This window comes from Enoplosus armatus, chromosome 4 (genome assembly GCF_043641665.1).
Source record: "Enoplosus armatus isolate fEnoArm2 chromosome 4, fEnoArm2.hap1, whole genome shotgun sequence".
Taxonomy (NCBI): domain Eukaryota; kingdom Metazoa; phylum Chordata; class Actinopteri; order Centrarchiformes; family Enoplosidae; genus Enoplosus; species Enoplosus armatus.
The window spans coordinates 4197673-4264861 of record NC_092183.1 but is presented as its reverse complement, the minus strand read 5'-3'; the positions used below and the strand labels follow the sequence as shown (position 1 = coordinate 4264861).

Here is a 67189-nt window from a genome sequence, read left to right as displayed (position 1 = left end):
CAGTTCTATCCTTGTTAGGAATAATAAAACCAAACATTACCTGTTCATAGGAAAGGGCAAATTATCATTATAAATCATAAATGCTGAGTAATGCATGTATGTACTACATGTAGTAAAAATGTACTCACAGTTTGCTAAAACGTGTAAGATGAGGGATAGGACCAAAATATATCTTCAGGGTACAGTTCACAAAAATAACAAATAACAGCAAGATTGTTTTTACATTTTTGTAAAAAGACCAACATATCAATTAATTAATTAATGTTACTGTGTGGGAATGAGGCAAAGATGTGTTTAAGAATGAGCATTAAAGTTGAGCTGTTAAACCCAATTTTATGGTTTAACCGTTTATGGTGATTAAATTCAGTTTAGATAACAAGTCAGATTCTAACAAACTTATTAAATCATATATCAATACAGGATTGAATAAGGTTTCAATGTGGTTTAAAGCTGATTGTAATTTTTAAGTGTGGACCAATAAAACATGGTTAATATTGTGACCATTTTTTCTCCCTTAGAAGAGACATCTCTTCGTCACATGTAGTTCCCAAAATGGACAATAGGAGGAGATGCAGGACTAATGATGTGGACCCACATGATGGCGGGAGATAAACAGAGGCTGGAAAATATATGTAGTTTCTTTATCCACAGACATTTTACTGACTTCATTCCTTTATCCTGACCAGCTGCACCTCCCCAGGCTGACGTTTGTAATCTTTAAGACCAATCTGAATTAATATGCATAAATAAATACATGTTTTTGAAATGTGTTTCCAAATGTTTTCTGATGGAGAGAGTAACTTTATTGTCATGTTTTTCCATTTAAGGTTTTGTACTCGCATGACATCAGACAGACTTTTCATTGAAGCCCAGTAAATCAGTGTTACACACAGTACCACTGAGGCACATTAACCCCCACAAAACACAGTCTGCATTACATAAACCTTTTAGAGCACCTGAAGGGACAGAAACCAGCACTTCAGATCTGTATGTGGCTTTCTTTGGTCACAGATTAACAGAAACATGAAAATTACAACACTGACTCAGTTAGTCGGTCCACAGATCGTGAGGAATGCCACCAGCTAGCTGCTTCATGAGCCTCTGCATGTACATAAATGGACCTCAAGGATCCTCGTTTAGTAACACACATTCATGACAATATAAAACCACCCTGCAGGTACAAACAAAAAACACAACAAATTATTTTTTTAATACACCTGATTGTATCTTTTCGATTGTTTATATTTTTAGCCATGCTCCAGGAATGACAATGATGGTCTGTCAGTTGGCCTGCAACTATTGGATGGATTGCCAAGACATTTTGTACAGACATTAAGGGTTCCCAGAGGATGAGTCCTAATGACTTTGGTGACTCCCTAACTTTTCCTCTAGCACCACAATGAGGTGAACATTTGTGGTTTTGAGTGAAATGTCTCGACAACTACTGGATGGATTGCCATGACATTTTGTAAAGACATTTATGACCTCCTCAGGATGAGTTGTAATAACTTTGGTGATTCCCTTACTTTTTATCTAGCACCATGATCAGGTGAAAAATAATAACTGTCTAATACCTTGGGTTAAAACCAAATATCTGCAAAACTAATGACACTCCCATTATCCTCAGCTGTACTTTGTTTAGTGCAAAGTAGCAAATGTTAGCATACTAACATGCTAAAGTAAGACTGTGAATATGGTAAACATAACACCTGCTAAACATAAGTATGTTAGCATGCTCATGTTAGCATTTAGATGAAATCACCACTGTGCCTAAATACAGCCTCTTTTTAATAGTGCAATCATGATCAACTACATGGTCTACATGTAGGATACTCACTCGTGCTGAAATACAACATATTACAGCACACAGTATCACCTGGCCAGCTAACCAGCAGACAATAAAGTAATTAGCAATTAGTTATTATGGTATTCTTATTATGTTATATCACTGAGAAACTTGTATTTGGCATTAATAGGAATTTTAAAGCTATTATTCCTGAAATATACAGCCTGAAAATCTGTTTTCTTAAGCAGTCAGTCAAAGTTGGGTCCAATAAGGGGCATGAGGGGAGAGGCATTTCTGTTTCCCCTCACAGGCCTCTGCCACATAACTTACTGTTCTGACAGTTACCATACTGCACTGAAACCTCACATCTGGATGAGAACATCTGCCTAACAGCTAATGTGCTCATTAAAGCATGCCGTCTTTTTCTCACTAGTCTAGAAAATATACATTTAAAACTGATCAGGACAATAGTACTTTGAAGACCTGATTATAATTCCCCGTCGAACAGTTGCATGATGGTTTTCAGAGCAGTTCCAGACCATGGACTTTTATGAAATTCACAGCATTCTTGGAGTGTTTTCAGTTTTCCTTTCCCTGTTTTTCCTCTCAGTGGACATTAATCCAGCTCTTGTCTTGTCATATATGTTTATGTCCTGCTTTTGCACAATCCATCTCCATTTCATTTGCCTGACATCTGGCCTGTTGTTTGGTTTTGTTCCAGGGTTTATTGATGGTTATTTGTCACAGAATCACCAATGTTCTTTCAAAAGTTGTTGCTTGAGACACTTAATTTACTACACTTCAGGTTGAGGGATTTGTGTTATAGCCAACTAGAAAGGCAGATGTTGAAACACATTTGGAATATGGAGATGATAAAAAAACATACTAACATAATTCCTTGAGCAGTCTAATGTAACCAAACAATTAAGGTCAGTCGATTGTGAATGTGCTCATTTTTGTTCTCGGTGACAGTAGTTTGACCTTGAGATGCTTCAGTCTCCATCAGTGGATGGAGTTTGCTCAGTTGTCATAGAAACAGCTCAAATGAGTGGTTGAAAGTTCGGGAAAAGTCAGTGTCATTTCTGAGACTTCACTCACTTCGAAAATGAAGACTTTGAGAAATTGTACTGAAGATTTTGAGTTTATCTTTATCACTAATTGTTTTTTGATTGATTGGTCATGCTCAACAGTTTCTTTCCAACTAAAAACAGACAGAACAAACTCAAAACTTCATAGCCAATAAAATATAAATAAACAAAGATAGATTGCTCTGGTATATCTTTCTTTTCCTTCTTTTTTAGATCCTTCCTGGTGCGATCAGTGAACACGAGATCCAACAAGACGTTAGGATGACAGAGAAGTAAGGAGGCAACATAAAGATATGTGGAGGGAAGAAACAAACACCATTGCAGTTTACAATGATGCGAGTGTGACTAAAGGGCAATCATCATTGCAATCTCATCTCATAATCTTATTCAATTTTGCCCTTTTTTTAATGTCATGATGCGGCTTGAAGAATTTCGGAGAAAAGGGGAGGTGAAACTACATTTCCTGGAACAATTTTACATCAAAGGCATGAGCAGGCACAAAATAAAACCCTGTGGAAAGACAACAGGGATCAAAACAGCAGCATCAGATAGTCACATCGAACACATTTTAAACTACAAAGGGTCAACAAGCCAATACAAATACCTCTCAAATCCTCCTTTAAAAGGGAAAAATCAAGTCAAACACTTAATGGGCTTTAAGTTTTGAAACTGAATTTGAACTAAAGGAATACCAGGTGTGTTATTCTGTCTTTCAGTCTCTCTCAACTTTGCTGCCTTTTTTCCACAAATAAAACTTGTCGCTCATGGGGGAAAACATGGAAATGCTGACATGCTTTGGGTTGTAAATGTGTAAAACAGCAGCTGTTTTGCATTATACATTCACGTATGAGGGACAATCCCTTCTCACAGTAACTTGTCAAAGATATGTCGTACTGATGTTAGCCTTGAAAATATTTTGTGTTATGAATAATAACATAAAACATTGTTTTGAGAACAAATTTCAACTTGTGGAAAATTCAATTAGCTAACGTAAAAGCACAAGACAGCAATCTCTTACTTTTGACAATGGTATGTCCATGTGTTTATCTTGAAATAACAATTCAAAGCCTGTACAAAATCATGCAATTCATTCTTCAAAATCTTTTATCATTGATGTGGCAGAAAGCGTCAAGTACTTTAACTGCACAATTACTGCCCAGTTTTGTGTTATTTACTTGATTATTTTGCTCATACGAGGTGTCAGAAAGGACCTCTTGTCTGACAAAAAAGCTCACTAAAATTGCCTCTTGACTGATTAATTGTTTCATTTTTGTCAAGCATATAAAGATACTGAGCACAAATGGCTTATAAGACACAAACAATACAGTTCCAACAGTGAAACAAGACATGTCACAAAATCTAATAAATAACCACACACTTACTTTATATCGTAATCATCCATAAATCTTAAATAAATACATATATACCTCAAATTCTGCTTAATGTTTGCAACATGTTTATATCTTTATAAATAAAAAACTATTTATTCAAATGTCCCTATTCTCAAAATGTATTTGTGATATTTTTTGAAACATAAATATAAATTATTAATAGAAAAAATAAAGGCTTCATCCCAGTTGCCCAGTAGTATCCGAGTGAAAAGCCCTAATTTAATAAACTTTTAGTGTCCCTTCAGACATGTGTACAAATCTGTTTTAAAGTATATGACATGATACAAAAAAATAAAATAGATATTAAATCGGTCGCAGGTTAGATGGTGCAGACAGACGATGCCTCTCAGATGACAAAGTCACCTGACAGCAGAAGTCCCTCTCCTGGCTATGTTTTGGCAATAACCCCTAACTTTCCAAAAAGTATCAGGTAACGGAGCGTGTCTTACTGTAGATGACACCTGAAACATTTAACATCCCAAGCAAGTAATGTTTAAACTTGATTTTCATACAAGTTAAATGTTACTCTCCAGTTACTGTAGATAATCCAGTCAGCATTTGAGAAACGTGAGCTCAGTGCAGCGTTAGAATAAAATGTTACACAGCAACCAAGGTTAGCGTGTAGACGTTCAAAAAGCTGTCAAGAATTCCCAGTCAAGTGAAAAAAACAGTGTTACGTCGACCCAAAGACAAGGTTTCTTGCTTTTGAACAACTTAACATTAATAGCGTCATTGCACGCCTCTTTTCAAGTGTGTTCTTTCTAATTTTGAAAAGCACTCCTCTGAACTCAGGACGACAAGTTAAACATTTACAAACCTAAAGTGGATGACATGGGTGAAACCAATATCATGATAGGAATATGAACATGTTTCCAATATTAATGGGAAGATAAGGGAAAAGTATGCAAAATCACAAAAAAAAGTCAAATAGCAGTTTAATGCAATGCACTGTTCCAGCTGTTATGTATAACAAATAACTAATTTAACACATGTAAAAGTCCAGTAACTCAATTAGACCATGTCATCAATGATACAGTATGACTCCACCAAAAATCAATAATCATATTATTACAGCCAAGCAATTTCTTTTAAGCCTCATGGAGCTCCTTGGGCTCTTTTAGCTCACTATTTTGGTCTTACAGCTCATTTATTGTAGGTTCAGTCTTGCTGCTGTCAGCAGGCAGCTGTTTTCAGCAAACAAACTCTGATTAACCCATTAACTTGTGTTCAGTGGGTTTACCAGAGCCAAAGTTACTGACTGGCAGGTGGAGAGACGCCTAGAAGCTAAAGAAATGTCTGTGGAGCTGGTGGAGACCAAATCAGAGCTGAAAAAAAGTAGGCCTAAGTGGGTATACTTGCATTTGTCAGGTGGCAGGAACACAGCCCCAATGGATGATTAAGTTGCTGTGTGTCTGCTGCATGTCTTGCTAACATGTTAGCCATCAGGGCTGCTTGTCTGTCTGCTAGAGTTCCTCTGCCTGCAAATAATGGCCGCGGTCTAACTTGTCTTTCTTGTGTTTCCTGTGTTTCTTTTTCGGAGAGACGATAGGCTGCCTGACGCATATCGTGGAAGTACGCATGCGTGAACCGTTAAAACTGTCCCGGAATTTTGCGGAACGGTTTTCTAGAAACAATTATGACAAATATTAAGAATAACCGTCTGAGTTGGTTTTCTGTAAAAGTTGGGAGTTGACTCACATTATTTTATGTCACTACAGTCAGTCAATGATGCCGCTAAAATTATTTTTTATCTGTGGACAACCCAGCCGTTGTCCGAGCTAGCTTAAGTTAGTTATAGCATTGCTAACACAACTGTAGGAGGTGTGTTTGCCATTCAGCTAGTTAACGTTAGCTGTTAATAATAACAACATATAAACAGGGATATTGTTATTTCCTTGATAACATTAACTACTATATAGAAAGCAGTGCCACTAATCTTGTGGAGACAAGCAGGTATGTTGTAACAGTTATATGATATTCACATATCTGCAAATTGATTTGCCCTCAAGTCATTGATTTAAGATGAAACTGGCAAAGATGAGTGATTATCAGGTTAAAGGTTTGTTTTCTTTTTCCAAGGAGAGTACACATTTAATTTGAGTAATTCCCTTCCTTGTGGAGAAAAAAAAACAACCTTGACAACCATTAATCTATATTCCTTTTTCTTTTGCTGTGACTTCGCCCTGACAGGTGTGCTTATATATGTTGAGAGCATGTCAAGTGTTATCTGGTGGGTTTCCCTGTTTTGCACTCCTGTAACTTCACCTCCTGAAAGACACGAGTTAATGAGTAGTGTTTTGAAACCATTTGGAACCTGTTATGGATGGATAGTCTGAAAGGAGCACGGTGGAGTTTAAAAAATGGCTGGTTTTTCTTAGTTCCTGAAAGACTTTGCAGCTGTAGTAAGATATTTTCATTCAAGATATGTGAGGGATAGACACTTAATAACAAAGCAGAGGGTGCAAGGGTGAATTTATTTTGTTTAAAACTTTACAGGGATATGTCCAGTCAAGTAGAGACTTGAGGTTCTGGACCAAAATGGACAATTAACTGCCCACATCAGTATCCTAAATCCTCCTTTCCATCCATCCTACATAACTTCTTTTCATTTGATTGCTGTTACACCCGTTAAGTTTAAGCTGATATAACAGGCCACTATTGGTGTATATGACAGCCGATGACAGCTAATCTTGGCATGACGCCTCCAACAGATGGCGCCTTAGATCCAAACTACATCATTCACAGCAGAAATAAATAAACAATCCCTGCAAGAGTCTCATATGAAGCCACTGCAGTAATCCTGCAAGCATCCCTGAGGAGCTATGCTAGTTTAGGAATATTACAGGAATAGTTTATCTGTATAATTTGGGATTAAAAAACACAATAATATCTCATTAAACACGCCCTTTTAACAGTGCCACACAGCTTTATGGCCAAAATATGTAAAACAGTCCATTTCTCCAGGTGCAAGTACCAACAGAGATACATTAACAAGAATTCATTAAAGTGATATATCAGTGATATTTAAGGAAACATTTCTCAAGTTTTGTTTTTCAAGAATGTAAGACGCCTTGGTTTAACTATTTATTTAATTAGGATACATGTATGTGTATCTTATTGTTGTATGCATGCTTCATTATTATTTGAACAGCCTGCTGTTCTTTTTTATGATTGAAATTTTTTACAAAAGTGCAAATATTTTGTCTGTTTTTAGTAACGCCCACAGACTGCTGACAACTGAACTGTGTGTGTTCAAGCATCGACCCAGCCTGCCATGGCTGTACAGTGACTTGGTTCAATTAGATGGAGAGAAAAAAATCCGATAGAGTGATGATGGTGCGGCAGTGGAGCAGTTTGACCTCCCACCGGAGGAGTGGCGTTGACAGAAGGATGGTCCAGCAGAAAGAGGCGGCAGCATGCTGAGCGCAGCCGCCGCACAATGCCACATACAAACTCACCCGAGCAGTGGAAGTAGACTTCTTTACCTTCATGCCACCGCGGGGGTGACAGCAAGAGCCAAACACAGAGCCAAAGATCAGAAAGACAGCGGTAAGTCCTTTACTTTGGTTCCACCTTGAAGTTGTTGACAACTGAAAGTCATTTCCTCAGGCCTTGTGTGCGTGCGTGAAGAGGCGTCTTGAACATAAATCATCACAACATTCCTGTTAATTTTCCTACAGCGTGACACTGGTGCCTTCAGGACTTTAGCGACCTTATCGTGCTTTAAATCACTTTTAATGTATTTCGAGTCATGCTATCTGCGAGGTCTAAAGTTTTATTGAAACGCTTCATTTATCACGCGATTGAAAAGTGGCTTGTGCGTAAAGGCGCAGCGGGAGTCTGGTTTGTTTTGGCCAGTTAGCATGATTTATGGTGATATTTCAAACTCCTGTGAAAGCAGCTGGACCATATTATATAGTCTGTAAAGTGTCCTGGAAATTATCACAGGATTACTACAGTTCAGTTGCAATGGTGTGCAAAGAGTGTCAGCATGACATTTGTTGTATTTTTCCTTTTTGTGCCTGCGGTACTCCTGTGATTACATTTTGCTGTATTGTGTTTTTAAATCAAATCAATCAGTTTTTGGACCAACATCAGGCCCATAATAAGTCTTACTATGATACCTGTGCTACATAATGTCCTTAAGGTTTTGACTTTCCTTTCAGTCAGGCTCTTTGGTGGTGAAAGAGAGTGTGCATTAAGCCCACAGAGAGCAGAGAAATGACCTCCTCATGTGTTACATTGTCAGGTCAAACATCAGCAGCCGCTCCGGTGATCCGCTCTGCTCAGCACATTCACTAAGGAGATTTATCACACGCAACCTGAAGAGATGAGCGGCAGCAAGAAGTAAGTGACTTCAACAGGCTTTACAGGAATGCGTTTCTCTCTACACGGAGCTACTTGACCTTAATTGAATTGAATAAGGCACACCTGTGTGTGGAAGAGCCAACAAACATCTACTGGTGCCTAATGTAAGGAGGAATAAATGCTTAAAGATCAGGTGCACTTCAGGAACAAGTGGTTCGGTAATGAGGCTGACAAGTTACAACATGTGCTCTGACTGCCAAGAAGTGAAATATATGCTTTCCAGGCAGCACTTCTCTCAGACAGGGTGGGTTGTAGCTGACTTTGCTGTATTTCAAATTCATATAACATTGACATTATATCTGATTTAAATGTGAGATACTCAACTTGCCTGATGAACCCCCTCTGTTTAGACAAACTACACAGGGCCGGGCATTAACAAACTCCTTAAAGGTAATATAAAGTTAGAACATGTTACAGTTTAAGTGTGAACATCCATGTAATTGCTTTGCATGGATCCCCCTGGAGAAAAACGTACCTCAGATATCATTGTGTTTAGACTAGTGACCCTAAACACACCACCTTTGTTTCTCTAATGCTGCACGAGAAGTTTTAGAAGCATGACGTTGGTATATATTGGATCTTAAAGGGAAACAGGCTACATTTGATTTGCATGTTTAAAAGGGGACTGCTACCAAACCGTCGGATAGATCTTTTAACATGTGTGCAATCAGTGGTTGCAGTGTAGTCTCTGCAAATTGTTCTGGTTTTGAGTTACACAAAACAGGGTCTTGTTGAAAAATGTTCTGTTGTTACGCCAATAATGCTGATATCCTCAAGTTCTAAAACAAATATTAAGATTCAGGAAAAAGTGATTTAAAAACTCCAGAATAACATCAGTTGAGTGATTTTCATGGTGATATATGAACCACAGTTCCAGGATGTTAAATCCCAGCTGAATCTTGCTTTTTGTTTCCCATATGACCCCCATTCATGTAGAATAAGCAGTGGAAACTTTTGGTGTGGTTTGTGTGACAATTACCACGAAACAAAGCGTTGAATTTCAACCTCATGCACAGTGAAATGTACTGTCAGGCAAAAGCCCAGTGCGGCTATCATTTAACAGAAACCGTAGGTATCCTTTTTATTGTGTGGAGAAACCCTTTGAGGTTCAGGGAAATCTGATAACTGATGACACTCTGTCTTCAGTGCATGAGGGATTTGACTTTGCAGACTTGATTGGAGTACAGGACACTAGATACATGACCTGGACACATCATATCTCATGTGATGACTGCAGCAGATACTGTATACCATAACACAGTCCGGATGCCTTCAGGCTGTTTGATGTTTCCATGGTTTAGACACAGTCGACAGTTGCATCAGCTCGGGTGCAGAGAACACACTCTCCTCTCCAAACAGAGAGGCTACATGCAGATTACTGTAGTCTCTACAAGGACAGGGACGCTGATACGTTATCTGTGAAGTGAAAGACAGATAACAGCTAATATACAATCAAGAGTGCAAAGTAACAGCTTGTATAGTTTTGATTGCTTGCACAGCTTGTGATGAGATTGTTTGAAGGTTTACCTGTTGATCATCAATACATGCATAACTTAAAATATTGATCCACCTTGAAATACTTTTACTCTCTTAAAAGCACAGGTGTTGTAATGTTGTCCATTTCCCTCTTATTCCTGGTAAATAGACAAATGTCATGACATCAAATTGAGATATTGAAACAAAATGCAGTTTTGCCTGATTTATATATGGAAGTAGAAGTACAGGTCACAATTGTTGTACATAAAAATAAAAGTTACTCTGACTGAGGCCTTTTGATTTTAGAGAAGAATCAGAGATTTGAGAATACATCTTTTGTGTTTTCTTTTACATTTTGTGGTGCAATTTATTTCTGAACTGAATCTTTGTGCCGCAAAGTACAAGCCAATATCAGCAGCCTGCAGAGTACACAAGAGTTTTGCACCATCACTGTGTTTGTAGTCTGATTGCTTAACCTGCTGCTTTGTCTTAAAGTCATTGCATGCACACATTATTAAAACATGTGGTGGATTAATCAATCAAACATTCACATGATAGCTTATCTGTCATTGTGCAATTTAAAATTCTGTAAAGGGTTTGTTATATCCCTAACTCATATTCTCATTGTTGATTGCAATATAATCTTTAAAGCCAACGTTTATCATTTTGGTAGCTTGTCAGAATCTCAAAAAACAAATCCAGAAACTCTGCCAACTAATTTATATTACTGCTACTGAAATGGCTCCCCAGGGATTCCCTGCCAGGGTTTATTCTGATTGTTGGCTGATTGTTTTGCCTCCAAACTACAATTAATTCTAGGGAAAAGGTACACGTGATCATCAGGGAAACTTTGCAATCTGCAGGTAAAAGCAAGTTGGAAGAGATGGCTTGTAAATTGTCTGCTGTGTGGTGTTTAGGCTTAAAAAGCATTGTGGGAAATGGAGGAAATTACTTTCAATTACAAGTAAACAGACAAAGCAGGGCAAAGTACAATTTTGTTTTTATAACAAAATATATGCAGCAATGACAGAGGATTTAATCTAACACATAAACATGTTTTAATACTGAATTAGTTCACTAAAGCATGCTGTTGTCCTCTCCTTGTCTGATAATATTTTAAGTTCAGTTTAGACACAACTCGGGCTGCAGACGTTAGTGGACTGTCAGCTCAGGCTGAGGGGAGTTTGGCCTGTTATGTCCATGATTGTTCCATAGGTGGCAATGGAGGAAGTGGGAAGGCCAGTATTAGTAGGAAAGCTGGTGAAGTCCAGAGATAAAAGAGGTGTGCTTTAAAACTCTTCACAAGTTGACTCAGATCAGACAAAGTTACACATCAAAGCTAAATCTTTAGAACTTGGTTTCTTGTTTCAGTAGCAACCAAAACTTTCTCCAGAATCTAAAGGTGGCATTTTATTATAATTTTGCCTTTTTTATTAAAAAGTCGGCGTGTTCTGAAATTGACAAAAAAACACTTGAACGCCTTTTATTTCTAGAATACCTGTAGTTTGCTTATACTACTATAACACCGGAAGTGTTCCAGTGTTATTTTTTACTTAATTAAGAGTTGCTTGGAGAGTTGATTGTCCACACATAAGAGCTGATATGGTCACATGGTGGCTGGTCAAAAGCATCAGCAAGTGTTAAAACAACCCTGATTGCTTAGAAATACTGGTAACGGAGTTAATTTTTCTCAGAGTTAAAATAACTTGATGACACTTGATGAACTGAATCTGTTAGTATAAGTGACGTGAGGAGTGTGAGGATTATGCGGCATGATGCAGTGAGCAGAGAATGTCTCCTCATGCTGAAGCGTCTTTGAGCAGAACGCTGAATCCTGACCAGCTGGAAGTGTATTGTTCTGTAGCTGACCTTTGACCTCTGTGTGTCAAGGGTGTCTCCCTGCCATTTCACTTAGCCCATGCTGTCCAGTCCACTTTGACCTAGAATGGACCAGGTTTTAAGAGCATTAATGACATTATCATACCAAATGTATATGTGACATTAACAACATTAAATTACTGCCTCATGAAAAATAAAATAATTGTTATGTGAGTGGACAAACAACTCTCAAAACAATGCTTAACAATACCAATCCTAGTACTACCACCACTCCTCCTTTTCCTATTACTACTAATATTGATAATAATTATCATTAGTATTATTATTGAACAAGCTCTGTTTTTTTGTGGCCAAATCTGACTCACAATCACAGATTTCTTTTAAAAAATTGAAACACAATTATTAACCCTTTTAACTAATTTGTTACAAAATGATAAAAAATGTTGTTTCACACAGCAAACCAAATTGTCTGTGATCCCATTAGGATAAAGCCTAAAGGGCTTAAGTATTCTGGTATTTGTGTGTTATGTGTGTTGGTGAATGAGAGGTGTAGGTTCATTTTTACTCATTGATTGAACTGCTTACACTGTTCATCCTGACATAGTTCCTAATAAAAAGATGGGTTTAATGTAAATATGTAAATTTGCTGTTTGTCTTAAAGAGTGCAGTGATTTCTTTGTTCTGTTATTATGGCAGCCTCTCACTCAGCATGCAAGTAGCTGACTGAGAGTACATACTGTATTGCCCCCACCACAAAAACAAACAAAACTTCTTTTCAGCTACTTAGCCAACCTGAATGAAACATTTTTTAATCCTTTTTCCCATCGATGTTTGTTGGGCAACAGTATGAGGTGCGGATGAACGTGTGTGAAGTTGTCTTGGAGAGCGGCGGCGGCTCCGACGAGCCGTCTGTCACGAGCTTGTGTGTGTCTTGTCACTTAAGTAAAGCCAGCGTAATCCTGTAAGGGCGGATGAGTAGACAGACATGTGATGCCCCACTTGTTTCTTAGGTGGAGGGTGGTGGAGAGAGGGGGGCTGGCAGGTATTACCGACCAGATGGAGAGGCTTTGTAGTGTGTGTGTGTGGGCGTGTGACTGATTAGACACAACGCTAACTCATACTTTTTCAGATGTGTTTTTCCCAGTAATAAAACACAACACCTTGAATCAGTGTCTTAATAGGTGAAGTGGAGACGGAGCCAGATCCAGATTTTGATGGGTTCAAGTCTCAGTCAGTCGGGCATGTTTTGCGCATGAGCAGCACCAGTCACTGTGGCCATCACGCCCAATTAGCAGAGACTTCCTGTCCTCTCCCTCACCCTCTGCGAGATTAAATCCATTACATCGTACCTATCGACTGCGCACTTTGCCCTCCTCAAAGACGACACATTCTCACACTTGAGGGTGGTGTACTTACTGAAAAGCAGATCTTAAGGTGCTATCTCAGAGCTCCGAGGTAGTCACATAGCGTGTCTGTCAATGAGTCTTTAATGGGTGGAGATGAGCGCCACCAGCAGCACCAGACTGAGCCCCAGTCCGAACTTACTGCAGGTGAACGAGCCGAAGCGCTATGGCTCCACGCTGTCACTGGAGGAGAAGTGTGAGCAGTCTTTCTTCCTCTTTTACTACTACAGGATGGAGGATGAGGCGGTGCTGGACCGGGGGGCGTCCTTACTCAAGCACATCTGTGACGAGGAGGAGGTAGAGGGTAAGTTTACCTGGTCTTGTACACTTTGATTTCTCTGCATGTGATCAAAAAAGTCTCCTTTTACCTTCCTGAGAAGTTGGTGAATCTCTGTTTTGAGAGTCATTTGTCTAAAAACTATGCTACGTGTAGCCAAACAATCAGATTTTTACTTATTAACAACTGAGTTCTTCTGAATTGTTTTTCTTTTTTCAAAGCAAGTGTACTCATTTAGTGAAACAGGAAGGGTGTCATTTAGCCTTTCAGAGAGTGCCAGATTTTGCGCACTTCCTGCACTTATACTGTGACGCTCACCTATTTAGTGAGCTGGCACAAGAAAGATGTAGAACACAGAGCATGTGATCCTGTGTTTACCTCACTAATCCCCGCAAAGACCTACAGGAAAACAAAGAGAAAGGGGGGGGAAACCCTCCAGTACACTAAAGTGTCCTTAACTACTACCTGCTGATAATATAGTAATATTCTAATTGTACTCTGTGGAGGTGCCCTTGAGCAAGGCACTGAACCCCTAGCTGCTCGATCATCACTCTAACCTCTCTCCCCCTGTTGCATGTCTATGGTCTTGTGTGTGCGCATGTTTGTATTTCAGGCCTATGTTTGTAAAATTGTGAAAAACGGAGTGAAAAAATAGAATTTCCCAAAAGGGATTAATATAGGAATTCATCTTCTTAATGCTATCAAGAAATGTACAGTAACATTTGAAGTTCTTATCAGAATCAGAATCAGAAATACTTTATTGATCCCCGGGGGGAAATTGTACACAGTGATCACAGTGAACTGTAGATTTTGATTTTATTTGATAAATTAATTAGAAAATCTTGTTTGTAAGGCAAAATTGAGTGAACCAGCAGACAAGTAGACATGGCCAGTTTCTCTCTTACTAATAACACAATCAGATAAGGCCTATAAAGTGGTCTGTTTTTGCAGTTGCTTTAGTATTTCTAAATTTTCTATCCCATTGTTGTAGAGAACCCAACATTTCTTAACAATTTATTGTAGCTTTTTGCAAACTGTCCAATATACAGTAGACAATGGACAAAATTGCAAATTGATTCAGTGTCCCCATTTTTTTCAAACCTCCAATTCTCCTCACTGCTCATGATGCTTCTTGTTGCCTAGGAGAAAGGTTAGGTTTACATGGTGATGACATTAGCCTGCACCCAGCATCACGGGTTTCTTGGTTCTAGTCCAGCAGATTAAAGGGCCTGGCATGGAGCCAGTTTTATCATCCAAGTACTTCCATATTTTGTTTTGTTTTTTTAGGCGGAAGTACTCAGAAAGATTCCAGCACCAGCCTTTAGTTGTTGGTGATTTTGTTGGTGTTCCAGGACAAAACAAGAACAAAAACCCAGTCTCGTTCTATTTAAATGACTAAACTAAGAAAAATGAATTTTTGTTTTCAATAAACTCCATAGTGTTGCTTGATTAAAGGGCCATACCAGTACTTTTGCAAATTTGAAATACTTTACTATAGATCATGTGTTTAACATTTTTGCCGAAGATATTCAAATGCATTATGTAGCGTTTCATATAATTTTTATATGGACTCCATTCATATCTGTACAGTATGAATCTATTAGACTCTTGAAACATGAGTTATGTAACCCAGTGAACACAGTGAACACCAAAGTCTGCATTATTTAGAGCAGACTTTTCAGTCAAACTGCGCTACTATGCTGTAATAATGCAACTTAGGCAAAGCTGAATGCAGAGTTGATGTACACTTTGATAGATTACACTTTTTAAGCAAGTCTGCTAATTGATTTTAGTACTGTACAGAAATGAATGTAAAACAATGGCTGTGTAGAATCGTTGTACAAATCTTGGTATGGTTTGTTAACTGTGATGTAAGCTACATGTGATTTGTAGGAAATGGGCTAAAACATGCAAAACCACTGGTATTATTCTTTTAAGTACCTTATTTGTACACATGAACAAAATAACAGTCAACACTGGAATTTGCACAGCAGTGTCCCTCATGCTGCAGGTCAACATTTTGCCAGGTGTCACCTCAGCTTGAACCCTGCTTCAATCTCTCTAACTACATGTGCGTAACCAGCGTCTCAGCTGTGTCTGCGTGTGTCCTCGTCTGCTGGCTAAATCTTATTTTGGAGTCTCCGCTGAGCTCAGTCCCCTCCCCGCTGCTCGCTCCGAGCCGACAGCCTGATCTGAAGACTGACTGATAAAAAGAACAAAAAGAGATGAGGTAGCTTGACATTTCTCACATTTTACAAGATAAAAGTCTGGAAGAGGAGCTTTGGTCCAATGGCCAAATTGTCTTTATTGGACACTGATTAGTCTGTGGTTTCACTCAAGCGAAACATTTGGTATGTGAACCGACGTCACAGACAGTGTTAACGCTCAAGATAGACGATTCAGTTACGCAGCCCAAGCTCCCATGTTTCTAAACACTCACATCTGGTGTGATCCTGTGTTAAAGTTTCAAGGTATTGCCTGTTACAGCTGAGTCAGAAGCAAAGGGGAAGAGTAATCATTTCCTCTGACAAAAAGTCCAACTATCAACATCCAAGTCTATAATCCAAGAGCATATTTTTAAAGCTGTTGTATTAGCATGCTGTCAGTGCTGTGTGGCGTGTTGCCATCCTCCCCACTGGTCTGGGCAGGTCCCAGCGGCGCGGTTACTGGGGAAACTGGCGGTGGCGTTGCCTCTCCTCAGAAATCTAGCGAGCTAAACAAACGTCCCAGCAAACACAAGGATTTTATTTCATTCACTGTGTGCTTACGGGCAGCTCCAAAAGAAGTTCTTCCACACCAAAAAAAAGAAGAGGAAGTTGTTTCACAAAGCTACTCTGGCAGTGTGCAAATCTTCCTTTCCAGTTCCTTGACTCAACTATTTTTTATTCCTTCTCCTCCATCACTCTCCTCCCATTCTCTCACCTCTTGTTGTCGTTCAGCCTGTGCAAGCGTTGTCACGCCCAGCTTTATTGCTCATCTATCAGCTCTAATAGCACCGTGGTCTTTATTTCTTTCTGTCCGTGTCTCTGTTCTCTTTTATTGTCGCTGTCCAGCCATCTGCTTCTGGGTCTCGTTGTAATGCCCACTTGCTGTATGGCAAATCTGATTGCTTCTTTGGTCGACTCCAATGTTGTGTAATAAACCCATGTGAAGGTAAAAAGTAACACCAATAATACTGGGCGTTTATGTAAAGGTATTTTTAAGTTTTTATTGCTTAAAACTTGTGTATTCCAGTGGAAGGAAAAGACAGATAACCATTCAATTCAATTCAATTCTAATCATTAGCTTATCTATAAACTGTGACTGTGAGTTTTCTGGTTCCTTTGGTACATTTGTTTTGCATCAGAACTTGTAGCTCTACAATACAGTGAACCTAAAATCTAAACCAAGGAGTTGGGCAAAATCATATCATCATAAAGACAACAAGGATTCTTTATAAAGTTGCTGTATCAGACTGGATTTGCTGATTAATTTCACTTAACCCCAAGTAATATGAAAATATTGACATATGAAGTAGGTTTTATGCTGAAATACGGCACATTTGATGTACATATTAGTATTGAATATTTCCATATCGGCTCTCTAGTGTCAGACATGGTGGTGATGGTGATTTCTTCATCAACGCAACAGGAAAGTCTAATTGTTTCAGTTTGTAAATACAGCCATGACAATCTGTTTTCGTTGCATATCTTTTGCAGTTAAGTGACATTTAAATGTTTCAGTAAATTAATTGCTAACTACACACCTATTATACACCCACACAGATCATTTCAAATAGTTCTGAGAAGAAGTCCAATCAGCCAAACTCTGTGGGTGTTTATAGACTGAGCTTCATTGACACGTCCCTCACTCCTCCTGTTAGTTTTATTGCATTTGCAAGGCAGGACAACTTGCATGCTGCGTGCTGTAAATTCCAGGACGTTGCCACAGCAAAATAGAGTGCATCCATTCTTATTGCTTCATGAGCTGTGTCACAATTCAATACCCCATACTAATTTTAAGAAGGTTTCAAATTGTAGTGTTACTCTGGAAAAGTGTCAAAATTAAGTATACTCAAAACAGTCAGTATGTACACTAAAAATCCTTAATTTTTGAGAGCTGTTGATTAACACCATTTTCCCACAATGCAAGATGCATGATTTAAAAAAATGTCAATATCTTTCTGAGTTTTAGTGTCAGGTGATGGTGTTTTAGAAGCTTGTTCTCTGATGTGACCCTGGCATTTGTAATGTTTGAATATTACAATGTTTCATGAAAATGGGAAAGATTACAGATATTAAAACAGGCACACAATACAGCACAAAATCTGCAGTTTCAGTGCAAAAATGTCAGTATCAGGCTTCAAAAACTCAAATCGATGCAACCATTTGAACATCTGGTATGAAAAGAATAAACGCAGTCTGCATGAAATACACTACAACTCTTCAGTTTAATCTGCTGTGGTCTTCTGACTGAACTTTCAGCAACTTGGAGTTTTGTTTCCTAGAGAAGATGAATTGTTTTTCTTTTTGGCTGGCGATGCTGGGAGGGTTTTCGCCGTGTACGATTGATCTAGTGTTTTTATGTTATCCCATAAACATGGGACAGGTACCATCTTTGTTGAACCCAAAGCCTAGTGGGCAGCAGCTCTGGTGTGGGTGATGCGGGTCTGTCTCCAACTCTCAGTCTCTTTACTTATGGGGAGTTCCTCCGTTCTGCCTGTCTGTCTCCCTTTATCTCACTCTTTTTTTTCACCATTTCCTATCTGTTTACCAGTGTTACTCTTTCTGACTTTCATTCTGTGTCATGTGAGGGTTAAAGTTACCAAAACAGACAAAAATATTCCCTCTGAATTACAGTATCCCTTCACGTTTTAGGTAAGACAATACAAATCTTTTTAAATCTTCCTCAACTCTGATGCTCAGCGTTAGCTCGGCATGCTGAACCGTGGTGTTAGTGAATTTAGATGAACCCTTAAAAAACAAGGCATTGTGGTACGAGTGAATAATGAATCCTGTTGTGCTTCAAGAGAGATCATTGTTTGTTGTGTTGAGGAGTTTCAGCCACTTCCTGGTTGGGTCATGTGCAGTGCTTGGCTCAGCGTTACCCGACGTGTTTCAAAAGGCGATGTTTGACACTGATTGCATTGAGCCTTTTGTTTCAGGAGGACTTTTGATGTTTATCGTGAAAGGTTGCTTTCTATTGAACTTCTGGGGAAGCAGGAAAGTTAAACTTAAAAGAAAAGTTTGCAGGTATTGGAGAGAAGATGAAGAATTACAATTATTCACTTTAAATACAGTATGACTTTACTAAAACTAAACCCTGAAACTAAAAAGCAAACATTAGTCGGCTTGCAAAGTATTGACTGTACCGACCACAGTGGCCTTTTTGAACTGTTGTGGGGTGGGAAACTCTACTGGCCTATACAGTGGTGCATGTATGGAAAACTAGCATTAAAGTGATATTTTACAGAAACATTTACTATACACTTAGTTGCCTGTTTATTAGGTACACGAAACAAAACTAATGCAGGCTAGGAGCCCATTTCAACTGCAAAATCTTTTCCAGGGGCCCAGGAACCAGTTATGAGACTCAGGAACCTTACGTGTGTTTCAGTTGGAGGAACCAGGTTCTAAATGTAGTACTTCAGCAATGGTTCCTCATGCCAAGTTAGTCTCTGCTCTGGGGTTAGTACTGTCTGATGGTGCAAATTTGCATTGCTGATCGGTTACATAGTGCTATACCTTTCACACAGCAAATATCTGTGTGATACCGAGAGGTGCCTCTGATATTGTGCCAAATCTATTTATATAAATGAAGGTAGAGAAGATTATAGAAACACCTATTGGTATAATGCAATACAACAACAAAGCATCACAAACCACATCCTCCATAATGACCATAAAGTTGAATCAACAGCTCTCTAAAACAGTTTCAGCAAAAACTGAACATTGTAACCTTCATGAAGGGAGTTTATCACAGAACTGTTGTATTAGACTGCATTGGGTTGTATTTACAAACTTGCAACCGAGTGAGTTTTTATATTCATCCTTGGCAGAAAACTAGTAAGTATGTAATGACGGATTGCATTGGTCACCAAACTATAATTGATTCGCCAGTATATCACTACATCAGCGAGTTTCAGTGGAGCTTCAGATACACACTTACACTAGTAATACGAAGAATAAATGCCCCAAACCAGATACCTTACCTAAATATCAGCCACATGTTGGCATGAAATCCACCTCCATCTGAATGGCATGTTATTAGCAAACAGTCTGGTCTGCTTGTCATTATTGACCCTAAACCACCCAGCTACATGTAAAACTGCACGTCCTGTTGGTATTGTGCCAAAATGTATAACAGGGAAGAAGTCATGCAAGCAATCATGGCTTCTTCACTGCTGTGTTCTACTTCTTTTTCTGTCCAAATATTTGTTTTGACAGTGTACTGCAACCTCTATAACCCTGCTCTGCTACGCTGTCTTGAGAACGTGAGAATGTTCCCTGAATTGACAAGCAGTCAAGATTGGGTTGGGGTGGTGTATTTTACTTATTTTGCAGCACTGTAGTGGTCACGTCATGATTCTCTAAATGTTGATGCTGCACTTCCTGATAGGGATTTTGATTGTGTCTTGTCATTTTCAGGAAGTCAGCTAGCATAGCAGTCTGATTTTGTCAGGATATTTAGCGCCAGAGTGTTCATCTGCTGTTCTGCTTTTTTGCAGGTCACCACACCGTTTACATCGGTGTGCACGTGCCCAAGAGCTATCGGCGTCGGAGGCGTCACCGTCGGAGAACTGGCCACAAGGACAGAAAGGAGAGGTTGACGGAGAACACCTCTGACAAGTCGGACACAGAAAACAACGATGAGGCCAGCAACAGCATCCTCAAACCTCTCAGTAAGTTCTGATGGACTCCATGTCAGGGCAGATTAGGGCTCATGTCTGTCTTTGCTGAAGGCTGCTCTCTTTTCCAGAAAAAAGCCCCTGTAACTCCCTGTGACCCCAAAGAAGTTGCTGAGTCCACTTAGTGGCCATAAATAGCCATGCATGTCCTGCTGAGTGACAAGTCTGTTTCGACGGAGCAGAGTGAATTCTCATTGGAAGTAATGGCTACCCAGACATAATTGTACCAGTGCTGATATGAGTCTCTTGAGTACAGTGTGTAAGTGCATGCCTTCCTGTGCTTTTGTCCTTGGTTGTAGACGTAAGTGTATCTGTCTTTGTGTGCGTGCAGTTGTGTTAGCATCTATATGTGTTAGTGCTTGCGTTCTTGGTTGGCTGGAGCTTCTTTCCGTTCCGTAGAGTGTAAAAGTACGATGTGCCCTCAGGCGCAGCTGCTGCGATCTGCGGATGCTCGGACAAAGAGCTCCGGCCAGTTCGAGGGGAAACTTGAGAAAGAAAGGGAGAAGGGAAAGGTTATGTTGGGTGACTAAAGTGTAAGCCCAAAAAAGATATGAGACAATAAAACAATATGAGAAGGGAACATCACATTTTGGTTGAACTGTTAACAGTTCCTAAACATGTGCTCATAGAAATAAAGGTTGGGAACCACAGATTCACTGCTATATTTTGTTGAAGACAGGGGTCTTCTGATAACAATAACAAGAAGTCATTTTGGAGAATACAGAGGATAATTCTCTGATTACGTGAGGTCCATGTGTAACATAAGTCCTCTGTGAATGAGGCTTAAAATGTGCTTGCTTTCTGTCAAATCCAACACTGAGGCAGGCCATTGTCATTTCCAGAGAATTACGTAATTTTACACTTGCCTGCTTGCACATGAAGTGACAAGAGGACCAAAATACACCAGAAGTGGATTTTACAATGTGTACACATCACTTGATGTGGGGGATTTTCTTCGGGACATAAATCCAATCAGAGAATAGATTACAGACAGCCCATCTGCTTGTTGCTACTGACTGATGATGCATATTTTGCCAAAATGGTTAGAGTTGTAGATTTTTGGGTATGTTCCCTGATCACAGTAGATCAAAGTATTGAGCTTCTTGGGGATGCCCCAGTCTTTAATAAGTGGCTGAAGAAGTGATTAATGATGCTATGTCGTTGTTTCAAATGTCACGTTGCTAGCTGTTAGGCATGGGAAGTCAGAAGAGCAGTGTAATCTGATCTTTTCTGTTACTAATTCTAATGAACTGACTACATTAGTCTTACCCTGATTACAGCGTAATACAGTGCTTGTGACCATTTAAAGCCAACCAATGTCCACTTATGACCCATCGTCTGGTTGATCATGTCCACGAGAGCGATGCTCCCTTCTCACATTGTTTCAGTGTAATAGTTTTTAGAGGGCTGAAGGTAAAACTACATTTGTTTTGTGGCAGAGTTTTATTTTTTCTTCTTCTTTTCTGATTTGCCAACTGTCTCGCAACCCTTCAGATTGATCCTACATCCACTTGGTGGGTCTCAACTCCCAGATTGGGAGCCGCTGAAGAACTACTATTGCTAAACAGAAAATATATCAAAGAACACAGGTGACAGATTAAGTAGTTTTCAATACAACCTCTGTGTTCATAGAAATGTTTTGGTGTTCTGGAGAGGCTGATCTGTCTGAAAGACCCTGAAGATGGTTCTTTGCAGCCGGTAGTTGTTGAGTGATAGTCTGTGATAGTTTTTGTAACAGATTTTAGACTATTTTGTACTTTTCGTTATTGAGCATTTACACTGACCTGACAGTGATGCAGTTGTACTTGCTGTACTCGCCAAGGCTAATGAATCGTGTCCGTGTAGCCATGATGGCTGCGTTTTAGGTGGGGTAAATATTCCAACCTGTTGTGTGTAAACAGCGTTGCAGTTACTCTTCAGCCTTGCCGGTTAATTTGCTCACACATGGTTTAACAAGATTAGTCTTTTTTGAAACTGCTGCCTGTATTTGGAGATAAGATGGATCATAGTCTGGACAACGTTGTCGAGGAGTGTTTGGGAGTTGTTTGTTTATTGTGCCGGTGGTTAGGGCGATTTTGAAGTCCAACCTTTCTGTTGGGGTCTTTCATTTGTTAAGTGCATTTATGAAAGCCTCAAAAATAGGTTTTTCTTCTTGTACCTACAGTTGAGTGTTTGAGCTTCACTGTGCAGAATGATATAAGTTTGAGTTTGACACTAGAAGGATGTTTTCACATTTATCTGCTGAAAGTGGAAAGTTTCTCTGTGCTCATTGAAAATCCCATTTCCAGGGGTGGGCCTACAACCATGATTTGACATGGTCCAATATTCAAAAGTGTTCAAAAGTGTGATGTGGAAACTTGAAGCTTCCGGCGTACATACACTGAGAATGGACTTTACATTGAAGTAGGAAACACCTGTTGTCCAGCAGTTGTCCTGGATTTTTAATGAAGGAGAAGGAGAAAATGTAATTTCAATGATTTTAACAAGATAATTGAACTCTACTCAAAGTAGAGCAATTTATATACTATATATATAATGTTTAAGATTAACTAGTAAATAACAGCATGATAGTTTCTTCTACCTATATGCAGATGTACTCTCCATTAATGGTTACAGATATGATGAACAAAAAGAAAAATGTATTCCAAATCAGCCAAATATCCATATTTCCCTCTCCGCAGTTGAAGAAATGAGTGACCCAAGAGACCCAAGTGATGTATAAGTAAACATTAAGGACAGTCAGTCAGTGTGTGGATGTGTGGAAAGGAATATATATATCCTTTTGCATTCTTTTATACCTGCTGAAACTTCATTGCATAATACCAAATAAATATATGTGTCAAAGGGGATAAATACATCCTTGATTCCTAAAAGAAAAATCCCAGTGAAGACCCGCTGAGATGAGGAAACATGTGAAAACCTACACACCTCGGTTTGTTTACAGCAACATTGGTAATTCTCCATTCATGGAAAATGCGACTACGTTGGCAGGAGAATGTGAGCATTGACGTTTTGTTAACAGTCAACACTGTGGTTCATATGGGTGAAATAGCGTAAATGCTGTCTATGTTAATCTGTCAGGGTATGAAAGTGCACAGTGAAATAATATAACACAAACAGAGAGCACACAGTACAATTGGTATTGTTGTACAGACAGTGGTTCATTTACTTTATTGTGTATAAACAGACTTTTGTACAGTTTATTTGATGTGAACCATGAAGTATAATGGTGCCTTTTGGTGGTAGTCCTTTTTAAAGTTATTGTCTTCCTAATGATAGACTGGTTAGGGAAACTATGAATACAAGCAGACTGTATTAGCACAGAAAAGATAAAGAGAAACCACTGTGATGCACAAGAAAAACACTCATAAGGAAGGCAAGTATGAGTCTGAGCCCACCTGCAGTGTGCTGGGACAGATTGGAGGTCAAACATTTCTCAGAGGAAGAGACAGAAATAATCTTATTGGCTGAGTTAAACTAAAGAGGGCCGAGAGAAATGAAAAAAGTTCCTCTTGGTGAATGACAGCTGCATTTTCTTCATGTAGAATGGCAACAATTTGATGTTTTCTTCTTTTCTTGTACAACTTGCCAGCGTACATGCGATCAGGCAACACAAGATGGCAATTTACACCCTGAATGAATCTACCGTTGTATTGGAATGAAGCTGATATCATAAAGCTTCGCGATTAACTGAAATAACAAAACCAAGCCATATTAAATGGGTTATAGATTAAAGGAAAAACCAATGCAGCGCTCCAAAATCCAAAGCTGTAGAGGCATCAGCATACTGTATGACTTTCATTTTCATACCTGTCTGTATCTTGTTTAGCTTACTGACCTAGCTGACCCCTCAGGGTCAAACTAGCCATATTAGCCATATAGCCAGCTATCTGGGAAAGCTAGTGAGCTAGCCTAAGGACCTTCCAACACCCTGAATGTCATAGTCATTGAAAATAAAATTGCAATCATTGCCATTTATTTTTTAATATAGATTTTTTCCCCCTGTCAGCAACTCTGGTACAACTAAAACTCATATCTGCAGGCATCTGTCAGGCATGCAGAAATTGACAGGCATGCAGTATACCTAATGTCCCACTGTGATTCACTGCCCTCCTCTGTGTTGCTCTCTCTGGGACACATGGCCGCCCCCAGGGGAAGGCCCTTGTCTGTAATCCTCTTGTTTGGTCAGATGGACGCTGCAGGGACTGCAAGTCCGTCCTCCTGGTTACATGTGTGTCCACTGCAAGGCCATTTGAACCCTGCTCATTTTGATGAGCATGTTTTTTTTTCTCCAAAGCTTTTCCCCTTCCTTTTTAGTAGGGTCAAATGCTCTCTCAAAGTGGATTACAAAGATTACTTTGAAACTTGGTTCTTATACAAATGGGTTTAATTTCCCAAAGTCAGAGAGAGCAAGCTAAGACTGCTGTGATGTATTCAGTTTTTTTTGTCAATACGTCTCCAATTTAATGTTTTTACTTCACTGGAAGGATTCCTGCTTCTCTCAGAATTGAAAGTAAAATCTTTAGATTCATGAAGACTTTCAAAATTGATTAGATAAATGCAAAGGTCGAGGTAGAAACCTGGCTGTTTTTCCTCTGGTTCCTGAACAGTTGACATTTTGGAGCTACCCAGCTTTCACATGGCAACAGTAATATGTGTTGCATCCCTAAACATTTACATCTATCACTCTGAAAGTAAACTATATTTCCCTTTTGAAAGCCTTTACACAATGCTAGATATGCTCCACTTGGTGCCTAATATTTCCCCTGAGAGTAATGAGGAAGGCTCCAAACTTAAGAGACGATCCAGAGTTTTCAGTGAGAAATTAAAATGTACATGGCCTGACAAGGACGAGGTTTACGTGTCTGGTCAGGGCACATTGGAGAGAGGAGAAAATAAAAAAAATGTACATTTGCTTTCCCACTAAGGCTCAGTGGCATTCCCTTGATGATTCTGGTTGGTATAATAACTTAAAACGATTATTAACATGTTTTTCACATATCACTAAGTGATAGGAGGTCCTGTAAAACCTTCTCCTGTGCTCGCACAGTGCAAACAGTGTTGAAAGAAGTCTGGAGTTGTGAGACTAGACAAGCCTTCAGTGTCATAGGAAAAACATGAATTATATCAGTAGGAAGGTTATATTGATTGGATAAACTACTCAAACCCTTGAAAAGCCATAATATTGTTTGAATTTGTGTCTTTCTGGACATCAGTTATTGTTATGATGAGTTAGTCTTCACTGAGTGACACTTAGATCAACAATGTCCCACATCCCATCACATCCACAGCCTTTATTTAATCCCTTTGTTCTTGTACCAGTGTACATGTAAGTCTTTTAGATTTATTTTCTGCTGCAAACACATAAGATATGACTCTTCAGATCAGGGGTATTCAGCTAAAATTTCCAGAGGTTCAGTTAGAGAAAATTTGCTCAAGCAAAGGTCCGGAACATCATAATGTCTAACTTGCGCTGTGATTTAGTGTGACTTATATTGAAGTAGCCTAGCAGTTGTATCAACGTCTGCATGTAATCAACAACTGACTGTCAAATCAAATAACGAAAGTACAATTCAAAAACATTTTGACAATATTTATTGTCACTTAACATTGAACTATACAGATATATATAATACTGTAGATATGTATAATGTTCTTCTCTCATTAAGTAAAAGAAGGGCTGCACTTAAAAATAAAATAGAGAAAATAAATAAAATAGCTTTTGAAAAATTGTGCATCTTAAAATAAAGTACTTCACTCAGTAGTTCACTCGTCTCTCTGTCTTCTCTCCCTGTATCGTTAACTCGTCTTATCTTCTGTCACTTGCTTCTCACCTCTCTCGTCTGTCTGTATGCATGTACGCATGATCACATTTTAGCTTAATTTATAGGAGATTTGCAGCTCTCTATAAAGTTTCTACTGTTTTGTTGACCCTACGTTCATTTAACCTACTTAATAACTTAGTTTTCAGAATGACTTTCAACATTAGTCAGACAATGGACATGGGTGGACATGAGTTTGTTGCCATCAGTGGAAAGTGGTAGTGTAATTAACCAAGTTTGCTACACAGCACACAGCATGTTTGAGACTGTGGCTATGTCCTTTATTCAGTGTCTCATGGCAACCTTGTATCCTGATGTATTAACACTACTGTCAGTGGAAAAATGGCAGTATCTGCTGTTCTGTAATGGAAAACATTTTCTTTTGTTCAGCTCCTTTAAGTATACACTGGTACTATTTAACTATTTATTACACAGCTGTCTTTGCAGAACTGATAAAAACGTGATTGAATCTTATGTTATCTCTTCTGTTGAATCTTCTCATCCCCTTATCACACATAATTAGTGCTGACCCACCAGACCTCCTTCAGTTAGTGCATGCTTTGATTTTGTATCATTAAACATTTTCTCTGATTAGACTCAACACTTCCCTGGAGATTGATTCTGCCTAGAAATAAGATGTACAGGTAAACAGTTCTTTGATCTGGTATACAGACCACTACCAAAGGCAATAAAACCACAAACATGAATGAAAATCAGTCCTCCTTAAGAGAAAGTGGCTCTAAAGACAAATGACCTGGAACAAAATTAAACTCAATCTGAAAAGGCAGCAACTTCCCAACTGGTAGATTTTAATCTTTGAGCACACTCAGTTTGGATTTAGATCTCAGCACAACTGTTTATCTTCTAATTTTGACATTGATTACTATCGATAACCTTGGTCAGCCCCAATTTTTCCAATTAATTTCCATACATGAGATCCAAGTGGATTTAGCTTGCTCTATGTTGTGTTAAGTGGTAATATGAGAGGGGAGAAAAAACACATTTGGAAGATGAATTAGATGAATTAAGACTTTAATGTGTTTACCCTTATTGCCAGAAGGTTACATGATTCAGAAGAAATACTGTTAATGTTGCTGAGTCTTCCTGGACAAAGGGGTGCAATACACCAGACCTTTTGAATCAAACTTAAACTTGACCCCGCTGTGATGGGTTGCATTGTGCTGTTTACAGTGAAAGCACAGAGAGTATGTGCTTGTACATTCTGTACACCTGCAGACATCACAGTGGTCATTTAATTTCAGGTTATGTCCCCCCAGCTGATACTTGTTACATTCTGCCCTGCCCACCTCAGCTATCACAACAAAATACCAGAGCTAGATGGTCTGGGTATAAATACTGTGCTTCAATGAATCCCCCTCTGGGTGTTACTCTGCATTCATCCCAATCCCTGTTCGCTGCCTGTGTGCTAGCTGCCCTGCATACTGAATGTCGGACTTTGTGGCTTGGAAAACATTTCCTGTACTCTCAGTGATCCTCTCTCTTTGCTTTGAATGAGTGACACGGAGTTACATTATCATTGCATGTACAGTCACAAACAATGAACGAGCTATTAGATCCCATGTGGCCTTTTACTGTGCTGAGTTTTTCAAAAAGGTCAGAGGAGATGGAAGGTATTTGTGTAGGATGCATGTCAAGAGTGGGACTAAACAGGCCTTTAGTGGCAGCCACACTAAGCTTTTTGCTGGGCAGCGGGCATTCTTCTACCATTCCCTATCCCATGAGCCTCTGCTGCTGGGACAAAGTCCTCTTTGTATGCCCATGGCTCTTGGCTAGAGCACACAGAGCTTTGAAATTGCGTTTGAACGATGGGATTTTCATTTCTATCCCTCCTTTTCGTGCTTGCTCTCACCCCTCTTTGCTTTCACTCTGCACTGAGCTTCACCCCCTAACCCTTCTCACCCACCCTCCCACCTTTCTCTTAGCAACTACTCCAGTGGGACAGTATTGCATTGACACCGAACACTGTGCTTGTTATCAGCTTGAATTTTAGCTGGATTGCATGGATGTACAGCATCAGTTTCTCATGGCACATTTCTCTTGGATAAAATCTTTAGTTTTAGATGCCTACTGTCTATTAGAAGAAGCTTCAGAGAATTAATTTTTAACTTCTAATGTTTATTCTTTAAGGGTGGGTACAACAAATATTTTGGATGTCCTACGACAGGAGTTTTGCCATGAAAACCTGTTTCTTTTCTATAGGCTGTAGTTTGAACATGCAGAAAGGTACAGAAAGTAGTGGATTCCAGCTGTAAACAATGGGTGTCAAGTAGCTTTTCCTGATCTTGTGCCAAAATTAATTTCTGCTGAGATGATATGTTTCCTTGATATCATAGGGAAGAAAATAACAATTTAGTATTTGTGGATCGTATTTTTACAGTTGTATTATTGTGATGAAATATTTCATGCTTCTCTTTGGAAAGAAAACACCTTTACTGCCCCGCTTCATTTTTATTTACTGTATGCACATTCAAGGAATACAGCAGCAGGTGCTCTGCGTGAGCCTACGTCCCCAGCTTTGACCCTCGCCTTGCAGTGCTTGCTATTGTTTGCATGTAATTTTGGCCATATAGGTATTTAAAGCTTGTCTTAAATGTTTACTGTAATCAGTGTAAATCTCTGTGGATATGAGCGTCAGCTAAATGTGTGAAACGCACATGTAAATTATTTCACCTAAGGTGTTATTAAACAGGTTGCAGTGACTTAAGCTAGTTGCAGCTTGTGGACATGTGAGTGTGTGTGGGAGTGTGTATGTGTGTGTGTGTGTACACCAGCAGACAGTTTATCCCTCACCTAGTAATCTTACAGATGCTTGTCTGGCTCGTACCTGCTGCTGCTGTTGTTGTTGTTATTGTGCTGCAGAAAACACAATAAGGGAAACTTCAAGCCTTCACCTCATTGACCACTTACTGTTGACTGGCTGAATGAATGACTCAATGTGGTGGGTGATTATAAAGGAAGTGGGGTGTGTATGTAAATGTATAAATTTCACCAGCAAGGGAAAGTCCAGTTAAAGACTCAACACTTAGGTTAGTCTGGATTATTGTCCTTCCTCTGTGATGCAGAGGTTTTAGTGAATTCTTCAATTAAGCAACATTTGATAGGTGGTCGCTCTGCCAGAGCCTGCTAACCGTTTACTTTCTCTGGGTTTCTATGGCAAGTTTTGGAGTCCATGACAGTTTTTTGGGGGGATAAAAATGGTCAAATTTAGGTCTTTAGTCAACACTCTGCTGGCACAATATTAGCAAGCTGTTGATCTGATGTAATCAGTTATTGTTATTGTTATTGTCACTCACATACACACACAGATTGTGCTCACATAACACATTCCTTAACCCCCGGACTTAACCATCACAACTACATGCCCATACCCTTAACCTTAACCAAAACCTAATTCTAGCCCCAACCCTAAAACCAAGTCTTAAACCTCAAAAATCCCTTTAAAGAAATGAGAACCAGACAGAATGTCCTCACTTGCCAAAATGGCCCGGAACTCAAAGTTGTCCTCATAAAGATAGATGTACAAGAGATTGTGCTTGATCGGCATGTTCCAGACTCTTCTGTTAGCTTTGTTGTCCGTGTTGGTGCAGGACAAATTACACCTTTATAATTCCTATTAGTGCATTGAGTTTTGGTGACTTCACATAATTTCCAGCACAGCTTCACCCAACTTTCACCCTAAGCAGAGGAAATCCGGGAAACACCTGTTTAGCTGTCCAATAGCCAGTTGGACCAGCTGTTAGCAAGTTCACACTTTTAACATGAGTGTTTACTAAGTGGAGTTTTACGCATGGCTAAATTAAAACATAGTAATATGTACATTTACCAAAGACAGTTTTTGGAAGTTATGCTAGCTTGTAATGCTACTTTTATGGTGCAACCTGATTTAGTAAATCACTAATTTGAAAGTTGCTAGTAGTTACTTAGAACTTAGGACGGACTTCATGTTCAACTTTAGTAAAGGATTTATGAATAGCTGGTGCAACCCAATTCAGGCCCTTTTAAGCCAATGTCCAATAGCCAATGTCTTTTGGCTAATGTTTGGCTGAGCAGTATTTGCTGATGACAATAATCTTTGTGTACTGTTTTCTACATGCATGGGCCTGCTTTCATGAAAGGGGGTAGTGATTGTTTGCTGGCTCTCATTCAAAGTTCATATATTGTTTCCACTTGTTGGAACAAGCTATGATGATGTCGACTATTTACAACATGTTTGAGAAGCACTGAAAAGTGTAATTTATGGATCAGTCCTGTTGAAATTCTGTTTGTGTTGCTCTCTAAATATTCAAATGTGAAGACAAGGGGAAGGAAAAGCCCAAGCCTCTGCTAGAGAATAGGCCAGTTTGTGAACCATTTCCTAATTGTTAATGAGGGGCTCCAGGGCAGCTTGCCAAGGCTGCAGGGCCAATGGCGAAGGCCTGTTTGAACAGAAGGGGCAGAGGGGGAGAAGGGGCTAGCTGTGGGGATACTGTCACTGAGGGGACCCCAAAAGCCCATCCGCCCCCTCCTACCTGGTTCACAAAGTGCTGGAGCAGGCAGCTGAGAGCGACTGTCACTTCCACCCGAGACTTTAATGAGGGTCTAGCTGCTGCTTTGGGACTCTGGTGAGCCTGTGTTGCTTGCCGACTTCTATCTGAGGAGCAAACACGGGGCCAGCTGATTTGGAGAGTAAAGGGGGGGTCACTGAGTTTTTAAAGATGTCCAACAACAACAATAATCAAGAGGAGAAGGAGGAAAAGGAAGAGGACAAGGAGGAGAAAGGAGAGGAGGTCATGGTGAAAATTCCACCACCTCCACCTCCTCCTGAGGTCAACGGGAAGGGTCCAGCTGAGGAGGGGAAGCCGGTGCCTAAACCCTTACCCAACGGGCACCATTGCCAGCCTATGAACCGCAGCATTTTTCCTCTTTCCACAGTCTCGCCCGCAGCCGAGAGGATCCGCTTCATCCTCGGGGAGGAGGATGACGGCCCGGCGCCCCCACAACTCTTCACTGAGTTGGATGAGCTGCTGTCGGTTGATGGGCAGGAGATGGAGTGGAAGGAGACAGCCAGGTAAGGACCTCAGTCTCATGTGAAAAGTCATCTTCACAGCAACACAGTTAATTTTATTTTGAAAATGTAAAAGTTCACCTCAAAAATCAGCTTTTTCATCCCAGAGCCAAATAACTGAACAAACATTTGTAAACTTCAGCGAGTTGTCAGTCTAAAATCAGTTCTTCCAACATTAGTGAATTTGCTGTGTGCATTGAATTTGGAGCAGCATAAGGGTTTCACAGGTTCCTCCTGTGTGGCCCACTAGTGGGATGGGATGGGATAGAAATGGGATGATTGTTTATACGTCATTAGCGTTGGATGAGTGAAGCTCTCTCAGGGGGAAACTGGATCCCTGGGCTGCTGTTTGAGGCCCCAAATGAGTTGATTTGTTATCCTAACCTCTGACCGATTGTACTGCAGATAGAAGGTACATTTTGGTTCACTGTTGGTTGAATGATTTGTAGAAGAACTCTACTGAAGAACTTTGCTGTCACTCTTTCAGGGTACTTTAAAAGTGCTTTTACTTTTATTCAAGAAGCTTTATATGGTTGAGTTCTGTCGAAAATTATTTAGAAATGAAGTCTTTTCTAGCATTGATATTGACAGAGGATGAACATGTCCAGCTTCTCTCACCCTACCTGATGCACACAGGAAGTTGATATTAGATTAGTGAAGGATTAGCACAGATTAGCTTTAACTAGGCATGATTATTAAACCTTAATTTAACCTGGATTGGACCAAATACACGTCAGTCAAAATGCAAATGAAATGAGAGTGCATTATGACATATCAATCATCTGGGGAAACACCTCATGATCAAAAACAGACCAAAACTTTATCTTCCAGGGAGTTTCTAAGGTACAAAGTAGGATTTACAGTATTCAGTATACAGGGGAACGAAAGTGTGTTTCTTTAGTGCTACGGTTTACACAGTAAGAACAAATACAAAAAAAAGATTTAAAAAAAATAAGACAGGTGCAAAGACATTTTCTCAACCAAATGTGAAATGTGAAAAAAAAATCCTTCCCGTTGGGGATTTCCCTGAAGTCAAGTAATCAATACAAGAGGATCAGTGGGGTTCAAAAGGTTAAAAGAGGACTAGAAGCCCAGTCCCTTGAGTCTGTTCCTTATTTTTAAGTTTTAAATATGTTAGTTACAAAAGGTGAAATAAATCAATGCTGCACCTTTTAATGTCTAATGTATTATTCTGCAAATAACTGCAGAGATTAAGACCCGGTCCAATGTCTCACCAAATGCACTCAGGGGACTCAGAATGAATAAAAGATCTCACAAGTGCTGGGTAGTGCTGGCTGTCCGCCAAGTGCAATTTGGCAGCCAAACTGGCCAAATGAAACCCTGGTATAGAAACAACTGCTCAGTACCAGTTCAGTTTCTCATCTCCCTGACTCTGAGGGAAGGGGGAGGGGGAGTGATTAAAACAATACATGAAGAAAATACAAATGTATAACACGGCTTCTGAATTTAAGAACTGATCGTTTTACCATAAACACAGGAGAGAATTCAATTCCCACACACTGTCAGCTTGGCCCTTTCGTCAGACATTTTTCCATGCACCTGTCTCCCAGGTTTGCATTAGACAACACTCAATGTTAGCGATAAACATGACATTAATGACAAAGAGATGTTACATATGGACAGACATGACACATACATATGTTCGTGCTGTCATATTTAATGTGAAAGGTGGTGAGTTGTTGTTGTTGTGTGACACAACTCCACACAAACAAGACTTCTTTTATGGTATAGGAATAAACTTCAGTTTATTTTATTATTTATATTTTGAGTTATTTGCTATTAATATGTTGTTTGGTCCTGTAATGTAGCTTGATCTTGTCCCACAAGGTCACCATTTGTAGGTTAGTTCATTATTCTTTGATGTACCAAGTACCTGCCCGACATTATGGCATAAACTATATTCAAACCCTGTTAAATGTTTACTTGTACATGAGTTCCCAGTTTAATCCAGTCCTTTTTCTCCCTTTTACATTCCTCCAGGTGGATCAAGTTTGAGGAGAAGGTGGAGAAAGGAGGTGAACGCTGGAGTAAGCCCCACGTGGCCACGCTGTCCTTACATAGCCTTTTTGAACTGCGGACGTGCATAGAGAAAGGCACCATCATGCTGGACATGGAAGCTTCCACTCTGCCCCAGGTTGTCGGTAAGCTGGCCTCAGGTCACCAGTCAACGTATATCAAGATACATTGCATTACACTCGGGTGCAGCTAATTTGCTTTGGCTTGTGTTTTTTGAGATGTTGTTAGGTACAATGCAAGGAGTGCTTTGACATTGTTCAGTGAGTTAAGGTTTAAGTTATCGGGTTTATGAAGCACATGATTTTTTACGCTGGAGACTGGGTCCATTCCATCTTATGCTTCAAGTCAGGGTTGTTTTTTACAAGAATTGACCAAGAACAGACCAAAATAAAGATCTCCCATTTAGAGTTGCACTTCCATAAAGTTGGGGTTGTTTCAAGAGACCGATTGTAAACAGAATGGTCAAAGCTCCAAATCCGACCGGCATTACGCTCCCTCAAAATTATGTATCCAATCTAAATGAGTTGCCCATTGCGGGAGACAGGGCACAAAAGGATAAAGTAATTGAAAGAGTTGCATTTAATGTTATTTAATAACTCAATTTCCAGCGAACATTACAGTTATACAAGTCTTTTTTTGGTGTGTTTATAATGTGAAAGTATTTTATTTTATTGTTTTACTGTTTCACATTGACATTGATGAAGGTCAACATGTTCATGCCTGTGACACAAGAACCTGTCTGCCAGTTGGATTTGATCTGCTCTGTGATGTTCAGTCTATTCAGACACATAACACACAGGGCTTAGAGGTTTTCTTCCTAGCTTTAAGAGTAGCAAAAGGCCAGAGCTCTAAGTCAAATCCAGCCTGTACTGTACTTCATGTTGGAACACTGAGGGACTCAAATAGTAGTTTTTAAATGGTCACACAAAAACCTCCTAATTTGAGGACAGCCAACCCTCTTCCTTTTGTCTGCATGAATGAGCAGGAGGAACAGTTACCACTTGCAGTGATTAATGTGAAGTAATTGACTGTGCTGCGTGGAGTGCACAGGCTGAGCGGAGCTGGGCCTCTTGCTTTGAGGCCAGCCGACTTGACTGATGGGCCATTAACAGCACTACCCCTCCACAAGAAGAGAAACTCCCCGAGGCTAGCTATCTGTCAGCATTCAGGCTTCTGACCTTCTTTTTAAAAATAGACAAGACCTTTTGATTGAGCTGTTTCATGATGCCACAAAGACTTTCATACAGGAGCATTACAGTCTGGGAGGCACTAATTGAGTCCTTACAAGTATGAAGAGACTTTTTATGGTGTATTTGCCTTGAGTTATGTTGTTACTAAATTGAGGTTGTTGGGTAAAAAGCAGCATGATGCTAAAAAATGGAGCCAAAATGAAAAGAGCAGAATTTCATTTTCATTCATTTTTGTTTAATATTGTTGCTCCTTAGAATTTTCATAAAAATATGTTGTTTTTTTTTGCTCTCAAAAAGCTCAATGAATTGATATAACAATGTAGTTAAATGCTTAAACAATTAGCGAACTTAACAAAAATGTATCAATAACAATTATTAAATTGCTCATGTTGCACATAAAGTAAAAATACCAAGCATTTATTAATTGTAGCATGTTGACATTGAGGCTTTTCTGGCTTTTAGAAACATTATGTCACTGTTAGTTGAATAAATAAGTGTTCCAACAAAATAAGCAACTGTAAGACATCTCCTTGGATTCTGGTTGTTGTTTTGTCTTAAATGTCGTGTGGTTAAACTCCCAAGTGTCAAAACTTTCTTCTCTCCAGAAAAAGACTGAAGTCATCTTTCTTCATCTTTTTCCTTCCTTCCCATCTCTCTGCATCTCCAGAGCTGATCACTGACAACCAGATAGAGATCGGCCAGCTGAAACCAGAACTGAAGGACAAAGTGATGTACACGTTGCTACGGAAACATCGTCACCAGACCAAGAAGTCCAACCTGCGCTCTCTGGCTGACATTGGCAAGACGGTCTCCAGTGCAAGTAGGCTGTTTTCCAACCAGGAAAACGGTAATACTGATGCCAGTTTGGTGCAGTCTTCTTCTTTTCTTTTTTTTTAAATGATGAAAAAAAACAACTAAATCAGCTATTTTACTCTATAATAAATTTAGCTGCACATAACAGCGTTACTGGGTTTTATCTAAGTTGGGACATGAGGTGTGTAGTGAGTTTTTAGGGCAATGAGGAATGTCATTGTGTGCGATAGGACACACTGCTGCCAGCGTTACCGTTACTATAGTCCTACTACTTGCTCACTAAATCTCATTTAGTGAAACTAAAGTATTTTTGCTAATTCATCACAAACATCATTAAAAACACTTTTAATGTACTCACTGTAGGCCACTGTACTAACTGCATTCACAGTTGCATCAGACTTAATTGATCAGAAGCACAAAGTGTGTCGGCACCTGTGAGAGCAGGCGGAACTCATTTCAAATTGACTTCAGCTGTAAATTTCAACACTAAAGAAATTAGTTCAGTGCATGAATTTATGACACAGGTGAGAAAAGTCCAGGGCCATGGGAAATCATAAAACTGACCCAGTAATTTGATAGGATATGACCAATGGAGAACTTGAGGGATTATTATTTACAGTAGTCAAAATCTCTGAAGTTGCTGATATGTGTTTGTATGATTCTCACTTCATTAACTTTTAATTTAATGTTGTATTTACAGTAGAATGTAACGCCTCTTCTCACAACACACGGCGGGCTGTCACTTTGCTTCACTAAAAGTTATCCTAGACAAACTATTACAAAGAGAGCAGAATTCTGATTCCTGCCAAAACATACACAAAAGTATTAAAACAATAAAAATGGGTGATTAATTGACTTAATCAGCAATTTAATAGGATTGTAGTTGCTGTATGAAAAGGCTTTGGTTGTATTCTGCATGTAGGGCTGATTGAAATTCATTCTGTTACAAAATCCTTTGTTAATGAAATTGAAATGAACAACTAATGAATATTTTACTCAGACGCCAGCAAGTAAAGACCTAATCAAACCTTATTAAACAGCAGCAAACCGAATATTCAATCAGTCTCTAAAGCGGTGAGATTTAAAGTTGAGGAAACGAACGTGAGGAAAGTGACGGCCCTAACGCACACTGATGTCTAACTGACATTAACGACACGTGTATGAGTGCTTTGATTGTAACACATTGAGTAACTGGATGTTTTCTGCGTTGACAATGTCATTAATTTGTTACCGGCCATGGGTCTTTGGAAAGTGAAGTCATTTATTACCTGCGATCAGATTTATCAAGCCGGTTTATGACTCTATCAAAAGAAAAGCTCCCTCTGTTCATGATCTGCTTTGTTGCGGTGTTCAAATGGAAACTCATCACGTAAAAGCCAGAGTCTCTTATCAAGATCACAGTACTGAGATAAAGAGTTTCACTGATTATTGTTGCAAAGTTGTAATCAATTAATGATTACTTAGTTTATTAAATCCAGTTTGACTCCTGTAAAGTGTTCCTGTCCAATGACCCACGGTCTCCTGATTTAATGACGTTACTCCTCTTACCTTCATGCTTCACAGAATGTAAAAATACAGATAAATCAGGTTTTACAGATCTTTTAACAGCCACTTGATTTTGCTCTAACAAATCTCTTGCTTTGGCTCTGTGGGCTCGTCAATCAACTCTCCTGCTTCTTCTCTCCCTTCCATCTCTTTTTCTTCCTTTTTTTGCTTCCCTGGATTGGGGTTTGATAACCTGCGGCTGCTACTAAAAGCTCGCAGTCCTCTTGAGAACTCTGTGACTTGCCTGTCGGGTCGCATATCAATGGAGGACTTGCAGACCCAAAGGAGTACCAGCATGGACTGGCTTAGTAAGTTCACTGGTCCCAGTCTACGTTCACACTGCAGACCACTGATCAGTTCCGAATCCCTGCTTGTGTTTGTCAACACAGAAACAATAACCAAAGAGTTCATATTTGTTCCTTTTTTGAGTTTTGACTAAACTGAGGTATCTTTTAAAAATACCAATTAGCTTGTTTATTTGGCTTTTTCTTTTTTTTCAGTTATATCACGCTCCTGCATATAACAACACTCCACCAAAATGATATTTTTGTCCATGAGACTCAGAGAGGAATTGGGAAATGTGACTGTGCAGCCTTTAGTTGTTGACACAGATTCAAAAACATCACATTTGTATCACATGTGAGTGAAAACAGTCAGAACTGGAGAACTTTCAGCTGCAGTTTGAATGTAGTCGTGACTTAACTGTAGTGTAAGATGTAACCCCACCTGTTATTCAGACCCAATGTATCAGTACAGTAGAACTCTATATATTAGTGTCATTGAATAGTATCCAGTTTATTTATTCCCAAAACTTTACTATATTTGGTTAAGATTTGGTATTTGATCCCTTATGTATTTCCCTGAAATGTAGTTGTTTTTTTACCCTTAATTACTGTAGCTACTTTATATAAGTACTACAGTTTCATCATTTATCCTGGCTGCATCATACTGACAAGCATGTTATTACCCACAATGCTCAGGGGGCAGATGTATGAAAGGCTACAGTGGCATCAGAATTTGCGCTTGTTGAGATTCGCACCTCTCTGGACACCTCTGGTCTCTTATCTCTGACAGCTCCAGGACCAAAGCAAGGTCACGTTCAGCTGTCAGATCTCTGATGCTGGAGTTGACGAGCTGAAACCAAAAGTCAGCAGAGCATCAGTCAGGGTCTTCTGTCCATCTGCTTCAGATGAGGACAACATTTAATGGAAGACTTTGATTGAAAGATGGACACTAAGGGCCTTTTCACACCACGTCGGCGTGTTGTCAGTCTGACAGGTAGTCTTCTGTCGCAGTTGAATGGAGAAAAATTAATGAACAGATTAATTTCGTTGCCGCTATAATATTAATAATGTGGCTTTACTACCTGAGCCCTACGTGCTACGGGGGGAGGTTCCTCACCTGTAATTTTGGTTCGAATCAAACTGAAAAGTCAGAGAGTCCGGACCGAACAAGGTAAATGTGAAAGGCCCTAAGATATCAGATCTTCTCAACAGTAAAGCTCCTGATTATTTCTTACAGAGTTAAGGATGGATGTACAAAATGAAAACTGTTGGGGGGGTTTTCATATGTCATCCTAGCTTGTCCCCCACAAGCCGAACAAGCTTAAAGAGAGATGTTTGAAGAAGAAGAATTTCATTCTTGTAGAATAAAGTTGGCCAATCAATAACTGCTCTGTAATTTGAGATTTGAGCATGTTAAAGTATAAAGTTTTGGCGTTGTAGGGCATTAAATACTATATCAAAAACCCTTCGTGGAAAATGGTTGAACATGAATATGTGAATAGCAATGTTGTGTGTTGTTTGAAGTTTTAGGGGAGGCTTTACTTTACATTGATCTTAGAAAATATTGTGGGTGCTTTACATTCTAATTACAAATTTCAGACAGGAAGTGGCTGACTCCTGACTTTGACTGGAACAGCATTAATCTTGCCAATTTTCTAGATTTTCAGCAGGTTGTATTTAGATCCAGTTACTGTCCCTTTTAGTCAGTGAATATCTGAGTGGAAGATGTTTTCAGCTCGACTTAAACGTTAGCTTGAACAGAGATTGTAAAGTGGTAAGGAATTTATCCTCTGGTGTGCTCCAGCCTTTGTTGAAGAGGTGATAGATAATGGTGACTGAAATCTCTTTATGCTTTTGTCCCATGGTTTGCATGAAGACCGCTGTTGCCTTTTTATTCTTTTCGGCGCTGCATGTGGAGCAAACTGTCTGGGCCACTGTCTTTTCTTGGGTCTCTGCCTCCTTTTCCATGCAGTTCTCAGATCCTGGTGAAGGTGAAGCTGGTGTAACTGTTCAGAGTTGATGTGTTTTAACAGATAGTCCCACCACAACTCACCGGAACCTGACCTCCAGCAGCCTGAACGACATTTCTGACAAACCGGAAAAAGACCAGGTGAGTCAACAGGATCATTTTATGTTGGAAATCCATTTTTGTTGATCTTGATTTTGTCTTTACTGTTACTGTAGTATTTCTGCACTGCAGTTACCACTGATCACCTGTCAGTCATACTATCATCACACCTGCCATCATATGTAATGAAGTCAATGAGTTTCTATAGAATTAGTTTTTTGTCATGCTACTGGGCAGTCAAAGAGTTCACGGTTTGCAGAAGCTTGGCAGACTGTGTCACACTACTGGAAATTTGAAATGCATCAATGTAGACAGAAAACGGATATAAAGTTTCAAATATAACCGCTTTCATCAATTTGGGTAAACAGTTGAATCAGCTGTGTCGTGTCACATTGAATTTACACCACAGGTCAGATTCTGTATGTACCAGATAAATCAGTGAATTGTGGAGATGATAACATATCTCACTGCCTCTCCAAATTTCCAGATTTTAATTAAATTCAGTTGTCTTGACTGGGGCCAATGAAGTAGTGGTTTTGGCTAATGAACATTTATACCAGGTCTTATAGATATAAAATAAGGCATGATTCATGGTTTATTACTGAGAGACCGATTTGAGCGGATAATTTAGGAGGAATATGCCATTTCCACCATATTTGGTGTGTTTTTCTCCCCAACTGAAAGTCAAAAGCAAAGTGGTGAATTGGTCCAGTCATGTGCAGGAAAAGGGCAGTAAAGGTCAAAGTGTCAATCCTTTATCTTGCAGCGTAATTCAAATGACATGTGTCTTAGGACAGAAAACAGAACCGCGGGCTGGCACTGCAAAGCTAACATAGTTAGCCTGATATAGCTTCATCCACTGCAGAGCTGGAGAAACCAGTCAGAGCCGACTGTGCATGCTGGTTCAGAGCATAGATAACATTGTCTAAAGTACATTGTTCCAACCACTGCGTCATCACCCAGCCTGCTGCAGCTGCTCTGAACCTGCCGCAGCCAAGTCTGTAAAACTGTATTCAAGTTGCTTATGTCATTTCTGTACTCAGCTTAGCGTTTTATTGAGAGTCTGTAGAAAATCTGAATAAACTTTTCCTTTTAATGGTCAGTGTGGAGATTTTGTAGCTTGAAGGGGCTTCAGGGAGGACGACGCTTAGGCCAAGGATCTTTGGTACAATGAATAACAGAGTAAAGACAGAAATAATCTATGACTCTCTTTCTGTTTCTAAGTTACAATGGAAAGTACACACCTAAACACACACACCTTGCAACATGTTTTCTTCTCCTTTGCCCTCTGGTATTTGAGTAGCTCACACTATCTTATCCGTCCTGCTTTATAGGCGAGTATGTGTCTGGAAGAATATCACAACGGTCTACCTCATTAAATTAAAGTGTAGCAGATGAAATACCATAGCCCCAGTCCAGTCTGTCCGAGTGGGTCAGAGAGAAAATGTAAGCTGTATAAATGTAATTGTATTTGAAGGTGTTGGGTTGATAACCTTTGTTAAAAGCAGCTGTTGTAGTGACTTACACACTGAAACTGGTGCCTTGGTGTTTTTCAGAATGGGTACTTCATACTGTAAGCTCCATTGACTCTGATGGTGGAATAGTTAGTTTACCACAGTTCACAGCAGCCATTTGTTCATATGGTCGCGCCCCAGACCAGCCTCTGGGGGAAGAGAATTAGGTCAGACCGACCCAGTAAGTCCTCCTGTGGGACAGAGTAGGAAAGAGACAACTGGACAGGAAGCACATCTCCTAAACTGAAGCTGTTCCACACCCACTCAGCCTATAAATAACAGTCAGAAGTTTCCTCTGTGGGACAACATGCAGTGATCATTTCCACACTGGCCACATGTCTGATGACTTGGTGCTTAACGATAAGGACAAGATGGAGATAGAGACAAGAGCCAGGCGGATTCACATCCAAAGACTGGAGCAAGATTAGAAGCACAGCTGAATTATGAACACTGTAGTTACATGCGTAAAAACTTTGGCTCATCGCTGGACTGTCCTGAAGGCCAACATTGTGTTACATAATTAGAGAGTCAGATTATTCAAATGACAAACCATATACAAATTCTTCATCACATACCTCTGCTGGTGCTGAGCCATGCAGATAGTTTTTAGCTGTATTTGCCCAGGTTTTGAGACATCCATCTTTGAGATTTCTGAAACTGCCCCTACATAAAACATTAATCGACAACGTCTTTCTAGAAATAATGTCCAGTAACCCACAGAACTACAACCAGTTTTCATTGGAACTACTTTTTACGAAAACAATAGTCCCTATGAAAACTGTTGACGACGTGTTGGGATGGTGGTAAAAATCTCTGACATATGCTCAAACCTGGGTATATCAGTACATCATCACTCATCACTACATACCACTAGAGGTAAGTAAGAAGGTAATTTAACATAAAAAACAAGGAAATGTCATTCAATATCTTATAAGCTTTTACATCTCAGGTGTTCAAAGACAAAAACACAACAAAAAAAGTAGATTTCATGTCTGAGAGAATTGAATTTGAGCCTCATACTAGTTCAGAAATCCTCAGGAACAGATTTGGGTATACGTAGTTTATGGGGGCAGTGTGGTGTGGATTAGCAGTGATTGGACTCGGGTCAGAGTGTGCAGTTACACAGGTTTAACCTCTCGACTCAATCATTTACAGACAAACCCATTGCCAAAACGGCTCAACAGCCTCTGATTGGATCTGTTTGGATCTCACCACTTGAAGGTCACAAGTTTAGCGGACTTAAGTCCTCAGAGGTTGATGGCAGCGATCCTGCCAGTACATGATCTGGGTGTGGCGGGCATGATGACAAGTGAAAGACTCCATGTTGTTCTTTTTACCCTGGTTATACTTTCTGGGTGGTTTTTTCCCCCCCTTGTTGATGTTAGAGAGGATAAAAATCTCTTTATTTACAATATAATTCTTTCTTTATCATCTTTGAAAGCATACAAATCTTTGGACATTGGACATTTGCACCCTGGTGGTCCTACTAGTTGCCACTATGCATTCATGTTTGTTATTGTTAGTTTGCAGAAACTAATTTAACGTTGAAACGGTTGAGTGTTGTCTTTCTGGTGTTAAGTTGCTGTAGTGTAGAGGCGATTTATGTATATGTATATTTTATGTGAAGAGCTGTTGAAGAAAAGAGTATAATTCAAACTGACATTGGTGTAGAAAATACTTTTATGTGACCATCCAAGACACAGATGTCCTTTGAATTGTCTGTGTCTTAGTAAATGTTTCCTGCCTGTTCTCTGCTGTTTTGAAGTTAATATATAACACAGTAGTTTTCCATGACAATCTTATCTCGATTTTTATGATTCATTGTCTTTGAAGTTTTATTTATTAATTATCAATCTGTTCATAGGGGACATCTTATGAAGCAAAATCACTGGTATGTTCCTTTAACCCTGATCTCCGTGGTATCAGAGAGTAGTAGGTAAAACAGTGTCTTAGATCCAACGCAACATATTAATTTTGATTCATATTTACACTCAACTGCACGGCAGAATTTCAGATTGTAAATGAGTCAGTCAGTGTTGACACAAAAGCTGTTAAAACACGTTTGAAGCAGTTTCTCAGTCTCAGTCTTCAGAAAATGAGTTGTGGCAGATAAAGAGAGCTGTGACTGACTCAAAGACACAATTGCAGAACTCGAATGTCCTTTGGAGATAAAGTGTTGAACCTGTGGAGCTCAGCAGGTGTCTGAACTCCATCTTCATACATCTCAGCCCCGCCATGACAGAAAGAAATACACCTCATGTTACGACTTGTTCCTTTGGTATTTAAGCTGAATGGGATTGTCCTGTTTGATATAGGTTGTTTAATTCGGTGTGCGCTGTGTTGGATAGCTTGCTGGTGTGAACATAACATTTAATGTCTCCTCCTGTTCTTCTCTTTTGTGCTTTCAGCTCAGGAACAAGTTCATGAAGAAGTTGCCGAGAGACGCCGAGGCCTCCAATGTGCTGGTGGGGGAGGTGGACTTCCTGGACACGCCGTTTGTGGCGTTTGTTCGTCTGCAACAAGCTGTGATGCTGGGAGCCTTAACAGAGGTCCCTGTTCCCACAAGGTGGCTGAGATTCATGTCTGAACTCCAGGAATTCAGCTAAAGTTTAACGTTAGGAAGATGCATCAGTCCAGAATTTCCATGGAGACAGTTGTAGTTGTCTAGGTGCAACACATATATTTTAAGGCTTCATAACATCAGAAATCTGTGAAGAACACTTTTTATAATATCAAAAAGTAAGAAAATCGACACAATAAAATCATTAAATATTTTCAGGTATATGTAATATTATGTTTGTTACCTTAATTCATAAAGAAACTTAATACACAATTGTAATTTAAAGACAATTTCAAGAAAACTGAATATTATGAGTTTCACAAATGTATCATTTATTGCAGAGCTTTTATAAAACATTGGCTTCGTGTGTAAAGGTGATTGTGTCCACTTACCTCCATAAAGCAACATAAGCAACACTGAACTGGTTTCTGTTGTAACCAAGGAGCCATAAAGCTATTTCATTTTCTGTAGGTCTTGGAAACTTTTCAAGCAGTTCTGATGAACTAGAAAATGTTGTATATAACAATGTCCTTAAGGAATTTCTCAGCCATGTTGATGCATGTAATGCGTCACCATTATGGCCATCATAAACACCCTTTAAGGTTTTATTGTTACAGTATAGCTTGGAAAGTACTTGTGAGGTATTTGAGTGGATGGCTGGTATATGCAGCAGCCTCCCTGCAGTCAAAACAGAATGACAACATGTCTTTATGCTTGGAGTAAATGTGTCCACAGCTTAGAAAGAGTAACACAGGCACCTTCCTATGAGAGTTTGCACTGTTGTATAGATAAAGTAAAGATGCTGTAAACCTTAACTCAAACAATGATGCTGTCTCGCTTCATTGTGGATTTATTTATTTCAATTTAAAGTTAAACCATTTCTATATGATTTTGTCCCATTTGCAGATTTTTATTCATCCTCCTTGGACCCAAAGGCAAAGCCAAGTCGTACCATGAGATCGGCAGAGCGATCGCCACGCTGATGTCAGATGAGGTTAGACTGCCATTAACACACATCATCTGTGTTATACTTTAATGCTGACAGTGAAACTCTAATACACACATCAAAATTAGATCTTTCATGTGACCCAACATTTTCACTCACAATATTTATGCCTTTGTGTTTTGACAGTTAATGCCTCATTTAGCTTGTTCCGTACAGAGAGTAGACAGTATAAGAGGAACTTCTTGATGCAGTCCAGCATAATACCCATGTTATAAAGACTTTGTGAACCATTGTTGTCTGATTTTTGCTGACACTGTGATTCAACTCTATGGTAATCATTGGGGTCGTAGTTTCTGGTACGGTTGTATTCATTGGATTGAAAAGTTTATTTTTGTTTACCTATTATTATTATTATTACCATTAATCTCTGATGTAAAGATTATTCTACAATCTCTGAATAAGGTAGTGAACCTTAAATTAACCATGGAAAGATCTGTCGAGAGAGGTGGTTTTTTTTTTTAGGGTTTATTATATCAACATTTTTAGTATTTTGGCTGCTTCTTCTATGCAAAAGAAGTAAAAATGTATTTGAAATTAAAAGTCAGAAAGAAAATCAAAGTTAGTGTATTCAGACACATGTTGTAGGCTCTTCATAAAGTCTGTAAACTCACAGCTGTACAGTATGTGAATTGCGTCGTGTTCATATTTTATTGATAAAATGCACCTCTGTCCCTCCCCTTTAGGGTGATCAGTTCTACATTGCTTCATTGGTGCATTTACACCCGAGGATTGTGTTGTGTTTTTGGTGCCTGGAGTGTGGAGGATCTCACTCTCTTCCCCATTTATTAATCTTCAGATCTGATATTACAGTTCACTGCCTGGTGACACTGCATGCTTTGACAGGTCTCTTTCACACTTGAATGCCTCGTCCCTCATCTGTGTTCAGGTCTTTCATGACATTGCGTATAAGGCCAAGGACAGACAGGACCTGCTGGCTGGTATCGACGAGTTCCTGGATGAGGTGATCGTGCTTCCTCCTGGAGAGTGGGACCCAGCCATCAGGATAGAGCCCCCGAAATCCCTCCCCTCCTCTGACAAAAGGTCCGTAAACACATATAAACATGAAGCAGTCCGACTTTCTAGTGTGCACTTCTTTGTCTTGTATGAACAAGAATTGGCAACTAGTTTGTTAGCCATATTAGGATACAGATATTTGAGAGAGAGTACAAGTAGTAGACTAGTAGAGCACACATACAGCACTTTATTTTCTCATGCTGGAGGGGGAACACAGTATGGAGACGCAAATTATTTCACTTTCTGCAGATTGGCTTCTTAAAACTGACATGTCAAATCATTTAAAAAACATTTTAGAGGATTATAAAAAGTGACAGCAGCCCAAAGTTGTAACTCCAGGAAAGATTTCCTTGTTGTGACACCACAAGTGTTCACTGATTCTATACTAGTGTGCTGGTCATTTATTAAACCTCCACACACACACAGGAAACACTGCAATAACGACAGGCATGTGCAGGTAGCACAGCGGTACAACAATGGAAACACACAAATAATCAGAGTACATTTAAGAACAACTTTGTGGTAAAAGCAAGTTGTGAAAACTGAGAAAATGATAAGAGTACAAGACTATCTCGCATTAAACATGTAAGAAGCCACACCTGTTCTGGATGCTGTGTGTGCAGTAACTACATTATGTTAAAGAAGAGCAGTGGTTGCAAAAATCACTGAAGTGCGTCCAGATGTACAGCACAGTGTTCAATTATGAACGAGCAGCAGTGGGTTTTATTTAAAGGTGCAGTTTTACTCAGTAAAGCAGGAACATTTCAGCTGCTTATGTGAGCGCAGATCGATTCGGCTGTTTAATCACATAACACACATCAACATCATCTGATGGACAACACAAGAAAAGAGGCGTCACATGCTAACATTTATTTTCATGGCTGCTTAAATGCTAAAAAAAACTGCATGCTGTGTAAACATCAACAGACATTTTAGGTGTGACCTGCATCATAACTATTTTCATGTAATAAAATGTTAATCACAGGTAAAGTGCCTGTCAGACTCAACAAAACTGTATGTATTTTTGTGTATTTTAGGAAAAACATGTATGCAGGAGGGGACTCTCAGATGAATGGAGATATGCCTCATGATGGAGGTCACGGAGGAGGGGGGCACGCTGTAGGAGACGAGCTGAAGAAGACTGGAAGGTATGAAACAAATATTTTTTTAAATAATGTTTTTTATATGAGAATTGATAGCTATATTAATTTGCTAAAATTACTAAAACTGGACACGGAGCATTGCATTACCTTTCAAACATGATTGAATAGTCAACGGTGTAAAATTTAGGCAAAACAATGTGTTTCTTTCAAGCACAACCTGTAGTACAAATATGGGCACTCAACAGCTAAATGAGAGTTTAAAACTACTGTACAGTGAACAATGAGTGCAGCATATAGATATCTTATAGATATCCATGTAAAAAATGTCTTGCCCTTACTGTGCTTATGATTCAGCGTTACAGTGTTAGATATATGTCACGTTTGGTCAACTGAAATGAGTCATATATTGCAGTTCTCTGGGTCTGCATATTAATACTGTAAATTCATATTCAAGATGTTGTTTTTGTTGTGCTTAGTATTCCACATTGTGGAAAACAACCTTTTGTTTCTCTGTTTTCAGGTTTTGTGGGGGTCTCATACTCGACATCAAAAGAAAAGCGCCTTTCTTTGTCAGTGACTTCACAGATGCATTTCACATTCAGGCCTTGTCCACCATTTTGTTTATTTACCTGGGAACTGTGACAAACGCCATCACCTTCGGTGGTCTGCTGGGGGATGCTACAGAAAACATGCAGGTCAGACTGACATTTGAAGCTTTAACAGTTTGTTAACAGAGTGATTACCAGTTATGTTCTGAATGACTCCCTAACTGTTCCCCTCTGCGTGTGCAGGGCGTGCTGGAGAGTTTTCTGGGCACAGCTATCACCGGAGGGGTTTTCTGTCTGCTGGCTGGCCAGCCTCTCACCATCCTCAGCAGTACCGGTCCTGTTCTGGTGTTTGAACGGCTGCTCTTTAATTTCAGCAGGTACGTTCTCCATTTTCTCAGTTTGTCAGAGGCCCAGTTACAATTCATAGATGATTTAGGGCTTGAAAAGTACTTTATCATCAGACTAAACTTTGCTTGGTGACAGTCAAAACGCTCCAAACATCTGTACCATGTGAACCAATAATATTGACACAATTGTTTTTAATGTAAGTCATGCCAGTGCAGAGTGTCATGGCCGCTGTTAGGAAAATTAAAACTTTTTTTGAGAAAAATATTGACATATTTTAAGTCTTTTCACATCTTTACAGTTGAAATATTTTGACAAATCATTTCAAGATTTTAATACTCAGACGCAGTAAGCAGGTGAGACCAGTCTGTCAGCTTTCATGTGTCAAATGAGAGATTTGATATTTTTTGTCTTGACATTATCCCTTATTCTTAAAAACACTGACTGGTTTTCTTTATTCCCAACAGTGGTCCTAACATGTATGAAAGATCAAATACATTTCACTGACTATTATTGAATATTTGTGATGTTTTTTTCCATGCAGAGATAATGACTTTGACTACCTGGAGTTCCGCCTGTGGATCGGCCTGTGGTCGGCGTTCTTCTGCCTGGTGCTCGTGGCCACTGATGCCAGCTTCTTGGTTCAGTACTTCACCCGGTTCACTGAGGAGGGCTTCTCCTGTCTCATCAGCTTCATCTTCATCTATGATGCCTTCAAGAAGATGCTCAAATTAGCTCACCACTATCCCATCAACTCCGAGTTTAAGATGGAGTATATCACACAATATGACTGCCTCTGTATGGCCCCTGCTGTTCTAGGTGAGATGTTGTTTAACTGAGCAGTTGTTCGGCTGAGTGTGTTTGATTCCACAAACTGATACTGATTAACCCACTGGATGTTGCAGGTTTTGACATCCTGTTCATGAGATGGTTTCTCTAAAAACTATCCCAGTTTGCATTCAGGTAGTTTTATTTGTACAAGTTCAGCATCAAAATTACAAACAGGTTTATTGCCAAGTAGGTTTTCACATACAAGGAATTTGTCTTGGTATTTTGGTGCATATCAATACAACATTTTTATTTTTTCATGGAGTGTTTATTTAGACAGACGGCATAATCACTCACTTTAGCTTGTTTGGTTGTAAGAAGTAATTACAGTCTATGGGCTGCTGAGTTGGTTTTGGCAGATATTTCTATGGTGTGATGGTTATAATGAGCATTTTGTTTTTGTTGTGACTATAAAACAGTGAACAAGCGCTGTTGATCAGTCTTTAATACAACACAGCATGCCTCTTTATTCTATTTTCTCATGGAGGATGGGAGATGAAGAGGGGGCAGCCCTGAATTACTGTTAATCCCCTGCTGCTTTCAAAAATATCTCTCTCTGACACACACACACACACACAGAAATATGCTATTCCCCATGCCGCTCCACAGAGTACAGTGCATACCAGAGGCTTACTTATGACGAGTGAGCAGCTGACACATCATCAAAACAGGCTGGTGTAGCACCAACAGTAAGTCAGGGAAATTCTTGGCTGGAGTCAAAGCCAAGCTAGTGGGTTGGGTCAAAACTTTGGCCCAGAGTGAAACATCTTTTTTTTTTTTTCAAATATCTTAAATATCTTTAGGACATTTAATGCCTTTTTTTAGACAGCAACAGCAGAGAGACCAAAGGAAACGAGGGAGAGACAGATGCAACAAAGGTTCCCAGCCGCACTTGAACATTGTGGTTCACTGTTAGCATGTTAACCACTGAGCCACGGTGGCATCTCCAGAGTGATGAGAGAGAGATAAGCTAACATGCTAAACTATATAACTATACCTATGGCGGGATATATGCTAAGTGAGCATGTGAACATGCATGCTACATTTAGCATTTAACTCAACGCACGACTAAGCCTGAAAACAGCTGAGCTGAGTCAAAAAATGGCTGATGCATAAACGATAAACTCTTTTGCCCCCCCCCCTCACTATAGCTGTATGGGGCTATTATTGCATGGTTTTAGACACAGTCTTGTTGCTTTGGAAACTTGTTCGTTGTTATGCATGACAAATTAAAACTTACTAAAGATGCACAGGTGAAGTGATAAAAAGCAGTTTTGTTTCTGCAGAGAACAGTACAGACATCATCGGCGATCCTTTAGAAGGTACTTCAGTCTGGTACTGGAACAACACTGATCTGGTAAGTGTTTCCTGTTTTTATCGCTGATTAACGTTATTTCAATCATCTTCACTTTTCTAGTGATGTTGGTCCTGAACGCCAAACTGTCCTCATTGATATTTTATGTGATATGTCATCTATGCTATTGTATGCTGTCTCAACCATGCAGTAGCTCTAATATACTGTAGTGTACTGTGTATATTTTACTGATTTACTTCAAGCAGCATTCAAGCCGAAGGACTTTGGTCTGACAATCTTGAAAAGACTTATTGGGTCACAGATCACATACCAGCCGCTAGTGGAGAGATAACGAGAAAATTGAAGGAGACACTTGTGTTGTGTTTGTCAGTTCAGCAATGTTATAAGGAAAATAGAACAGTGTGATAAGCACATTGTTTCCAGTTTGAGGTTACTGTGACACAAGTTGGTCTATATCTCTCTTTACTTAAAGTCTGAGACAGTTATCAGTCAACTCTTTTCTGCCTCTTCGCTACAAGAAATGTTACGCTACAGTACTTTACCTGAAAGCCCTCTATTGTATCTGTCACAGCTTTAGTGGGACACTCATTTGCATGAATAACTGTTTCTAACCGTGATGCTCTTTGTTTCCTCTGTGCAGCCAATGAACGCCACGTGGTCGTCCCTCACAAAGACAGAGTGCTTAAAGTACAAAGGGGAGCTGGTGGGGAAGGCCTGCGAGTTCGTCCCAGACATTTCCCTCATGTCCTTCATTCTGTTCTTTGGCACTTACACCTGCTCCATGTGTCTGAAGAAGTTCAAGGGCAGCCCGTTCTTCCCCACCACCGTGAGTCCGCCGTCAGCCACCCTAAACTAATATAATCCAACGGGTCATCTGTCAAGGAAATGACAAACTTTGTCAAATGTTTGTGTTAACTTTCACCCAGGTGAGGAAGCTCATCAGTGACTTTGCCATCATCCTGGCCATCTTCATCTTCTGTGGAGTGGACATGCTCGTAGGGGTCGAAACTCCTAAACTCATCGTGCCAACTGAATTCAAGGTGAGGCCCTCCCTGCCACATAAGTGCTCAAGCTTAATGCACAATTCAAAAGCATTTTGGTCTGGTGTATTGCTTCATAAAACATCACAAGATTCCAATGGACTCTTGTGAAAAGGACATTTTAATTAGCTTTGGACAAAAACATCTGCCAGATTAATGTCATGTAAACCAAACAAATGGGTTTCAAAACAGTTTCTGTCTGTGTGTTGAGCACAAATGCCACTTTGTCTAGTTGACATGTTGGAGCTTCTGTCTTCCTCATAGCCAACAAGTCCGAACCGGGGCTGGTTTGTGCCCCCGTTCGGAGGAAACCCCTGGTGGGTTTACCTGGCGTCGGCTCTTCCTGCCCTGCTGGTCACCATATTGGTCTTCATGGACCAGCAGATTACTGCTGTCATCGTCAACAGGAAGGAGCACAAGCTGAAGGTAAATAAGAAACATATGTATTCTAAGCCAGGTGGTAATGTGTGACCCAGGAGATGAAAGTCTTTGAAATGCTAAATGTTATTGCTGTTTTAAATCTTACGGAGTTCAAAGGGTGGATGTACTGCATGTGAGTCGTTTCTGTACTACAGATGGGAGGATGTGTAGTGCAGTGATTGGCTGTTCTCAGAACATGACCAAACATTTGTGCAGGACTTTGCAGCACAACTTGCATAATATATTGCTGTGAAATGCTCGAATCTGCATATTTCATATTGTAGAATGTGTTTTAAAATAGAAACCAAACTACAACAAAAAAGGTTTTCAGTAAAACAGAGAGGCTTTTTTTGTTCGTCTTCCCTGATTTATGTGAAGTAAAGATTTCGTTCATCCTTTTCCCACAACAAACTGCAGTTTGTACAGGACACTGGCTACCTTCACACTGTAGTTAAATATTGTTGTCATTCTTCTCATGGGAGTGAGAGATGTTTCATGGCAGTGACTGAAATAGTTCAGTTCAAAAAGCAGCTACTTCAGACGTTCCGAGAGTCACGGCCGAAGTTGACTTATTATTTCTTTGATGTGACTTGACAAGATAACTGCCGAATCATTTCAGAGCACTTTGTGTCTCTTCTGCTACTGTATTAATCAGCATATTATATGATCAAACCACACAAGAGCTGTGTGTTTGGGTTTTAGGCATGCCTGTGTCTGCAGCTGTGCTCTGCATACTGTTTTTGCCTGAGCATGCACATTAACCTTTTAACCTCGAGTTTGTCTGTACCAGAAAGGGGCAGGTTACCATCTGGATCTGTTCTGGGTGGCCGTTCTGCTGGTGATTTGCTCCTTCATGGGTCTGCCGTGGTACGTGGCCGCCACCGTTATCTCGATCGCTCACATCGACAGTCTGAAGATGGAAACCGAAACGTCGGCTCCTGGAGAGCAGCCGAAGTTCCTGGGTGTGAGGTAAGACATGGTGCAATATGTTAGAGAGTGAAGACCATAAACTGAGTGTTTTATTAGTAGATGTTTTAAATATTTTCATCTGGATCAACATCAAGTGCGCATAACGACAGACAACCATAGAATTATTAGAGAATACCAACATCCTGTCTGGGAACATTGGAGCGCTACACAATGATGAAATGAATGTAAAGGATGAACTGATTCATAGTAAATTAAATTGACCCTGTTGCTGTAGCACCACCTATAGGTGAGCTGCCTGCAGCTTTTACATAAACACTCAGAGAAGTTGTGTGCACATGTCATAAGTTGCAGTTATGACAATTTAATTTGGCAACCAACGCTAATAGAAAGCAGTACAGCATATCAAAAACACAGATGGATAACCTTTGGGCCTCTAAATATATATGTCCAAGTGTTTCATGTACCGAATTAGATGATATTTTTTAGGAGGATTGTAAATGGTGGACGTATTTCTTTTCAGGCATAAATGTGTGTGGTTTATACTGAAGGATTAGCTTTGAACCCAGCAATCCAGGAGAAAGGAATTTTGCTTTTTACAGAAACATCTTAAAAGCAAAATTAACAGAACAAATCTGTTCTTCTTTGGCCTACCGTTTGACTTCCTACTAAACATACACCCCTAGACCAAAAAGTAGTGGGGAAATAATCTGTCCTTTTCATCCCCATCCATTAGCACCTCCATGAACCAAGTTGCATAATTGGCAGTATTAAATCATTACCACGTTCTATACATGCTGTTGCCGTTGTGTTCATTAATATATGGTAAAGACACTTTCATTTTCTTCCTGTTTTGAGAGTTTTGTTTTGTTTTGGTGTCTGTTAACCCTAACCCTCCACAGCCTCCTGATGTGTCAGCTGTAAGCTGAACTAACAAACACCAACTTTGAACTTCCTACAAATGTTGTGGTTGTCTTTGCTTTGGCTACACTGAATGACATTTGGGAAATTATTGAAATCCTCAAGTAATCAGCTTCTTTATTCAGGCTTTTCTGGCACATTATTTTTTGTAAAAGAGGTTTAAAAAAAATTGAAATAAATCAATTATACCAAACAGACATTTGCGTTTTGTTCTTGTTATAACTGTATTTGTTTTCCCTCTCCTTTTGTTGCAGAGAGCAGAGGGTCACTGGTGTGGCGGTGTTCATCCTGACAGGACTGTCTGTATTTATGGCTCCTATTTTGAAGGTAATTAATCGGATTGTCTTCTGTTGTTACTCACTAATTCTCTAAAGTTTAATCTTTTCATCTTTTTAATAGACAGCAGATGGAAATGAACTTTATAACATTTTAAATGTCGACAGTATCTGTAATAGACCTGCTAAGTTACAGATTTATTCAAGGAGAACAGCTTGACACTGAGGGACGAAAACAATTCGATCCAGCCAAAAAGGAATACCAATGTCTGATCAAAATAGTTACCTCATTAAGGTTAAGAAACAAGCCCTTTCATCCCACTTAATCAAACTATTGTAGTCTGACAAAAAAAGCCTTTGCTTTTTTCCCAGCTTAGGCTTTAAGATTAAGATCATAATTGTGCACATTTGCTTTAAATAAATATTGTTGAAGCAGCTTTTACTTCAAAAGCTGGAATGGCTGATTTTTTTCCCCCACATTAACCTTAAATATTGTGCTTCACACGTTTTAGAGAATACAAAGCTGTGTCTCTGAATGTAAATCACAGTTACGTCTTCTGAACTCGTGTTTAAAAATGTATTTAAGTTTACATTTATGTGCATTTATTTTTCTCTCTTTGTTTTACCTAGTTCATCCCCATGCCTGTGCTGTATGGAGTCTTCCTATACATGGGAGTCGCCTCTCTCAATGGAGTTCAGGTAAATCACCACCTGACACACGTCATGTTAGCAGTATTTGCAGGTGAAATCTGAGCGGAGACTGACCTCCAAAATTTAAACCTTATTTATCAAACTATCCAGTAAACAGTGCAAACCAGTGACGAGCTGTTACTGTGATGCGTTCATGCACGCAGTGCATCCTGTCATGTGTATTTGTACCTCTTATCTGTCTGTAGTTTATGGATCGTCTCAAGCTGCTTCTGATGCCAGCGAAGCATCAGCCGGACCTGGTTTACCTGCGACACGTTCCCCTCAGGAAGGTCCACCTCTTCACCTTCATCCAGGTCCTTTGCTTGGCTCTGCTCTGGATCCTCAAGTCCACTGTAGCCGCTATTATATTCCCTGTCATGGTAAGAGACATTTATATGAAGATTCTTACCAGTATTCAATATCTGTGAGCCTAAAATGTTATTCTCACTACTGATTATTCTGTTAATTGATTTTGTGATTAATTGCTAATAGTTTAGTCTGTGAAATGTAAAGAATGATGAGAGATGCCTGTCACGGGTTTTATCTCATCAGTAGAGGGAGTTTGTATATGTATATTAGTGTAGGTTCAGGTTTTTAGGGGATGAGTGTGAAAATGGAGCCTGGTTTGAGCTGCTTTTATCTCTGCTCGCTCACGATCAGACACTGAACAGTCAGGATTGTTTATTCGAGTGATAAATGAGCGACGATTGTCAGGGTGTTTTTACATAATAACGGACGGTTCAGGGTCACTAATGCAGCACTCAAGACTTTATTATGCGATTCATTGCACTTTGTGTTGTGGTTATTGTTTTTAGGCAGAAAGTGACAAGTAGCAAGTGTTTATAAAGTTGTGTATCAAAGTCTTTATTAACCTGTCCGTGTTTCAGATCCTCGCTCTGGTAGCCGTCAGGAAAGCGATGGACTACATGTTCTCCCAGCATGACCTCAGCTTCCTGGACGATGTCATCCCAGAGAAGGACAAGAAGAAGAAAGAGGACGAGAAGAAGAAGAAAAAACGAGGAAGCATAGACAGCGATGCCGAAGACGTAAGGGCTTTGAGTTTTCAACCCCTGTTGGGAATATACTTGTTTTCCTTGCCGAAACAAGCAAATGCCTTATTCTTCATCAGTTTCTTATAATTGGTTTTACACGACAGCCCATTCCCAAGTCTGTCAACCTCACCAACAACCTCCATATCTGCTCCCAAATCCCAGTTTTCTTTCTTTGCAACAGCATGCTCCATTTGAGGGTTTCTCCACCAGGTCTACAGACGTCAGTTTCCTTCACGCACCCGCTGTCTCGTGTTGTGAAGTTGTCTTTCTCTGATTTTCAGTTGGTGTAAAGTAGTTTCCCCAATGAGTGAAGATGAGAAAGTTTTGACAATAAATCATATGCTAGAATTCCCTTGTGCCATGCCAAAAATCTTAGAGATACTAGATATACTAGATATGTCTCATTTTCAGTGATTATTTATGCCTCCTCAGTGGAAACAATAAACATCCTGCAGATTTAGGTTTGTGTTTCGGCTACTGGAAGTCATTAGTCAGATGTGCGCACGAAGCAACAAGACATTTCTTGTTTTTTTGACTGAGAGGGAGCGCAAGAATGTTGTTGTATGAGTGTGTTTTTGCATTTCTAACATTTTAAATCCAGATGTCTTTAGGATGATTATACACACATTGGATCAGATAATCTTCTAACATGAGCTAGTTCTCACTCTTGAAGTGTTAGAAGTTGAGTTTCTAAGCGATTGAGCCCAGAAACAGAGGTCTTGATGGGTCCACTCAGTTCCTAGTAACCTGGGACCCAAGTGGGGCCAGAAAGTAATGTAATTATTTATAGATTAATTCATATCAGTCACCTGGCCCAGTTTTGATGGATCATTTAGAAGAAATGTACAAATATCTTTAGAAGAGCTGCCGTGTTTTTCTGGTTTAAAATGTAAAAACACTGAGAGCCCAGGGAGTGATGCAATCGTCCATTTCTGGTGGCCCATAGTCAGTTATATATATATATCTTGTACAGTCTAGTTGAAACGACTCCTCCCTCAAGCCGACATCAATGGGTTAAATTGTTATTAAATGTAAGTATGGAGGATGATGGAAGAAGCTCTTGCCCTTTGATTCTCACAGACAGAAAGCTCTCAGTGCCATGTTGCATCGTCTCTTTTACCTTCGAGAACCAGGAAACCGTAAAATGGACCCAGAGAGGCATCGTCACCACGTGCTGTTTTGTATTTTTCAGTGGATGTTTCCTTAAAAGAAAGAATGAACGTTGACAACACAGGTCGTCACAGGTGTAGTAATACAAATGTGTGCGAGTGTGTGTGCTGATGCTTACTCACCGACACCCACGGAGGTCCCGTCTCAGGATGTGTGTTTCCTCTCTCCAACAGTCTGACTATCCTTACAATGAGAATGTTCCCAGCATTAAAATCCCCATGGACATGATGGAGCAGGAGCCCTTCTTAGGTGATAAGGCCTCTGACAGTGAGTAGACCCGAACTACCTGCAGCACCGGAGAGAAAACTACGTCTTCCTCTTGATCCTGCCCGACCTGCTCTGCTTCCTCACTCAGTTCCTCTGATGACTGAGTGATGCTTCACTCACTGCATGATATTAACACTTTCTACTCTTTCTTGTGTTCCAAAACATGCATGAAATGAACTCACTTTCTTCTCCTTCTGTACTTTTGTCTCGGATTATGATGCGTTCCAATAACATTGGTTTTGTTTGTCTTTTTCCTTCTGAATTCTCGCTTGCTTGACCTAACCCCCTTTTTTTTCTTCAGTGTACACTTTCAACTCATTCATTGTTGTCTTCATGGATTTTTTCCAAGTTTCTTTGTTGACTTTCCACCTTGTTGTAGAAACCGCTTGTTAAAAACACAGATACAGTTGTTATTTCAGCTTTATGTAAAAGACAATTGGCACACCTGCATCTAACATTTGCCTTAATATGTAATTATGTCGGTTAAGTAACAGTTAACATTTCAACAAATTCCCATTTATTACATTAAATCAACTCACTGGCTTCTCATCTACTTTATTACTGCCCACTATAGTGAAAACATTAGAGTATTGTCAACCACCAGGAAGTAGTACTAACAATATCTTTGAAAATACTCCACCAAAAATTACACTGGAGTACAACAGCGACAAAGACTAATCTAATATTTTTGCTAAAATATGTTCAAATACAGTTTCCGCTTATCTCTTGCACGGGGCAGAGGTTATTTTGTTATGAAGCTTTTCAATTAGGTTTTCACACTCATTATTCATCATTTCTACTAAATTTAAGAGGAATCGTCAAATACTAAACACATCAACTTTAAATAGACAATCTAATAGCTACTGTACGTGAGTGTGCAGGTTGTCGATCCATCCAAAAAGCTTGTAGCAGCTAATTTCTCTGGTTGAAAGTGTTGCTCAGTGAAATCAGCTGCTGCCCTGAATACATGCACACTAATGGCTGTTTTTTTTTTTCTTCCGCAGGAGAGAAGTCCCCATCATTCCTTGAACGACACACATCGTGCTGAGCAGCTTCGCTACTACCAGGCCAACTACCTGTCCAGGTGAGGTGTGTGTGTGTGTGTGTGTGTGTGTGTGTGTGTGTGTGTGTGTGTGTGTGTGTGTGTGTGTGTGTGTGTGTGTGTGTGTGTGTGTGTGTGTGTGTGTGTGTGTGTGTGAGAAAGAGACTGAGGGGTACACAACTGTAGACTCCCGCAATGCCACTTACCAAACAGGCCAAAATTAAATATAACTGGCACTGATTTTCTTTTTGAAGTCATTCATGACTGTGGCATCAAAGGTCCCAAAAGGTCAGAAGACGAGCTAACAAGCTAACATACAAGGCTAGTCTGAACTTTAAAGGTCATCGAGGCTAATTAAGTTTCCTGTGGCTAAACAGCATTTTTCAGTGGCTAGCAGAGACGCCGTATTTGAGCTCAGATGTCTCCTCTCTCATGTGTTGCTTCTCTCTCTGGACTTTGTTTTTGAAATTGTTAGCAAACGTATTTACACATCCAGCAGTTACATAGCAACATTATAGTTCATTTGGAGTCAAATTTAAGTCCAGTATTCACAGTCTTTTAGCTCTGTTTTTGGTCTCCACCAACTCCCGAGAGAAATATCTGGCACTTTAGCTGCTAAATGCTCCACAGTGTTCACCGGCTAGTGGCTAACCGTTTGGTGCTGAGAGTTCAGGGCAGCTCTGCCTAAATTTCCCAATCTGTGATGCATGTGCATTGTGGACATTTATATAGTTTGTTTTTACTTTTATAGTATTTTTGGGGATTTGTTTGTGGAAAGCTGAGTAAAAGGGGGGATGCAACAAAGGTCCCTGGTGCAAACAACACAACAGCATGGTTGCTTGTCTGTATGGTTAATACAAACAACTGAATGCTCCAAAATTATATTTGCCTCTATTTGACTTCTTCAGCGCCACATGATGAGTTTCAAGATTAAGTTAGAGTTCATATGAAGTTCATGTTAAGAGAAGTAACAACGTTCTAAAACCAGCCCGGCCTATGTTTCAGTATCGACCTCGTCACGATTACTAGATGAAGGCGAGGGTGTGTTGCATGACAAACACACACTGTGCTTCATTGATATGAGCTTTAGAGGAGACAATCAGCCTTAAAGAGGCAGAACAAGCCTTGTTTTTTGGGCAAATATGAAGAGCGATGATTATGATGCTCGAGAAGAGATTACGTCCCTCCATCGTGCCCACAACCTCTCATGATGACCAGGATCCACGGGTCGTAGGCACAGGGTCACGTTTTGTTCTCTTATCACCCCATCTGCTCTACGATTGTCTGAACTGTGCTGACGGAAGAGGATTAGTGTTTGGGACAATGTGTGAAAGGCAGCTGTGATCACAAGCACATCTGTGATGCAAACAAACAACTTACAGGATTTATTTCTCTAATTGGTCTTCAGCTGCAGAGAGCTGAATGAACTACTGACTGTGGGAGAAGTATTCAGATCTTTTACTTAAGTAAAAGCAGCAATACTACACTGTACAATTACAAGTATTAGGCTACAGAACGGCCCCTGTCATTGAAATGCTATTGTATCGTATACTGTATTATCCAATTATTGTTGCAGGTAGAGGTGGAGCTAATCTGGACGACCATTAATTTGAGCCAAATCCAGAAAGGCTGGAAATACAGCATTGGTGGTTCAGTGGTAGAATTCTCGCCTGCCACGCGGGAGGCCTGGGTTCGATTCCCGGCCAATGCATTACATATCTTTGTACAAGATCAATAAAGTACTTCTGATTCTGATACTCAAGTACAGTACTTGCAATAGCTTTAATTGGCTCCATGCTGATGAAAAAACATCTTTAATCTCCTGACTGGAAAATTTAGGCTGGAATAGTTTGATCTCATGTTGCCTTTACGACCTCGGGCATTTCAGCGGTCTGGGCACGTGTCCATTAGAGTCAGTGACATCGGACAGGGCATGAACCTCAGTGAACACCCCCCCCCCCTCCTCCTAAAAGTAATCCTGTCCCCACTAAGACTGAAGCCAAATTGCTTTGAGCTCAGATGACCTCAGGAACCATCAAACCACCATCGCTGGTTGTATTTCTGCAGAGCCTTGAGAGACCAAAACACAATGACTTCACAATAACGCATTCGTGTTTATGAAAATATAATTTCATACAACAGCAGCAGCACATTAATCACACAAGCAGAGGATTTGACTCTAACCGGCTTGCAGAAATTATGTTTCTGCTTTAAGAATTCAAAGAAAGCTGTCTCTTTCTCGCAGATTTCATCTTTATGTACCGAAGCAGACGACTGTTTAATCTCATATTAATGTAACGTGGTGTTTGAAGTCTAAAGAAAAGATGTATTCTGCATGGCATTGAGAAAATTCTGAAACTGGGAACAATCACTGACAGTTTGTATGATGACTCCAGATGTGGACAAATGTCTGAAAACATGTATTTATCTTTATTTATTTTTTGGTCTTATGGTTTCCATCATTTCAACATGGCGACGTCACAACAACAAAGTCAGACGGGGTGTAAAACACTATCAGACAGGCTGTAAACAAGCCAGATTATCTGAACCACTTTGTTTAAGGAGGTAAAGAGTGAGTGTGTAAGTAAGTTAGCTTTATTTCTATAACACCTTTTTAAAGCCAGACTTACAAGCACGTGAAAAACATCAATCGACAGAATATAGTATTTAACTATAGAAGTTAGTCTGTAAACTGTGATGGAGGTTTAAAGCAGACAGTTCAGGTGATAATTTTACCTAAACTGAGGGGTTTGTTTACATCCTGTCTGACTGCTCATGTTTCACGCCCCGTCAGAGTTTGGTGAGTACAATGTTATCATAACTGATAGAAATGAAGACCAGAACTACGAAAGGATGATCCAAGTTGAAATAAACCAGAATTATCCTTTAAACGAATAGTTTCGGGAAATACGCTTATTTGCTCTCTTGCCGTCTGCCTCTATTCAACTTTCTGAGACCTGCAAAGCTCACCGATTAACACGGTGTGTCGTGTTTGTTTAATACGAAGAACACCGGAGTGTAAAAGCAACATGTTGTGGTTTTATTTAGACTATTTCTTGGCCGGGAGCAGTGACTTCCTGGAGTCTCCGCTAGCTGGAAAATTGTCCTGGCTAAGAAATAATCTGTAAAATGGCAAATTCGTTTTTTAAGCTTCAGTCTTAGTACCGATTAAACATATATATATAAGTGAGACGAGAGGCTAGCTGCTTCTCCCCGTTTTCATTCTTTATGCTAAGCTAAGCTAACCGGCTGCTGGCTCCAGTTTCATATTTAGCATGAAGACATGAAAGGATCGATCCTCTCACGTAAGTCTCAACAAGACAGCAAATAAGCGTCTTTCCCAAAGTGTGAAACTATTCCTTTGATTAAAAATGACACTACATCCCGAGCATACGTCCTGACGATCCATGTGTTTGTGTTTCAGCCCTGAGATGAGTCCGCTGAAGTCCGTGCCTCAGATTAGAATAGACATGGACCCAGACGATGACAATTCATTCTACTGGAAGAGCAGAGGGTCTGAAACGTCTCTGTAGCGCCCCGAGCCACAAGCCCGCCCGGCGATTCCCGCAGCACCTGAACACACAACTTTCGTCTTTTTACTTTTTTTTTTTTTTAACTCCAAAATCCTTTCAACGATTTCAAGACTTTGGTCTGAATTAGCGAGAAAAAAAAAAAGGGAACGCACTGAGGAACAAAGAGATCTAACACGACGGTACCTTTCTAATAACGAAGCTATTTTAAACCACGTCTTTCCTCACAGTCTTCTCTTGGTGTTCTTCTCACAGCTCCACAGTAAACAGTCTTTGTGTCCGACTGTTAAATGTAACTCCTCTATGCAACTCCTCACAAGTCGCTGATCTACAGTGATCGCTGCAGCTCTCTCTGACCACGCATGACGCCCTCCCTGCTCTTTTTATATAAATATATATATATATATATATAAAAATGTCATCCGTCTGAATTTTTATATAAATTGAATTACTCTAATAACATTTTCCTGTAGCAGGAAAATTATGTTTTTTATAGCTCTACCTCTTGTTTTAGATTAAACGCAACATGTTGATTTTTGACGCAGCATGGGGTTTTGATATTTCCTCTCTGTCCTCTTGTAGAGTTGAAATGATTCAAGAGATTCACTGTATTATAGCTTGTGAAGGAAATGTGTGCAAATAGATATTCTAAGTTAATTAACAGGTACTTAACACTGCATACGTGTGTGTGCAGATGAGGTAAATGTTTTTATCACCTTCTCTTTCTAATTTTTCTGACTCTTTCTTTCTCGTGTTCCCTTCAAAGCTTTTACTTGTTTAAATTAAATCATTTCTTTATCCTTTTTTTTTTTTTTTTTTTTAATGATTATGTTTTGTGTGTTTGTGTATGTTGGTAATCTTTTCTCGTGTCCTTCATTTTTGTTTCTTTGTGGGTAGAAAACAGTTCAGCGATTACATAAATCATCCGGTTTTTACCTAAGTGGCTTATAAGAGATCGATCCAGACTGAAATTATTATGGTAACGACATGACGAATGAGAGGAAGGGAATCAAATCCATGTAAGCCCCACGCAGTCCTCAGCAGGCTCATTTCTTTTTGTCTCAGCTGTTGAAATAATCTGACGTGCAAATGGGATCACGTTTCATTAAAGTCCATCTTAAAACAATACTCGCACGTCATGCTGGACGTACATCGAGGGAGTGACGCAGGTTATTTATTCTGTGCAAAAATGCCGAAGCTAATGTGAGACTTTTGCGGAGTTAGAGTACATTGAGAACGTCATTTTTACAGAGCTCCAATTGTCAGCGACATTCGTCTTTCCAAAACTGTTTCCATGCACCGTTTTTCTGATTCAAGTCCCGGCAACGTGTTAAATTGTGCAAACCTGCCTACACTGTTTTTACACAGTTTAGTGGAATAGAAAACAACTTTGTCTCGTGAAGCTGAAGCACAAAGTCCCCAAAGTTATCACTGAGTGCTTTGAGTCTGATCGTGATTGGTGGGAGACGCCAACGTGTTATTGTGATTAATGGAAGCGTGTTGGTTGCCAGTGTTTGAGTACGAGGCAAAACAAGTGGGGATCTTCATCCTGGCAACAAACCCACAGACCAGGACACAAAGAGGGGATGTCTTGTTAAAAAAGACCATCATTTTGGAGGATAGAAGAACTTCAGAATACTTTTTGTTGTTCAGGCCAGTAACTCTCTCAGTGTACGCGAGGCGTGCGAGTGTTGTACAAACTCCAAATTAACTTCATTTCTCTACTTCACAGCTTTTCAGTGGCCAGTGAGTCCTCAGTCACTCACAGACAGAATCAAACCTCTCAGATCTGACAGCTTGACTTTTCTTGGCCAGTATTACCTGCAGGACGCCCCCCCCCCCCTCCCCGTTTCTTTCTCACTCTTGACGTTTCAGTCCAAGTGGGGTCACAGATTTAAACAGGAAGCCCCCTTCACCACCACTGTAGAAATAAAACGAAACCGCGTGACATACGAGCCGCCTTCCTCCTCTGCAGATCTTGTACATAAAGGCACGTCGGCTCCAACCAAAATGCATCAAGCTACTTTGCACCGTCTCGGCCGTTGTGTTTAATTTGTTTCTGTCAGTTTGTTTCAGTTCCTCGCCCGAAGTGACGACGTCAGTTAAACTCCACATCAGTGTTTTTAGTCAACAGCAGAGAGGCGAGACAAGTGTGACTTAATGTCTGAGACATATCATGTGGGGAGTTGTTAGTTTGGAGTGTGTCAGACGAACACCTGCAACATGAAATGAAGAACGTGTTCATGTTAGCCATGTCACTGACACGGTCCTGTTTGTTTTTTGATTAACTCTGTGACTTTTTAGAGCAGGTGAAATGGTTTATTTTAGAATTTATATTTTTCAAATGAAATGTATATTGAAAATAAACAGAATGATCAAACAGTGATGATGTGCTGCTTTTTCATTATTATTATAAGTAGATGTTTAACGTCTCTATGTTAAGTGTATGAACTGCTAGATGTTTTGTTGCAGTGTCATGAGTTGATGAGCTGAAACGATGAGTCGCTCAACAGAAAATGAATCGCAATTATTATTGATTATTGATTCAACTGAATTTTAAATTTTCAAGAAAAAACTCCCAGTTCCAACCCTTTTGAGGATTTGTCTTTCACTTATGTGACAGTTAATGAATTTTTCACTATTTTCTGACATTTTACGGATCAAACAATTAATCGATAATGAAAATAATTGTTAGTTGCAGCCCTAATATCATACTATTTAACAGTAATGCTACTTTAGGACAACAGAGTACACAGAAACACAGAGTTACTTCTCATGGGACGAGAAGGAATACGAGCTGCAGTGGTACAACGATTAGTTCATTAATTAATGAAGTGATTTATCACAAAAGCACAGAACATTAATACATAATTATTATTATTTTCATAATGGATTCATCTGCTGATTTTCTCCATTAATCAATTGAAGAAAAACTTACTTGAACGATTAGAAAAATAGCCGCCAATTACTTTTGATTAATCAACTAATTGATTGCCTAATTGCTTCAGCTGTACTTGTATTTGCTGTTGGGAAGTTTACTTTAAAACAAAAATCATGTTTTAGAAGCTCATTATATGTATTGTTTTTTTGTTTAAATTTGTAAAGTAGTGGGGAACTAAAACTCAAATAAATGTAGTGAAGTAAAAAATACAATATTTACCTCTGAAGTGTAGCTGAGTGGAAGTAGAAAGTGGCATGAAAGTACCTTAAAGTACTTGAGTAGTTATATTCCAACAGAGTTTAGTTTGAGGTTCAGTCAGTCGACACAAATCTCAGTCTGTTACATTACTACTGTAAATTAAAACTACAATATTAGAGTTTTATAATGTCCTCCTCAACACGTCAGGTGGCCTCATGATTACTGATTCAGTAGCGCCCTCTAGTGTCTCTCCAGCTGCATTACAACACCAAACAGACAGTGGTGCTCTGGAGGCCGGCAGGTCGGTTGGAGGAGGTTGGTTTCCCCTTCAGGCTGCAGTCTTTTCTTTAAACTTTACTTAAGCTGAAGTAAAGCTGCAGGACTCTGAGAAACGAAGGTTCCCACTGAGGTGCAGCTGATTAGACCTGTCATGCAAAACAACAAAGGAGCCGTCAATCAATCAGGTTTAATCAGCCAAAACAAGTAAAAACACTTCCTTTAAAAATGACTCTTCTTCTTCTCTTAATTATTTTTTTATTTACTGTCAAATCCTTTATTATCAATACAAAACTGCTTAATAACGTTTGTATAATAACTGCTGTTTTCATAGGATTTGTATGTGTTACTGTACAATCTTACAAAGATTTAAACCCCAGTGCAATATATATACATACAATATATATATATATATATATATATATATATATATATATATATAATATATTTATATATTGCACCATATATTTTAGATATTTATAATATATTTTATACATCAACAAAAGTCACTTTAGCGGCTGTTATTACCCTTATTTATTTGTTATTATAAGACTCAACATGTCGCTCAAGCAGAAGTAAAACTTTAACATTTTAAACAAAACAAATCCAATAAATAGTGGCGTACGAGTCTCAGCAGGAGCTCTGCAGCTAATCACTTAATTACAAAATCACTTGAAAACATAATCATTTATTTAATAATTGACCTGAATAAAGAATCACAGTGACACAGATCTGAAAGGTGACGGCTGTTTGTTCCCACTAGAGGACCAACAAGAGCTGTGGAGGAGGGATACTGTGTGTGTGTGTGTGTGTGTGTGTGTGTGTGTGTGTGTGTGTGTGTGTGTGTGTGTGTGTTGGTTCTTGTACTTGTATCTTTGTGAGGACCGGTTTGACTTTTGGATCTTGAGAAGGAGGTCATTGTCTCATGTCCTCACTTCTTCACAAAAAGGTGTTTGAGGGTTTGGATGTTTAAAAGGGGAACTCCACCGATTTTAAATGTCAAAGTCAATTTACTACGACGAGGTCTGATGTCTCAAACTGGGAGGGGGCGTGGGATTTTAGAGACGTGGGTGAGTGCTAGCATGGACGAAAACACTGGCGCCAGCAGCTCAAAGTTGGTACTTATCCAGTGAAACATCTCAACGTCTGCTGGAAGGACTGACTTGAAATGTTGTAGAGACATTCAGGATGTACAGATGATGAAACCTGTCCTCCAGCGCCATCATCAGGTCAAAATGTGCTTTCGGGTTTATGACCAAACGCCTGCAAAACGAATGACGTCACCCCGTCAGCCTCAGCTGTACTTTGTGTTTAGTGCTAATTAGCAAACATTAGCATGCTAACATGGTAAACAGTACACCTGCTAAACATTAGTGTGTTAGCGTTGCGTTAGCATCGTCAGGGTCCTCGGCTTTGGGACGACCTGCATGAGGAGATGACGCTTGCAGAATCAGTGACTTTCATGTGATGTTGTCTTTTGTCTCTTTTATTGTTTTTAATTATTTTTTATTTGTATTTATTTATAATTATCTTTTATAATTTAATAATTTGTTCTGTTGTTACATTGCATTTTGAGTATTCTGCCTCTGCTCTGTCAAAGCACTTTGCAAACTCTGTTTTTAAGGTTGCTATATAAATCAAGTTATTATTATTATTATTATTATTATTATTATTATTATTATTATTATTGTGGGCACACAACGTACAGCCTCACAGAGCTGCTAGCATGGCTGTGGATTCTTAGCTGTGTAGCTTCATAAATGACTTAAACAATAAGTTGATTATCGGGGGGTCACACAGAGACATTGCTTCATTTTAAAGGTTCACAAGTGAAAAAATGTTCCAAACAACAAAAGACTCATTATCACTGAGCAAACGTGTGTGTGTGTGTGTGTTTGTGAAGTGTGAATCTGCTGTAACAGTCAAAGTGGAGGTAGAGGACGACGATCAGCCACTGATGAATGTACAATGCATATTGAATATAATAAATGGCAAAGGAAAGATACGAGACAGCTCAACAGAAAGGCATTCCCAGTGACGGCATAAATACTGACTCTGTAGATGGGAACTGTGTCATTAAGCTGTTGTGTCTCTGCTCGGGAGGAAACAGAGTGTGATGAATCACGGGGCTGCAGCTGTGATCAGTCACATCTTTAACAGCGTGTGTTCGCTCACTGACGTCACGTGACACTCTGACGTGTTGTGTTGTGTTGTGTTGTAATGTCATTTTGCAGGTGTGGAAGTAACGAGAATAAGAACATGTCATTCTACTCTCATTTAATTACGTCTTCACGTTAAGAATTGTACTTCGATAACAATGCAATAACATTAAAGACGAGCGCGATTATTTGTTATTTGTAGTTGTGGTGAACGTTATTGAACCTCAGCATAGTTTAATAAACCACTAATTTAAAGCACCACCCGGCGAGCACGCTAAGTGTCCCAAATCAAACGCACCCACGATGTTGTGTGACCAACAGGTGCATGCTGTGTTTGCTAACATGCTAAATCCTAAAATGCTCATGGTGAATCCTCCAGGAGGCTGAGTGGACTGGTTATAGTGGGATGGAGAGGCTGAGTGGACTGGTTATGTAGCTCACTGGAGAACAGCAAAAAGCGTATGTGTGTGTGTGTGTGTGTGTGTGTGTGTGTGTGTGTGTGTGTGCGCACTATGTGGTGTGCAAAAACTGTGTAGTAAATGTATAAATAAATCCTGAAATAAATAAATAAATGATAATTAACGTCTTCCTCTCACAGTGTAAACCAGGTCTGGAGTTGGAGGACGCAAAGCTAACTGCAGTTATTGATGAGTATCCGACGTAAAACTGGTCTGAGCAGCTGTGTGCGTTCTGTAAATGTCGTCCTAGTA

General features: G+C 39.6%; 1 protein-coding gene and 1 non-coding gene across 2 annotated transcripts; both read left to right on the top strand.

The window, feature by feature from the left end:
* Nucleotides 1–7762: 7762 nt before the first annotated feature.
* slc4a4a (solute carrier family 4 member 4a) lies at nucleotides 7763–60913 on the top strand. Its single transcript, XM_070904352.1, has 27 exons — nucleotides 7763–7814; nucleotides 8515–8612; nucleotides 13582–13655; nucleotides 20335–20508; nucleotides 31269–31404; nucleotides 33403–33563; nucleotides 35296–35475; nucleotides 39304–39380; nucleotides 43261–43418; nucleotides 44319–44406; nucleotides 45305–45459; nucleotides 46470–46580; nucleotides 47056–47230; nucleotides 47327–47460; nucleotides 47973–48247; nucleotides 49543–49613; nucleotides 50212–50397; nucleotides 50498–50611; nucleotides 50876–51037; nucleotides 51822–52000; nucleotides 53134–53206; nucleotides 53785–53853; nucleotides 54051–54224; nucleotides 54732–54890; nucleotides 56240–56333; nucleotides 57338–57417; nucleotides 60800–60913. Exons 2-26 carry the CDS (start codon nucleotides 8596–8598, stop codon nucleotides 57379–57381), a joined length of 3240 nt encoding a protein of 1079 aa, XP_070760453.1. The 5' UTR covers nucleotides 7763–7814; nucleotides 8515–8595; the 3' UTR covers nucleotides 57382–57417; nucleotides 60800–60913.
* Nucleotides 59016–59086, top strand: trnag-gcc (transfer RNA glycine (anticodon GCC)). Its single transcript has one exon. It is a non-coding gene; the product is annotated as a tRNA-Gly (tRNA).
* Nucleotides 60914–67189: the final 6276 nt, after the last annotated feature.

Bases quoted from the DNA above. Each gene is read 5' to 3' on its own strand.
- slc4a4a (XM_070904352.1), top strand. The intron at 51,038-51,821 runs GTAAATAAGAAA...TGTCTGTACCAG, and splicing joins GGAAGGAGCACAAGCTGAAG to AAAGGGGCAGGTTACCATCT. The intron at 53,207-53,784 runs GTAATTAATCGG...TGTTTTACCTAG, and splicing joins TTATGGCTCCTATTTTGAAG to TTCATCCCCATGCCTGTGCT.